The sequence below is a fragment of the Melanotaenia boesemani genome, chromosome 5 (genome assembly GCF_017639745.1).
Source record: "Melanotaenia boesemani isolate fMelBoe1 chromosome 5, fMelBoe1.pri, whole genome shotgun sequence".
NCBI lineage: Eukaryota > Metazoa > Chordata > Actinopteri > Atheriniformes > Melanotaeniidae > Melanotaenia > Melanotaenia boesemani.
The window spans coordinates 6,493,101-6,565,189 of record NC_055686.1 but is presented as its reverse complement, the minus strand read 5'-3'; the positions used below and the strand labels follow the sequence as shown (position 1 = coordinate 6,565,189).

At 40.9% G+C, this 72,089-nt stretch overlaps 2 protein-coding genes across 2 annotated transcripts in view; both read right to left on the bottom strand.

Moving 5' to 3' along the window:
• LOC121640298 (up-regulator of cell proliferation-like) overlaps positions 1-1,358 on the bottom strand; it is a 5,043-nt gene extending 3,685 nt beyond the window's left edge. Inside the window, exons 1-2 of the mRNA XM_041986012.1 lie at positions 1,331-1,358; positions 1-1,197 (exon numbers count right to left, since the gene is read on the bottom strand). The exon at positions 1-1,197 is cut by the window's left edge and continues 3,685 nt beyond it. Of these exons, the coding sequence (XP_041841946.1) occupies positions 1-1,197; positions 1,331-1,358 (1,225 nt within the window). The remainder of the gene's footprint in view (positions 1,198-1,330) is intronic.
• A 57,879-nt stretch (positions 1,359-59,237) lies between these two features.
• On the bottom strand, positions 59,238-71,297 carry LOC121640142 (up-regulator of cell proliferation-like). The gene is made up of 5 exons (XM_041985808.1): positions 71,153-71,297; positions 69,392-69,453; positions 69,230-69,304; positions 65,058-65,246; positions 59,238-64,924 (listed from the first exon to the last, which is right to left on the bottom strand). Exons 4-5 carry the CDS (start codon positions 65,170-65,172, stop codon positions 60,243-60,245), a joined length of 4,797 nt encoding a protein of 1,598 aa, XP_041841742.1. The 5' UTR covers positions 65,173-65,246; positions 69,230-69,304; positions 69,392-69,453; positions 71,153-71,297; the 3' UTR covers positions 59,238-60,242.
• Positions 71,298-72,089: the final 792 nt, after the last annotated feature.

Below are 72,089 nucleotides of genomic sequence, written 5' to 3'. Positions count from 1 at the left end.
CTTTGTAGTTGTGGATATTTTGAATCACTCTGGTGATAGCATCTGCTTTTTGCTTTCCAGCCTGGCACTCTGGACAGTCTTCATCGATCAATATTCCCAATTCATGGGCAATGCCAACCATCTGTTCTACTGACATCTTCATCTTTGACTTCTCAACTACATCACTGACTGTTTTTTTCAAATCCTGAACAAAGTCTGCATCATTTTTCTCCTTGGTTCTTAGAATGATGTTGGTTTTAGTCAAGCCCAAGCTGGGCGCTAGAGTTTTTATAGCCTTTAAACTCTTTTCGCTCTTGCTCAAAGGGCTGCCTACCAAAAAGATCTTTGCTTTGTGGTTTGTATTTATTAGCAGCTTACACTTATCATCCAAATTATCAAAGAACACAAAAACTGCCTCTGATGTCTGACACAGAAAGGAAAATTGTGTTTCAAATGAAGTAATGTCACCATGAAGGTTGGCTACAGCGACTGGGTTGACAAAAATGTCCATGTTCTTGTTTCCACAAGGAAGGTACCAGGTGATTTCAGTCAATCCATTGGATATCTTTCTTGGACTGTCTCCACACTCTATGTTGCGATGAACAAAGGTATCATGGTACTGCTGAGAACTGCTCAGAAGCTTATTGAGGATCTCTGACTTGGACATGGAGCAGTCACCCAGTCTCACGAAAGAGACCATTGGAAGTTGAGAATGAACAATTCTTTCCTCTATGAAGCCTTTGGATTGTAAAAGATGTTGAGGTCTGTACTTTTTAACAATATCTCTCATTGCCCACAGCATGAGTGTGCACCGTGTTGTGTCACAGTTGGGAAGCAGCAGAGGCACAGAGAACTGGCACATTGACATTTTTAGTGCCATTTCTTGTTGTACAAAACCATCAGAACAGAGAAAGAGAGCTGTGATTAAGTCAAGAGGGTTTATACTCTCACCAGTTTCCACATTGTTAAACAGATCATCAAAATCTAACTCCGTAGTCTCTGATGTTTGGTCACAGTCTGATGTGTATTTTACATTCCTAGCTGTCACATTAACCATAGTCAGTTTCTTTAGAAAATACCAAGGAAGGTCAGATTTACACTTGACCAGATCATCGCTGATGGCCTTCGCATCAATCTCAAGTATCTTGCTGAGTGGCAGCTTATCCTTGTAGTACTGCTCCAACCCCAGATCCTCCAGGATGATCTCCAGATTTGTCTCTGCAGAAATAAAGAATGTCGGTATTATTTTTTAAATAAGTAATATATTATTAATGAGCTAAGATTCTATTTTAAACTTTCAATGAAAAACTAATCTTTGTTTTAAATGAATGTTTGACTACATTTTACTTACTTTTGTGAGGACATGTTTCATCCTGCATATTTTCCAGAGTTTGAAAAGGACCTCGTTCCCTTGGACTTGTGTTGGCTGTGCTTTCCATCATTTCTATTTCCATGCAGTCCATCATCATGTAGCTTTCGACTTCACCAACAGGAGGGTCCAAATGCTGAGACACTAACTCGCTGCTACAGTTCTATTCCTGTTGTCTTCACATGAGGACAAGGAGCTGTGGATATAACAATAAATATTTATACCCAGAGTCTGTTTCAGCGTACATGACATATTCCTTTCTGCTGAATTCTAACAGTTGTTAAATAAAGTTGACTGGACATCTACTTGGTTTTTTATCATTATGATGCAAATTTTTTGTAATTTGGCATCAGAATATTCGCAGTTTTTAAGTGCTCTTCAAACCTATACTTCATATTGAACAGATTGGACCATGTCACCAACACAGTTTTAGTTAAGCAGGTAAATGATTCACAGGTGACAATGACCTAAATGTCCAACAGGTCGGTCAGGTGAGTCAGCGACACATTGTAAAACCTACAGTAGACTACATAGGCCTACAGTACTTGAACAAATGAACCTGCACTCTGTCCATAAAAACATATTTTCTGGAAAAAAAAGGATATAATTATAATAACATGTTAACTTTTTATTATATATTTGCATTTATGATTGTTTGGTTCAGTGTTCAGATCACCCTTATGATGATGAAAAAACAAGGACCAAGAATTCCCTTGCCCGAACGTGGGTCACCGGGGCCGCCCTCTGGAGCCAGGCCTGGAGGTGGGGCACGGAGGCGAGCGCCTGGTGGCCGGGCCTTTGCCCATTGGGCCCGGTCGAGCTCAGCCCAAAAGGGAGACATGGGCCTCTCCTCCAGTGGGCTCACCACCTGCAGGAGGGGCCATAGGGGTCGGGTGCATTGTGAGCTGTGCGGCTGCCAGAGGCGGGGACCCTGGCGGTCTGATCCTCCGCTGCAAAAGCTAGCTCTAGGGACGTGGAATGTCACCTCTCTGGTGGGAAAGGAGCCTGAGCTGGTGCGCGAGGTTGAGCAGTTCCGGCTAGATATAGTTGGACTCACCTCAACGTACGGCTTGGGCTCTGGAACTACTGCCCTCAAGAGAGGATGGACCCTCTTCCATTCTGGAGTTGCTCCCGGTGAGAGGCACCGAACAGGTGTGGGCATGCTCATTGCCCCCCAACTTGGCGCCTGTACGTTGGGGTTTACCCCGGTGGACGAAAAGGTAGCCTCCCTCCGCCTTCAGGTGGGGGGACGGGTCCTGACTGTTGTTTGTTTGTGCTTATGCACCAAATAGCAGTTCAGAGTACCCACCCTTTTTGGAGTCCTTGGGGGGGGGGGTGGGGGGGGTGGGGGGGGGTGGGGGTGTTGGAGAGCACTCCTTCCGGGGACTCCCTCGTTCTGCTGGGGGACTTCAATGCTCACGTGGACAATGACAGCGAGACCTGGAGGGGAATGTTTGGGAGGAACAGTCCCCCTAATCTAAATCCATGTGGTGCTTTGTTGTTGGACTTCTGTGCTCGTCATGGATTGTCCATAACGAACAACTTGTACAGACATAAGAGTGTCCACATGTGCACTTGGCATCAGGACACTATAGGCCGCAGTTCGATGACTGACTTTGTAGTCGTGTCGTCGGACTTATGGCCGCATGTCCTGGACACTCGGGTGAAGAGAGGGGCGGAGCTGTCAACTGATCACCGCCTGGTGGTGAGTTGGCTCAGATGGTGGGGGAGGATGCTGGTCAGGCCTGGTAGACCCAAGCGTGTTGTAAGGGTCTGCTAGGAACGTCTGGCAGAGTCCCCTGTCAGAAAAAGTTTCAACTCCTATCTTCGCCAGAGTTTCAACCATGTCCCAGGTGAGGCGGGGGACATTGAGTTTGAATGGGCTGTGTTCCATGCCTCTATTGTCAAGGCAGTCAGCTGCAGCTGTGGCCATAAGGTCGTCGGTGCCTGTCGTGGCGGTAACCCCCGAACTCGGTGGACACCGGCAGTAAGGGATGCCGTCAAGCTGAAGAAGGAGTCCTATCGGGCCTTTTTGGCCTGTAGGACTCCGGAGGCAGCTGATGGGTATCGGTGGGCTAAGCGGAGTGCAGCTTCGGCAGTCACTAAGGCAAAAGCTCGGGCATGGGAGGAGGTTGGAGAGGCCATGGAGAATGACTTCCGGATGGCCGCGAGGAGATTCTGGTCCACCATCTGGCGGCTCAGGAGGGGAAAGCGGTGTTCTGTCAACACTGTGTACAGTGGGGATGGGGGGCTGCTGACCTCGACTCGGGACGTTGTGAGGCGGTGGAGGGAATATTTCGAAGACCTCCTCAATCCCATGAGGTCCGCCCAGAGTTCCTTAAGTTGCAACACCTCTGCAGCATTGCTTAGACATCGGGGACAGTCCCCCTGGACTGGCAGACTGGGGTGGTGGTCCCCCTCTTCAAAAAGGGGGACCGGAGGGTGTGCTCCAACTACAGGGGGATCACACTCCTCAGCTTCCCCAGTAAGGTCTATTCAGGGGTGCTTGAGAGGAGGGTCCGTTGGATAGTCGAACCTCAGATTGAGGAGGAGCAGTGTGGTTTTCGTCCCGGTCGTGGAAGGGTGGACCAGCTTGTCCGCATTCAAATCAAAATCGTTTCCAGTGCAGGCTGGACTCCACCAAGGCTGCCCTCTGTCACCGATTCTGTTCATAACTTTTATGGACAGAATTTCTAGGCGCAGCCAAGGTGTCGAGGGGATCCGGTTCGGTGGCCTCACCGTTTGTTGTCTGTTTATTTAGTAACACTAAGCCCAACCCAGTTTCACGAAAAGGAAAATATCTGAATTTATATTCATTAGACTTTCAAACGTTTATAATCAATGATTTTATTTTGTACCTATTCAAAAATCCCCATGTATGTATTTTGATTGCTTTGCATTTCAGCTGAACATCAAAATGCCTTTGTACTCTGCTCCTAAGAAGGAGTACATCTCACAAACTAAAAGAGACAGATTGTTGCAATAACTTTTACAGAGTAAAGAATTATTTTCTTTATTTTTGTACATTCAGTTTTGTGTGTTTTGTGTGTTTATTTTGCAAAATGTAATGAAAATCTTTCAGGTTTGTGTATTTTTTATATTTATGGCATGATTTCAAAACTTATAAGTCATAATTGTCCATTAACCTGTTAGCTTAAGTTCTACAGACCATAGAAATATGAAACACTTGAGGATACTCCAAGAAATGACTCCACTATGCACAAAAATAACAGCAGACACAGGTGGAACATTTCTATTACAGTTTTTAAAGAGTTAAAATCAGACCTGCAAACTACTCAGAGAAAAAAAGGTGACAGTGTCCGGCGGTGGCGAACAACTGGCTCGGGGCGATTCACTGGACAACGCTTTAAACAAAAGAACCACAGACAGAAATGACATTATACTGAAAAACATTTTTTTTTCTTAGTCTGGACAAGGGTTTCACAAGCTCGCTTTCATTTTTTGGCTGCATTCCTCCTTCTGGCCAGAGCCTCCTCTTCTGCCTTGGTTTTTCAGGCTGCGTCAGTGCTTGTAGATGGCTGACAGTCGAACACCCCCCGTCTTTCCATCTCCATTTAAGGTTTCCTGCTTTCTTAAGGCTATGTCCTTGCTTCAGGCAGACAATATGTTTTGGCACAAATCTTTTGATCTACTGGCCCATAAGGTATGTCTATTCTGTTAAACATCTCAATTGCTGTCTTCTTTCAGGTCAGCATGGTGTGTTTGACAGTTTGGATGGTGCTAAAAGTGTTGATGCTCATTCTGCCACTTTTCGAATCGATGATTTCCGACATATAACTAAAAGATAACTCTACCTGTGGTCCATGGACCACTGACAATGCTGCCTGTATCGTTGTGGTGAGTGCTGGGTACCTTCCCGTTTGAAAGACATCGGGCCACCAGCTGATAGCATCATCCTCCAGCTGTGGACTCTGACAGGTTCTGGTCTACACCATAATGGAGAATCTAAGATAAGAACCATTGAATTATCCCACCAGGGACATTTAACCTCCACAGAGGCAAAATATAGGGTCAAAAAATGAACAGCAACAGTAAATTTCCATATCTGCATCCATCGGTTCACTTGCCATGAATGATTGCTTAATGGGCAACTGGGGTGTCAACTTTCAGAAGTGAAAATAAGGGACACCAACCACAGCTCCTGAGGGCCATGACCACCACGGCCCGACTCCCATGGGGTGGGGAACCTGCAGCCAATCACTTAACTTAATTAAAGAGATACTGGATAATCTACCCCGCGAGCAACAATGAATTTCTAAAAAATAAACTAAATACACTGAGAACTAAATGTAACCATTAAAGTTATATTATATAAGTTATATATATATATTTAAAATATATATATATTTTCTTTGAACAACATTTATTTATTAACTGTTGATCCATTAGTCTGACTTTTTCTTTAAATGGGCATATATAAAATATATGTAATGGCTGATACTACTGTATATTAAATAAATGATCATTCATTCAACTTTAAAAACTCATCCGCTTAAATTCGATCATGACATGATGTCCCACACCAAATAAGTCTGAGGAGAGTTTTGGCTTTTAAGGATGTGGCGAAGTATCGGGTGCAGAAGATGTTTTAAAAAGGCGCAGGTGTTGTGAGCAGCGCCAGTCTATGGTGTCTGTCTCTAGGCATCCGTGACCGCAACACACTGGCAAAGACAACAAGCAGCACTCAGAATAAGGGACAAGAGACATCCCGTACAAGACAATCCAATTTTAGACAAATGATCCTCAAAATGGAAGTCCACATGAGAGGTGGGGCTCAAGGGCTTGGGAAAATGCTTGTGTTGGAAAAAATGAAAAAAAGCCGGAGGAACAAATGTTTTGACATCAGACAACATGGACTCTTTCAGAGTTACACACAACAAACCACGCTTCCATGGTAACGAGACAGAATGCGGCAGCACAACAGAGGAAGGCTATGTGGTAGTATGAAGTGAGTATTTGCATTACCAGCCAGTCAGGTGAACAACATATTTTAGCAGGCGCGGAGTCAGCTTCTGTCATCAAGCACTCACCTGGTTGGCTAGTCACATAACTTCCGGCTGTCACGGAGACTACCATTGCTACCGCAGCAAATTTATTCACAAACCCGATATGCGGTGGTATGTATACTTCGTTATCTGGCTGAACAGACGTTAAATGTCGGTGTTTTTATAGGGAAACCTGTGATTCGTGTTACCTCCTGCTTATGAAGACCGCTCGCAGCGGCTAACTCTGTCATCCTGGTAGGTATTGTAATTCCACTGCTTGTGGGCATGCTTCCTGTCTATGTAATATTTATATTATTTATTTTTAGGGGGAAAGATCTGGGAGATTTTAACAGCAAAGCAGTTGTGCAGGTAGCTGACACCTGCTGCTGTAGTACACATCGCTGGAAGAGCCACAGCTAACCACCACTCCTTCTGATCATTCCACTAATTGCTGCTGCTTGTCATGGTTCTGTGTGTATGTGTGTCTGAGTTTGCAGGTAGGGCTGAGCAGGTTGCCATGGGGACGGAGGGCGGAGGCTGGAGCCACAATTGATACCACCTGCAGCTCATCAGCATGCTCGTTAGCCGGCTTTACTCCCGGCTATTTAGGATCAAGCAGGAGCTCCAGTCTTCGCCAGATTGTCATTCTATGCAGCGTAGTAATCAGGCCTCTTCCTACGATTGATCTTGTTCTTGGATTACTGACCTTGTCATCTCTGATCTACAGCCTAAGACCTTGTTCCCTCAGTTAACCTCAGCACCCAGGATTTGGACTACTCATCATACCAAGCCGCCTGCCTGCCTGCTCGCCCTGCCTGCAACCATGCTCATTTCACCACCACCAGAAACCATCTCTTGGCTACTCCTCCACCATCGGTCTACATCTGGAACACAGTAAGCCGCTGCCTCAGCAGACATTACCCCGCACCTTCTCAGACCCGCAATAATCCTCTGTCTTCTCATAGGAAGAACCATCTGGACCTGGACCATGCCACAATACTTATTGTTAATAAACGTTGTTTGCACTTTTCTCCTTGCCTCTCTGAGTGTTCTGCTTTTGGGTCTGCTTCCTGGTACCACGGCCACAGGCCGTGATTTTGCTTTGCTTTGCTTTCCTTTGTTTTACATTTTTAAGGACAGTTTTCTTGCTGTCGCTTCCAATATATCCCTGTGCCACTTTACCTTTCTAGGCTGGCAGCAGACAGCATGAAGCCCAACAAATTCCAAATAACCAGAGTGAATGGTCGTGAGACCAACGTCTCCAGAGTTTCTCTTGTTGGACCTCTTGGCAGCTATCGCTATGGCGCACCAACCTAGGGTATGTTACTTCATTAACCATCATTTTGACTACCCCATTGTGTGTTTTTTAGGAGTAAACGAACATATGCTCTAAGAAAATGGTTAAAGAATTACATTAAGATCAAGTGAATACGCTCTTTGGTGTGTATGAAAGTTAACTGCTAGCTAGCTGAATAAATCTGAACAGTTCTAACTTATAAATGACCGAAAACTAGCCCTGCATGGTACCCAAACTGATTTAATAGACCACGTTCGAAATGGCACTCAGTTCTGTTAAGGCGGGAGGGAGGTTACAACATTCAGCCGGTCGAGTCCACTTTCACATGAACCTTTTAAATTATGTTTACCCGTTCCCAGAGGTGGTGCTATGCGGCTTTTCTATTTTTTAATGTCTGCTAAAGTGGTCGTGGCAAGTGAGCTTGTTAGATGAACACAAGTGAACATTAATGCATCCATAAGTGGATCTTTTTTTAAGACAGTTTTTGAAAATATGAACAGTGAAACAACTGCAGCCTGCTGTGATTACTTTATACTGGTGAAAAAGACTACAACAGGCACTCCAAAACAATAAGAATTAAAGCCGCAAGCGGCATCCATCGGGTCCGAGCGTCCTGGACCCCGCCACCCAATGTTGCCATGACAACAGGTGTTGTAATGCGTTAAGGACCCAACAAGTATGAATACTGTGAACTTTGGTGCAAATCCCATGTATTTCTATGGAGATATGAGCAAACCGTGTTTCATGGCGAGATGGTCATTTTCCGTCGGTTGCCACGGTTACACGCTTTCTCCTATTAGAAAGATTTGAGGAGGGTTTGGTCCCCAACTTGTCAGGAAGCTTCCCACCAAGTTTGGAGTCAGTCGCACGAATCCCCTCAGACTAGTTCGTTCAAATACGATGTGTGTAAAGTGCAAAAAATGGCCGCACACGCCAAGATGGCGGGCGCCCCGTTGCCATGGCAACAGGTGTTTGACTTTTTTGCTCGACTTGGTGTTACACGTGTGTGTGCCGAGTTTCGTGTTCCTACGTCAAAGTAGACTTTTGGGACCCCATTCATTTGGGGAATTTTTTGGACTGTAGGTGGTGCTGTTGAGCCACTCCTGCATTGAAGTGTATGCGGACCTTAGAATATTGCGATTTTCGTCAGGCTTGGTGTGTGTGTGTGTGTGTGTGTGTGTGTGTGTGTGTGTGTGTGTGTGTGTGTGTGTGCGTGCCAAGTTTCACAACTTTTCATGGGTGTTTAGGGGGTCAAATTTGGCCTCGAAGCGCTTAGTATAATATAAACATTTCAACAACAATAGGGTCCTTCCATACTTCGTATGGCTCGGACCCTAATAATCATATGTAATGATATCTCTTGTGCAAATTCAAGTGTTACAGCAATACAATATTTACATGGTTTACTAGTCAAATTATGACTAAACGCAAATGGTACAGAATGCAGATTTTTATACATGGGTACCATGTATTTTTACCTTCATTAAAATCTAAAACTGGTAAAGCGCTTTATTTCATCACTCAGACCATTTTTAAGTATCTGGCATTAAATCAGTAGTGTGTGCACAAATGTCGGCAGAGTTGTACTGGAATGTATGGATGTTTCAATAATTGCTTTTTCAATAAAAGTTAAACATGACCCATTTTTTTTTTTTTTTTTTTTTTTTTTTTTTTTAGCATCTTATTGGGGAAGGGGGGGCCTGGGGATTCCTCCAAAGGGGGGCATGGCAGGAAAAATTTGAGAACCACTTCTTTAAGATTACCATGATCTGGATGATGGAGAATCTGCACCAACATTTATTCCTTTCTCCTTGAACTCACCAATCAGTGTTGCCGGAATAACACACTTTGGATAGAGGCCGTGGTGTAGTCTACGTGATACGCAGGTATACGTCATATACCCACTAGAAAAGGTCACAAATTTCCGTATAACCACTAAAAAATGCTCAAAGATGCGTATCATGTTTTTTGACATAACTTTTACTTTCCCGGTCGTAAATCAGCCACGAAGCCGGCCCGTTTAGACCATGAGGAATTCCGTCAAAAGTGACGTTGAGCCGCCGCAGAAAGCAGCTTGGCCGTCTGTTCTGATCCTGACCTGCATTCCTTGACAGCTGGTGGCTGGTTGCTAGACAACCGCGAATTAAAGAGTGGCAGATGAGAGGAAGAAGATGCAGCAGCAGCAGAAAAAGAGGTAGAAGATTTTTTGGGAGGTACGAGTAGTTAGTGGAGAGGGAATGCAGAGAAAAAACATGAAAAGAAAACAAAGTCAAATCACACTGTTTCAGTGCTACTGCTGCTACTGGTGCTGTTTCTACTGTTGATTCGGGGGATCTACAGTTACTGCTGACCAGGGGCGTTTCCAGGACCTGGGAACATTGGGGGCTGAGCCCACACCTTCGTAAAGAAATCTCAGTGAACCAACACAGTAAAAACAGCTTTTTATTTAAGCTTTCTTGAGCATTGTGTCACCTTGTTTAAAGCCAAATACTGTAATGTGCTTCGATATGTATTTATTTTCTATCTTAAACATGACAATGTAAGCAAGATCCCTAAAATCAGTATTAAACTTTTACGTTTCCAGACATCTGCTGTTTATCTCCACAATCTGCTCTTTAGTGCACATCTTCTGCAATAAAAGAATGAACGTGGACTGTTTTCAGTCAATTGCAATTTTCAGTATAAAGATCATGCTGTAATATTTACTACCTCTCTATCGTCTCATCTGTCTCTTCCTTCTTTCTCTACAGGCTTCATCACTTGTTTTCCTTCCATCACTTCCCTTCTTTCCTTCTTTCACTTGCTGTTTTCCATCTTTACCATTACTACTTTTTCAGTAGTGTAGCTTAGTTTAAACTAGTGGTAAACTATCGCGTCAAATTTTTGTCAAAACCAGGGAGAGCAAAATAAACATGCTCGCGCGCAGATTACACTACCATCGCGCAGAAATTCATTTACCGAGAGGACAAAAGATCCTCTCGCGTGACAGACGACCAACTCCCGCGCGCGTGTGGAAGGCCTCGCGCGCGCATTTTACGTTCCGAGCGCGCGAAGCTGGATCAGACGCGCGCGCGTTTCTGTCATGCCGCCCCCGCTTGAGGATGGCTGCGCTCTCGCCAGCGTCTCTGCCCTCGCGGTGACGTTTTCCTCGCGCGGATCAAAATGTGTTTTGACACATGGGGCGGGACAAATCCCCATTCTATAAGCCTTCTCCTGATTGGTCCGCGTACACAGGAAGTTGTGTCAGGAAGACCTTGACTGACAAGACGGCTGGAGCCGGGACAGTTGCGGTGGTTTTGGCATTTTGGCAACGATACTTTGCTTGAGGTAAGTGGAATTCACAGCAGTTTTTCCCGAAAAGTACGGATACTCCTCAGTAATCTATGCCGTTTTCGAATTAACAATTCTACAAGCACGTTTTGTGCAAAAAAACGAAAAAACAGTCTGTTTTTGGTTTCTGCAAGTGCCTTTTATACCAGGAAAACAAACTGTCAAAAAGTACCTTGGTCTATTGACATATTTTACTCGTGCTAACTACATATTCCTAAGCAATTCTAAGTTATCGAATTGATTTTTGTCCTTGTAGAATTGTTAATTCGAAAACGGCATAGTTTACTGAGGAGTATCCGTACTTTTCGGGAAGAACTGCTGTGAATTCCACTTACCTCAAGCAAAGTATCGTTGCCAAAATGCCAAAACCACTGCAACTGTCCCGGCTCCAGCCGTCTTGTCAGTCAAGGTCTTCCTGACACAACTTCCTGTGTACGCGGACCAATCAGGAGAAGGCTTATAGAATGGGGATTTGTCCCGCCCCATGTGTCAAAACACATTTTGATCCGCGCGAGGAAAACGTCACCGCGAGGGCAGAGACGCTGGCGAGAGCGCAGCCATCCTCAAGCGGGGGCGGCATGACAGAAACGCGCGCGCGTCTGATCCAGCTTCGCGCGCTCGGAACGTAAAATGCGCGCGCGAGGCCTTCCACACGCGCGCGGGAGTTGGTCGTCTGTCACGCGAGAGGATCTTTTGTCCTCTCGGTAAATGAATTTCTGCGCGATGGTAGTGTAATCTGCGCGCGAGCATGTTTATTTTGCTCTCCCTGGTTTTGACAAAAATTTGACGCGATAGTAAACTCTGATTTTTCCTTCCCAGTCTCGAACACCCCTGTCCTGGAGCAACACACACATACAAGAACCACCAACCTCATTAATACATAAAGTAAACACCCACACAAAGGTGACACCATGAAAGACTGGTTTTGTATTCCAAATATAAATGTATAGTAAGCAACATAAAATGTAAAACACTCTTTAAAACTCTTTAACTACTGACCAGCCAGTGACCTGGAGGTAAACAAAAACATCAGTAAATAAATTTATGATAAAGCTGTTCTTTATTTATCTATATTTAAACTAAAGAAGCATCTAGAAACCAAACATCCAACACTAATGGGAAAGCCGTTTCCATCTACTACAACACAAACACATGCGCGTGCGCGCACACACACACTCACAGCAGCGGGTAAACCAGGGAAATACGCAGACTGGATTTAATGCAAATGTGTAGGACAGAAAAGGGCAGGGCTAACGGTTTAGTACAGCTAGCTTAAACTTCGAAGTATCAAGTACTGTCATAAATGATCTGCCTAATGTTCATTTAATTTTAAGACATACAGGGTTAAAATTTTTTGTGGTTTACCTGTTTCATGTGTTGGCCCAGAGTCTTGCTGCCCATTGGCAGAGACCACAACTGAAGAGTTGTCTGTCTTTAAATAAAAAACCGTCAGATGTCCATTTTTGACCGCTAATAATGACCGCTCGAAATAACACCAGAGTTCAGATTAGGGATAAAACACCAGGCTGTTAGCCAACACGAAGGATTCCCCACTTCCATAAAATTCCTCTGTGATTGGTCATATTGTACCTGTGTTGCATTCACATAAGCCAGGAAATTACAAAACTACCATCTTCTTTAATGTCATAGGCGGCTGAGAGAATGTAAACTTATTCCTTCTGGGATGAAAAAACATTTGGGGCTTGATGTGAAATGTTCGGGGCTAGAGCCGGGACGCCCCTGCGGTTCAGAAAAGGGAGCCTGATGACCGCAAAGAGGCTGCCGCAGCTTCTGATAGGTGGGGGGAAGAGCCTGGCGCTGTTGTCCAACCTGGGCCCCGTTTCAGAAAGCGGGTTTAGTGAAAACTCAGAGTTGGTCAACCCAGAGTTGCGCTTTAAACTCAGTTTGTTTAACCCACTTTCTGAAATGGGGCCCCAGTGAGTGGAATTTGTGTGTTAAACAGCAGGTGATTGGCATATTAAATTATATAAAACTAGCTAACTAAAGTGGTGGTTTCATACTGCTGTTCTCTCTCTCTCTGTGTGTGTGTGTGTGTGTGTGTGTGTGTGTGTGTGTGTGCGTGTGCACACACAGTAGGGGAATTTAAAAACAGGCATCTTTGGTTAGAGTGGAGAAACAGAAAGTTAGGTAAATGTTGGACATTTAAAGCTGGTAGAAACTATTTAAATGTACAGAGTTAACGCTATATTAGCATGTTATTATGGTTAAATAAAAATGAAGACAATTCATAGTCATCTTAAATGTCCATTAATAAGGACACCGTGTACACCATCAAATAAATAACTTACGTGTGTTATGTGTAGTTGTCTCATTATTCAAGCTATTCCAAGAGTGGAATGTTTGCCTCTATATTTTTTCCATTAATTTTTATTTATTGAAAATGGATTTGTCTTAGTGGCTGTTCAGTGGTTAAAGTGCAGCTGTTAATCAATTTAGATCAAACTTAATTTATAAAGCATTTTTCTTGCCAATGGCAACACAAAGTGCTTTACATGATGAAAAAATGTATGCATATTAAAGTAAAACAAGCCTTCACACACTATATGACATAGCAATTTAAAAACACACCCATCATTGTCTCTCTCATAGTCACACAGACGTCTACATACATGCACAAACAGAGCCGTCCCCCCTCCCTACATTATACACAAACAAGAACTCCACAGTTTCTGTTTCTTAGTACAAAAATAATAAAAGTAATAAACATCTGGCTTGACGCTGCTGTGAGGAAACAATATCTCGGGGATCTGATCACACCAAGAGCCAGCCCACCCATTTCCACAGAGGCCAGCACAGCAACCACCCAGATCAGAGTCCAGAGTCCACATCACAGCTGTAGGACTGCAGTGCAGAACCCCAAGTCACTGGGACAAGGGCGATCACCACGGCAACAACCCCCAGTCCAAGCAGGCAAAGCTCCTGGTGTGAAGGATCCCCATGAGGAAAGGAATGGCTGTTATACATCTTGTGTTGTTTACATTTAGATGACACATAACCTGTCTTTCATGATCTCAGTTATGTGTGGATGCAAACTTTAATAATTGCTGTGGTGCTCATTAGCAAAGTATACATTTATGAGCAGCTGCTGCTTTGGGAAGGGTGCTGGGGGACAGATGTTACACCAGGACATGATGTATGAGGGTGGGGGGTGAGGAGGGGATCAGAGTATACCCACTAGAATAAACTAGACTACACCACTGGATGGAGCGTCCTTTTTTTCCTCACAGCGAGTCCTACTAAATGAATCTGTAACTCCCTTTTAAAACGTCAGAACAAATATTAATGATGTTCCAGTTTCATGTGATCACATTTGTCTTTTATTTTGGACAAAGAAGTTGTGTATATTGTTGGTGCAGACTCCAATGTTCCACACTGACAAAGGTGATGAAGTCAGTCATTCTCTAAAGGTAACAAGAAATAACTGGTTCAGTCTTTCTATTAAAAGTATTTAGATTAATAACCTGCTCCCCCTCTTTCTTCTGGATCATATGAAACATTTGTCCTTGAAAAACAAAAAAAAATCAAAATAAAATGAATATATATTGTTTTTGTTTTTGTTTTTTTGTACTACGTGCCACTTGTCTTGCTACATAAGGTAACTGTACCTAGGAAATATATGATATGACATTAAAAATGTAAACACACTTGCATACAGTGGCCCCTCGCTATAACACAGTTCACCTTTTGCGGCCTTGCTGTTTCGCAGATTATTTTAAAATGCAATTTTGCATGCGTTTACAGTGTATTGTGTTCTGTGGTTTCATTCTATAATACTGGACTCATTTTTCTATGAAGATTTGAACTTTGAGGGTGTTTAAACAAGCGAGAAAATTGTGAAAATGTTAATGCCTGTCTGAGAAAAGTGTATAGTATGTAGTGATGGGTTTTACAGCCTTAAACATCTATAATAACTGTAAAAAATAAAGCTGACTACTTTGCGGATTTCACCTATTGCAGGTTATTTTTTTCAACACAACCCCCGCGATTAACGAAGGACCTCTGTACATGTTTTGGAGCTCATATTTTAGTACATCCATGTTAAACACATGTTCCTTTGCCATAGATACCAGTCATTATAAATCTAGAAAAAGTCTAGCTTCCCTACCGTTCTGTACATACGGGCTGATAAAAACTGATTATATTAATTTAGTCAAGTGATAATCTCTGAATCGGGTGTCAGAGTGCAATGCAGGAAGTCCTGGTGAAGGTTACAGTTCAGACTTATAACAGTCTAGTGAGACACAAAGGAAGTATTTGAATCAGTCCTTCATGAGTGAGTATTTCTTTTATCGTGTGTCTATGTATAAAATCTGCAGTGTATCCTTTAACTGATCTGGACTGCTGTGTGGTCTTTAAAACATTTTAATTTAATCATTTTATATGATCTTTTATCTTATGTTTCATGTACACCCTTACAATTTAAACACTTCTGATTTGCTCTGTTCTTGCACTCCCAGAATGTGATTTGCTTTTCCTGCTGTCACTCACTGTTATCATTTTAGCGTGACTCGCCAATAAAAATCCTCTATCAGCACATTACAGCAAGAGTCATTCATTCATTCTCTCTGTGTACTGCTTAGTACACAGAGAGATTATATTATTATTTAAAGATAATATATTTATAGATTTTATTATTATTTAAATATATAAAACAACAGCATAAAAACCTACCTTTGCAAAGAACTGTCCATGGTCAAAGTGAATTCTTTTGTGAAAAGCTGCTTTTCTTGCAATGTACTGTTCTTTGGTGAACCGTATTCTGAACGTTGCTGAGCTGTGTATGTCTGAGCAGTGTGTCTTGCAGTGCAGACTGCTCTTTTTATAGCCTGCTGCCAAGTCACTTTCAGTTTCAGTATGATGCTGTCACCTGGTAATCCCATTTTCTGGAAAGGGCTTGGGCTTAATCCCAAACCATCCCCTACACACTACCCCAACACACTCAGCTGTGACTTGTTTTTTTTTTAATAAAATGTTTAGATACAGAATTGTATCTTAATTTTACCTATAACATTTATTGAAAACAGTTTTTTGGGGGGTTTGTTTTGTTTAGCCTGTAAAGATTTTAATCCTAAAAAAAATGTGAACATCCATTTAGTATTTACTGATTTTGAGTTATAATTTGCTTATACTGTAAGATTTTGTGAAACAAATGAGTAATTCTGAATCATTCTGTAGCTTTTATAGGTAACTACAGTGTTTGTTAGGATTTTTATTCTTAATCATTTTGAGCAGTATTGTGTTAAGTTCCTTAGAGTTTAGATGCTGAAATAGTTAAACTTAGTAAATCTGTGCTTGCAGTTATATTTTCTATGGCAATTAGTAATTATTAATTACCAGCACAAGACTAGACTATTGCATTCCTCAGATCTGATAAACTGGTCATCCACACTCACAGCAGCACTCCCAAGCCGAATTTGGACATTTAATGTCATGTCTGATCAGTGTTACTGGCCAAGATCTCTTTCTCACACCCAATTACCGAGTAAAGGACTAAATATTGCATATGTAAACATAAATAGCATGAAATAAGTGAAATTCTCTATAATGATAATATACAAATACTAGCAATATCTGAAACACATTTAGGTTCCACATTTAAAGACAGCGCTTTAAATATCAAAGGAAACAACATATTGGAGAAATAGAAATGCATTTGGTGGTGGGGTCGCTTTTTTCATTCAGCAATGTATACCTACAGAAATTAGAGAAGACTTGACTGAATTTGAAATTGAAGTACTTGGCTACAAATACATCCACCTCGTCTTAAACCGATATGGTTTCATTAAGAACTCATGACAGGTTCTTTGCTTGTTTTGTTATTTAGAGGACCAGAAATGGTTAACTTGAAACCAACCAAAATGAAAATTTAGGACCCATTTACATTACATACATATATTACCGACCCACACCTGTCAAAGCTGTTTTCATTTACACCCAGACCAACTTTTAGATGTTATGAAGGGATGTCTCAACCAGCCTGCAACAGATGTGCTGATTAAAAAAAAGACAAATATGGTTCTTTGCAGTACATGAATTTTATATTTTTCTTGAAAAAAATCTTTCTTTAAAATAACAATGTACATAGTGTGGGGTATGCTAGATGTATTTTCTACTCAAGAAACATATGAGCAATGGCTCCTGGATACACAATCACAGGGACTGTATTTTGTGGTAGATTTGGTTGGATACTATTTTTTTAAGACTCTTACAATCTTGTCAGTATCACGTCAGCGTGGCCTACAAATAGAAGAAGCCTTATCTACAGTAATTCAGTAACCAGAGCTAACTAGTTGCAAAAAGTCTCCCTTCTCTACAGATGACTATCACAAACTTCTACAGAGGATCAACATGCTGGAAACAAAGATTCAACAGCTCGAGGTAAATGTGGAAGTGAATGGATTGTGTGGAAATGAAACAACTTTGCCTTTAATATAATATGGCAGACAAGATTGTGTGCCCCAAGCTAACAGAGAAAAATTAAAATAATAATATATTTATTTTAAAAAAATGGTCGATATTCCAAACCACACCAACCCGGTCACTCTGGATCACAGCGAAAAGATCTCACCAGCCTGACGGATTTCATTGAAGAAAGCTTCTAGTGGATCGTGATGGGGAAGTCGAACGCTGCAACGAAGAGCTCCAAAACCGGCTCCAAAAGGGTCCGGGTTCCTGAAGCGACCAGTCAAGTTTCTCCAACCGGCAGCAATACGACGAATATCTTAATCTCCATCGACGGGAAGCTATCCAGTCTCGATGCCCGGCTCTCCCTGCTGGAAGTTCTTCATTGTGAGTTTCAATCTTTAGAAGAAAGTTTGGAATATAGCCAAAAGCAGGTGGAAGCTCTTGCTACGAGAACAATGCCCTCAGAGACTCTGTGAAAACCCTTACCGAAGGAGTAAGCCGACTATCAGAGGAAAATAAAAAAAATGAAAGAATTAGTCCTAGATCTACAGGCTTGTAGCATGAGAGATAACCTTATTTCCGGGATCCCTGAACAGGTGGAGGAAGATACAGAGGCAGCTGTTGAAAAATTTATCAGAACCAACCTTAAACCTCCAGAGGAAAAGGTCGAGGTGTCCCTGAGCAAGACACCGAACCCCTAATTGCTCCTGATGGGTCATGGTTGAGCGCCTTGCATAGTAGCTTCCGCCATCAGTGTGTGAATGGGTGAATGTGACGTACATGTAAAGCGCTTTGGATAAAAGCGCTATATAAGTACAGGCCATTTACCATTTACGTCAATGGACAGCTACATCGTGACCATAACACCTGTAAGGAAAATCAAAAGGATTATCATTATTTTCATTATACTTTGATCATGATTGATACTTATTCAATATTATACTTTGAACTAATCATTTATTTGTTTTAGAAATTAATTTGGTATTCACTTTATATCCACTTTGTACCAGTTTGTATTTTAATCATTAAGAAGTAGAAAATGTATTCAGCTGCATTCTTACTCAATGTGTGCGTGTGTGCTCGGGAACCAAGGCCGAACCATGATAAGAAGAGAAGATCACCGTGTCCCTGACTCCCTATATCTTATCTTAGTAGAAAATGCTGAAACCTGTAAGTCTTCAAATTGTGTAACTCTGTACCTTTTCATGTACAGGGTAAGGACTTGAACCTCCCCGATAAATGCTTTGTGATGTGTGAAACAACTCAGAGTGTGTATCATATCGTATGGTGCATACACTCCTTGCAAGTAAAATTGTATACATGAAGTAATGCTCCGTGTTTTTCTTTTGTTGAAAGGTTTAGCTTTGCAGTGCTTGTGTCGGGGAGAATTTCCCTAACAACACCACTTCCTGGCTCTACTGACCTCAGATATGTATTCACTCTGCACACCTTCCACAGGTGATATAAATGCTAATCAGACTCACTGGGCTTAAGTCACAGAGTTTAATGTTTGTTCACATTAGACAATAATACTGCCAAACTCTAATGTTCACAAAAATGGACTTATTTTTTATGGGTTAATTTTCTTAGTTTTAAGAAAAGAGGCTAAAAATCTTTATTGGATTAAAGGATCTGCAGGCAGACATTGTGTTCTTACAGGAGATTTCTATAACAAAAACATAAGTGAAATCCCTCTCTACAACACAGTTTCCTCATGTTTACTCAGCCTGTTATAACTCCAGATGTTACACCCCCACCAGGCCCTGCCACAACCACACCTGTCACGCATCATCGGAGTCAGTCTCCAGAATACTGATCAGCCGCACCTGCATTCAATCTGAGCCTTGGACTATATATACTCCCACTCCACATTCACTCCTCGTCGGACCTCGTTTCTACATTGTTGGACTTTCCCTGCGCTCCCCTTCCCGGTCTCGACTCCCTGGCAAATCTTCCTGATTCCTTGGTCTCCAGTGGACTACTCCAAGTCGGGAGATCCGTTTCAAAGATCCATCTCTGCTCACATCCGTCTCTGTAAATAAAATCCTTAACCTGATCTGTTTGCTTGAGGTCCTTCTTAACACCAGACAGAGAGGGGTAGCCATTTGATAAATAGATAAGTAACATTCACAGAAATCAACGTAATCACAGATCCAGAAGGGAGAGTCATCATAGTAAAATTATCTATTCAAAATATGAAGTTATGTTTAGCTAACATATATGGCCCAAATGTTGATGATCCCTCATTCTTTCACTCTTTCTTCACATCACTTTCTGAACACACAGATAGCACACTAATCACAGGAGGGGATTTTAACATGGTTCTGGGCTCAGCTGATAGATTTAATAACACTGTAAACTATCAAAACTGGCAATCCACAAACACTGTTAAACAATATATGGAAGATTTGGGACTTTGCGATATATGGTGGTCTTATCACCCCTATCAGAGAGTACACATTCTTTTCCTCAGTTCACCATTGATACTCTAGGCTAGATTATGTTCTGGTTAGCAGCTCCTTGGTGAGTGAGATTTCAGAGACACAGATTCACCCCATCACTATCAGCGACCATGCATCAGTTTCCTTCACTTTGAGGAAGTGAAGAAGAATCACACCACCGGCTAAAACCTAGAGATTTAATACAGCATTGCTTAAAGGTCCCGACTTTATCAGCTACTTCACAAAAGAATGGGCTATATACTTAGAAAACAATGACAAACCAGGAGTCTCAGCATGTGTTCTGTGGGAAGCAGGGAAGGCAGTAATGCGAGGCAAAATTAACTCTTTTGTATCACATAAAAAAGAGAGAAAACTAAAAAAATATTAGAATTAGAACTAAGAATTAAAGGTCCCATATTATACACTTTATTCCCAATCTGAGACCATTCATTAATATCTAAATGAAATATTTCCGCCATGGTATGGACAAATCGACCCTCAGTTTGAGTGCAGCGGCTTCTCTTCACCTCCCTCTTTTTAGCAGCTTCAGAAATGTGCCGTTTATGGTGGGCGGAACCCTGGTGGAGCAGCTCAGCTGTTGGCTCCGCCCATCGCATCGCCCGTCATGAGGTGATTGACAGGTTAGGCCTTAGCGGTTACTAGACGCTGATTACAGCGTAGTGAAGGATAAACAAACGCCGGAACACCGGAACCCATTCCTGAAGAATTTCGAGCAAGGAGACTAACAGGACGTTAGTGAAAGGTTAGTGTGACTTTTACTCGTCCAGCCAGTAAAATTTCAGCCATTCCATTAGTCCCTGTCTTGAATTTTTTCCCCCTCTTTTGTAACTATGTTCATGGATGATGCCCGTTCATGCCGCTCTCGTGAACAGCAGCGTTATGGCAACTGGTAGAGACGCTGTCGTTCTCCCTTACCAGTTTGAGCCAGAGTCGGACCCAGAAGGAGAGATATCTGAGGTATGATAAAATAACTGCCAGCTCTTACCTCTCCAGCTGTGTCACGGACAGTTGGTATTGAACCTGGCTTCAGCTTCAAACGGTTGGCGAAGCCTGCTTTCCATGCCCCCATGTTGTGGAAACAGTCCTCTTTGAAATGCTGGCCACAAACATGCAAAACCTTTGGAAGTTTTCCGGGTACATTTCCTCCAAAAATAAAATTAATCCACTCAGTCCTCGTGGGTTCAGTGGATGGAAGTAAAAAAACGTTTTCGTGTTCATTTATGCAGCCACAAACAGAACAGTGCTTCTGTCGCTTAGCCATGTCCGCTAACGAGGGTTGCCGAAGAGGGAAAAACACTGGGCGCTAGGTGATTTTTAGAGGGCGGGCTTTGAGAGCCGGTAGACGGGTCCATCGCTCTGTGGGGAGTGGTTATTGTCCCTTATGACGTCATAACGTACACGCTTTCAAACAAGCTCATTTCAGCGCTTACTTCCCTAGAGGTGGAGCAGGGGGGAGAGAGAGCGCCTGAAAGAGTTTCACACTTACAGGTCTCCTACACATGCGGGGGGACCAGTATGACTGTTCCAAAACCATTAAAAAGTGAATTTTGCATAATATGGGACCTTTAAATAATTAGAGGATGCCTACAGTGCTTCACCAGATGAACCAACAATGAACCAAATAAGGAAGGCTAGACTTGAAATAAATTAAATAATTAACAAGAGAACAGAATTTCTGGTGCAAAGATTACGCTTACTACATTTGAAAACAGTAATAAATCTGGAAGATTTTCAGCTAATCAGTTGAAAATAAATAAAGAGAAATCTACCATATCAGCTGTTAAAGATTCAGTAGGTAATATTACGCATGAGCCAAATGCAGTAAACAACACCTTTAGAGATTTCTATAAAACTCTGTATACATCACACTTAGATCCATCAGACAACGATATCCATCATTTTCTTAACAATATAGATCTTCCAGGTTTACAGTCACGGCTTTAGATTCCCCCCTCACAGTGGAGGAGATATTCCTCTGTTAACATGCGAAGGCTAATTAATATAATAAGTTATTTTACTATCAATAACCTGGAAACAATAATAGTTTCTTTAGATGCAGAGAAAGCTTTTGATCGCATTAACTGGAAATATTTACTAGCTACTTTAAACAGATTCGGCTTTGGACAATCTTTAATTAACTGGATTAAAATCTTATATAGTTCTTCTAATGCGAGTGTCAGAACAAATGATCAAACCTCTAAAAGTTTTAATTTACAAAGGGGTACCAGACAAGGTTGTCCACTATCCCCCTCACTTTTTGCTATATTTACTGAACCGCTAGCCGCTGCAATTAGACAAAATCAAGCTATTAAAGGCATTCAGTCCAAAACATAATTCATTAAATAAGCCTTTATGCTGATGACGTTTTACTATTTCTCCAGAACTCACAAACCTCTCTATCTGAAACAATACCACTAATTAATAAATTCTCATCACTCTCATCACCTCTATCATCGGGCGACCCTACTACAACTGAGAGAGCGCAGTCATTTTGGACTTTTCGACCCGAACGTTCTGGAGTCCTTCCCTGGAATAACATGCTATGCGGACTCGACGCTAGGCTGCCCCCAGACAGGGAGCTCTTCTGAGAACAACAGGCCGAAGCGGAGGCGTGGCAGACGGGGAGGAGCAGACCGCAGACTTCGGCGCTTGGTTAGCAATGGTAGGCTAACCCTGCCGATCATACTGTTTGCGAATGTCCAGTCGCTGGAAAATAAGATGGATGAACTTCACTTCCGGATTTCTACGCAGAAGGAAATACAGGATTGCTCCATACTATGTTTCTGTGAAACATGGCTGGGAGAAAGGACACCTGACGAGGTAGTAACATTAGACGGCTACACAGCCTTTAGAATGGACCGATGCGCAGCAGACAGCGGCAAGACCCGGGGAGGAGGAATGGCCGCCCTCGTCAAACAATCCTGGTGTACCGACTGTAAGATCATCTCCAAATCATGTTCTGAAAGGGTGGAATACCTGACCCTGAGGTTAAGACCATTTTATTTGCCCAGAGAACTGCAGTGCATTATTGTGAGTGTTGTGTACATTCCCCCCTCTGCCAAGGAGGAGGCTGCTCTGAGGGAGCTACATGACATGATCAATGAGCATGAAAATACATATCCTGGCGCTGCTCTCATTATTTTAGGAGATTTCAACCACTGTAATCTCCGAAAAACAATGCCAAAACTGCACCAATTTGTGAACTTCCCCACCAGGGGAAACAAAACACTGGATCACTTTTACAGCAACATTAAGGACGCCTATTCAGCCGAGCCACGACCCCATTTTGGAAGATCTGACCACTTGGCGATCCGACTCAAACCAGTCTATAACAAAAGGCTCAAGTCAACACCAGTCACAGTCAGGACCATTAACACCTGGACTGACAGTGCACAAGCTAGCCTGCAAGGCTGCAAGGCTGCTTAGAGGCTACAGACTGGAGCACCTTCAAAGAGGCCACAAACGACCTCCATGAATACACAGAGGCTGTTAGCGACTACATTAGGTGGTGCAGGTCCATCTGTGCACCCCCCAGGACTGTGCGTATGTTCCCCAACCAAAAACCCTGGTTCAATTGGGACATAAAACAGAAAATAAGGACGAGGTGGGAGGCCTTCAAGTCAGGAGATCACGGGGAGTACAAGATAGCCCGGTACGAGCTGCAGAGGTCCATCAGGGCAGCAAAAAGGGCTTACTCCCAAAAACTTGGAGGCTACCACCTCAACCACAACACACGAAGGATGTGGCAGGGAATCCAGGCTGTCACAAACTACAGAAGGACCACACCCAAAACAGACCCCAGGGACACTACTCTCCCAGACAGCCTAAACACCTTTTACGCCAGGTTCGACAGGCTGAACACAGACTCACCCTCAAAAGCCGTCTGTAACCCCACGGACACTGTCTTCCAGGTCACATACACCCAAGTACTGAAGGCCCTGAAGAATGTAAATCCCCACAAGGTGGAGGGACCAGATGGAGTGCCTCCAAGAGTACTGAAGGCCTGTGGTGAACAGCTAGCCGGTGTGTATGCTGACATCTTCAACATGTCCTTATCCCAGGCTGTTGTCCCCCGTATCTTCAAAACGTCCACTATCATACCAGTCCCCAAAAGACCTGACACACCAAACTTAAACGACTTCAGGCCAGTGGCACTAACACCAGTTGCCATGAAGTGCTTAGAAAAGCTCGCCCTTACCCACATCAACAACATAGTCCCAGACACTATCGACCCCTTCCAGTCTGCTTATCGCCCCAACCGATCAGTGGACGACGTATGCCAGGATGCTCTTCCTGGACTACAGTTCTGCATTTAACACCATCCACCCAGGCAGGCTGACCGAGAAGCTGGCAGACCTTGGAGTCCCTACTCCCACCTGCAATTGGATTCTGGACTTTCTGACTGAAAGACCACAGGTGGTGAAGATGGGAGGGCGGGTGTCTGCTAAGCTCACAGTCAGCACGGGATCTCCGCAGGGCTGCTGCCTCAGCCCCAAACTCTTCACCCTGTATACACATGACTGTGTCTCCACCCAGGACAGTACCATCATCATCAGATATGCTGATGACATCACTGTCCTGGGCCTCATCAAGGCGGGAGACGAGTCAGGATACAGGGCCCTGGTCAACAACATCGCTGTCTATGGAGAGGAGAATGACCTCATCCTCAACACAGACAAGACGAAAGAAATATGTCTGGACTTCAGGAAGAACCCTCCCCCTCTACAGCCTCTTTTCATCAGAGGGACCAAGGTGGAGAGGGCAGACAGCTACAGATTCTTAGGACTGCAGGTAACATCTGACCTGAGCTGGACTCGTAACACCACAGCCACAGTGAAAAAAGCCCAGAAAAGACTTTATTTCATTAGACTGCTCAGGAAAGCTGGTCTGAACCATTGCCCTCTCACCCAGGCCTACAGAGGACTGATAGAGAGTATCCTCACCGCAGGCATCACTGTCTGGTATGGAAATACCACACAGGCAGAGAGGAAGGCACTGCAAAAAGTCATAAAGACTGCGGAGAGGATTATAGGCACAAAACTTCCTTCCATGGACTGTATGTACGAGCAGCGCTGTCAGAAAAGAGCAGAGGGAATCATCAGAGACTCACTCCATCCCGCTCACCCTCTGCTCAGACACAAACACTGCGCGAACAACCTCAGACACAGCAGAGCGGACGGTATCAAAACTCACAGGACTCGCTTTTTCAACAGCTTCTTCCCAGCCACAGTCAGACTGATGTCAAAACAAAACTACTGAACTTATGCAAAATGCAAAATGTGGAAGACACTATCTCACTTTAATTACATGTGCATGTGCAATATCTGACCTGCACTATCATCACCTGTGAAACAGGATGATGTCTTTTATATCCCCTCCTGTATAATGTGCAGTTCTTCTGATCAGTGTTCAGTTGCTTGAGAATTTCATGTGCAATATTCTACCTCTCATGTGCAATATTCTCCCTCTCCCCCTACCCACTCCTCTATCTCACAATACCTTCTGCTCTTGTACAGCGCTGTATAGTGTATAATAGTATGGCTACATACTATATTTTTATATATATATTTTTTGTATTTATACATTTTTTGCTATAGTTTATTTTCTAATGTGTACAGTGTTCATTTATTCTTGATTCATCTTTTCTCTCCTACTACTTAAAACTGTGACTCTGAAAGAGCCCTGCACAAGAATTCCAATGTGCCTTGACTTTTTGGTTTTATGTACAAATGGCAAATAAAGAACTTTTGAACTTTGGATTACTACATTAACTGGTCTAAGAGTACAGTTCTACCCATCAACTGTAGCTTTTAGAATCTACCCAACATCACCTTACAATCAGGTAACATTAGATACCTGGGTGTAAATATTCCCTCCAGGCTCTCAGAACTAACAAAACTTAATCACATTCACCTTCTTAAGACTATAGAAGATGATCTTGCTCGCTGGAAATCTCTACCCATTTCACTCATGGGAGAGTTGCCACTATAAAAATGATGGTTCTACCCAAAATCAACTATTTGTTTTTTATGATTCCTATGAAACCCCCCTTCACCTGGTTTAAATCACTAGAATCACACATCTCCTGATTTCTCTGGAAAAATAAACCTTCCCGGATCAGTTTAAAAACTTTACAGAAGCCGAAAGATAGGGGAGGATTAGACCTGCCTAACTTTCAACATTACTTCCTAGCTAATAGATTGCAATATGTCCAAAAATGGCTCAAACCTAGTCCACTAGATAACCTGTGGATTGACAGAACAAACATTTTGTGACAATTTGGAAATTTCTAATCTTTTTTTCAGCTTTTTTTCAATTATAAAAAAGCTAAAGTGCTTCAAAAGTGTCAACATCAGCACTTCTCTGACAGCCTGGTGGGAATTTCACGAAAGAAAAACTGCTCAATAATACCATGTAAACTCACACCCATCTGGAACAATCCCGATATTCTACTAAACAAAAATATGCTAAGGCTAGGCACCCCAGAGACACCCTACCCCCCAGAAGTTTAGTGAACTGCTGGCTACAATCTGTTTAGATTTTGACTGTGTAACTATTGTTGGTGATTTTAACATCCATGTAGAAAACCCTCAGGACAAAGTGACTAAGGATCTGGGTAACAGTCTGGAGAACTTTGGGCTGACTCAGCATATAACAGAGCCCACACACATTAAAGGATACACTCTAGACTTAGTGATTTCTAAGGGTTTGGATGTTTCCAAGGTTATTGTGTGTGATGTATTTGGAGCCAAAGAGAAATGATTAAAGGTCACCACAGAGCTTCAGTCTTTACACCTAAAAACCACCAACCAGGCCAGAAATCTGGGTGTAGTGATGGAATTAGACCTTAACTTTGAGAAATACATTAAGGGAATTACAACGTCAGCCTACTATCACCTTAAGAATATATCAATGGTAAAAGATCTGATGTCTCAGCAGAACCTGGAAAAACTAGTCCATGCTTTCATCTTTAGTTGGCTTGATTATTATAACCGTGTTTTTACAAGTCTACCTAAAAAATCTATTAGACACCTGCAGCTATTCAGAACTCTGCTGCTCGAGTCCTCACTAAGACCAAGAAAGTGGAACACATCAGTCCAGCTCTGAGGTCTTTACACTGGCTGCCTGTTCACCAGAGAATAGACTTCAAAGTTCTGCTGCTGGTCTATAAAGCTCTGAATGGTTTAGGACCAAAATGTCAGTGACCTCTTGACCCAGTATGAACCTACCAGAACCTTCAGGTCATCTGGTTCCAGTTTCTTATCAGTTCCCAGACTCAGAACCAGACATGGAGAAGCTGCATTCAGCTTTTATGCACCGCATGTCTGGAACAAACTCCCAGAAAGCCTTAGATCAGCTGAAACACTCAGTTTATTTAAATCCAGGTTAAAGACCCACCTGTTCTCTGCTGCATTTCAATAGCTTTTATTTAGAAGTCAAAATCTGCATTTAGTTCTTTTAAGCTGGAATCATGTTTTAACATTGTCTTTCCCCACACTGGAACTTTATTTCTTGCATTTTATCTATTTATTTTAGCATCCTTCCTCTGTTTTTATTTCATTAATTGAATTGTCATGAATTATCTTGTACATGAAATATGCTATACAAATAAATTTGCCTTGCCCAAAATAACACACCAAAGTTTGATACTGAGACGAAAATTGACAGCCTGCTAGGTTGATCTACATTAAGTTGAACATGCCAGAAAACATCTGGCAAATGTAAAGCAAGCCAGAGCAAGTGTAAAGTTGAACATGCTTTCAAAAATGAGATTCTTACCATAAATAATGTATTCTGGCTGAGTCCTTTTCTTCCGTAAAGCCAGAGTTAAATTAATAACATATAGCCTTATTTTTTTCCTAAAATAGAGAGAATGTGTGGACATTAATCCCAATGGCTTTGAATTTTCAAAGCTTTACGGACCCCCTGTGCTCTTTAGGGGACCCCCTTGGAGGTCTTGGACCCTGGGTTCGGAACCACTGTTTTAGAGGACCAGAAATGGTTAACTTGAAACCAACCAACTTAAACCAAAAGGAAAATTTAGGACCCATTTATATTACATACATATATTACCGACTCACACCTGTCAAAGCTGTTTTCATTCACACCCAGACCAACTTTTAGATGTTATGAAGAGATGTCTCAACCAGCCTGCAACAATTTTATATGTTTCTTGAAAAAATTTCTTTCGCCAAAATAACAAACTACAGTTTGATACTGAGATTTGATAATATGACAACTTCAAAGTCACATAACACTTTTGAACTGTAAAACAGTTGCTAAAAACAGGTAACATAGCAAATGGCATTTCATGAAAATATATTAAAATTGACAGCCTGCTAGGTTGATCTACATTAAGTTGAACATGCCAGAAAACATCTGGCAAATCATCAACAGAGCAAGTGTAGAGTTGAACATAGTAAAACATTTGTAATTCTTATCACCAGAGCAAAGGTCAAAGCCATAACTAACAGAGCCATGACTGTTCTTTTATAGTAAGTTATAAAACCTTTGTACAGCAATAGCAGCAGAGTGCCTCATTTTACAAACGAAGGCTTCCAGAAAGGAAACAGTCTTTCTCAGGTTTATGGGATACTCAACTTGGAAGATGTGATAAAGTGAAAAGGCAACAGCCAGGACAAGGGTGATGTCCATACTGCCATCATCAAGGAGTATCTCTGTGTCATCCGTCTTTACAGTGATGGCCCTGCTTTAAATGTTATTTAAAAAAGAAGCCCTTAGACTCCTTTGTCAGAAGGTTGACACTTCCGGTGGCCTACGAATGAAGACGGCTGTGTAAAAACTGATCTCCTGACTGAACCACCTTTAACTCCCTGGGGCAAAAACAATAGATTTACTTCAGGAGTTATATGACAAGTTTTAATACCAGGGGGAGAAACTGTTCTAGCATGGCATTAAGAAGCAAAAAGAAGGACGCTGAAGTGGAAGATCCAACTAACAATGACGGGGCTATGCTAGCTGAAGCGGTGACGTTAGCCTCTATCCGCGACACCATTGATAAAACCATGGCTAAAGCAATGTCGGGTCTGCAGGATAATATGGCTAAACAGCTCTCAGAATTGCAGGTTGGCATGCAAGCGGATGTTAAAAAACAGCTTGGTGAATTGAGAGCCGATATTAATCGAAAGATGGAAGAAAACACGGAGAAAATAGAGGCCAGCCTCCTAAGACTTAATGAAGCCGAACACCGTATATCTGAGGTGGAAACTTTTCATTTGGAGGTGCAGGAGGCATTGGAGCAGATGCAGAGAGCTCAGTTGGAGCTTAAATCTAAAATCATTGATCTTGAGGGCTATTCCCGTCGTAATAATATCAGGATATATGGTCTTAAGGAGGGAGCTGAGGGAACATCTATGCTTCTTTTTGTGGAGGACTTTTTGAAAACTGAATTGGGTGACAGCATTGGGCTGACCGAGCTGGGCATAGAACGAGCACACAGGGTTCCTGGACCAAGACCTGCCAATTCTGCATCGCCACGCTCGACGTTGGTGAGATTTTTAAAATATACCACCAAGGAGAGAGTAATTGGTGCGGCATGGAGGAAGAAAATAACTATGGATGGGAAACGGGTGTTCTTCGACCATGACTACGCAACAGACGTGATGGATAAAAGGAGAGAATACTCGATCATTAAGAAAATATTGAAAGAAAAAGGAATTAGATTCCACACCCCAATGACAAAGATGCGAGTTTTTTTGGATACGGGCGCTGTCACCTATGAGAGCGCAACACAAGCCTCTGAGGATCTACGGGCGAGGGGTTTCCAGATCCCACCGGGACCGGAGAGCAGAAGGAGAGATCTACCGCAGCAAAGTACCCGCTGGGAAAAAGTTAAGAGCAACCGACGACGAGTCGGAAGCGAATATCAACAAAAGATACGAGAAAAACTCCGCAGGTTCAATCGAAGTTCCGAACCGGTCCCAGAAGACGGATAATCCACTTTAAGTTTCTTCCTTCACCCAGTAGAGGACACTGAGAGCATGCTACACCTTCTAAAGGTATTTGTAGTTACTATCATGTGTTGAACTGCGATATGTTAGCATGCTAAATACACTGGTTTATTGATGTTAGCCTTCTTAATTTTAAAACTGAGGTGGTCAGTCTATAATCTGAATGAAAGTCACCCGCAGAGACAGTTTAAGGGGGCCCCCCCACTTAGTGGTGGGAATATCCCCCTATACAAGAGGTTCATGGATAACCTCTTTGATGGAAGCCCAGTGTTTAGATTGTTGTTTCTGTTGTTTTTTTTTCTTTTGTTGTTACTCTATTGAGTTTATTATATGTAGGGGTTGTATGTTGTTTGTGGGGATACGGGAGCGGTTGTCTGGTATTGATCGAAATATAAATGCATAACAAAGAATATAAGATTGTCACTTTCAACGTGAATGGTTTGACTAGTCCTATCAAGAGGGGGAAAATAGTATCCAAGATAAAGAAGGAAAAGGCAGAGGTTATATTCTGGCAAGAAACTCACCTAACAGATCAAGAGCACGAAAAGATAAAGAAAATGGGCTTTAGACATACTTATTATTCATCATTTAAAAGGGGTCGTAAAAGGGGTGTAGCTATTCTCTTGTCTAATTCCGCCCACTTTGAGTTTTTGTCAGAAATTAAGGACAAAGAGGGTAGGTTTATTATGGTAAAAGGAAAACTAGATAACAAAGAGGTAACACTGTTGAATGTCTATGCACCTCCAGGTAGCAATAAATCCTTCTTCACAAAGTTATTTCAATTAATTGTATCGCACTCCACCGGTATTTTGATATGTGGGGGTGATTTCAATATAATCATGAGTTCTGAGTGTGACACAAGTAACCCAAAAAGGACAAATACTAGCATCGAAAGATGGATCAAAAGAAGGATGCAGGATCTCAGTCTGATAGATGTTTGGAGAGACCTTCATACCCATGAAAGACAATACACATTTTACTCAGGCCGTCACAACGGTTACTCAAGGATTGACTATCTATTTATGTTTAATTCTGAGAGACACAGGGTGAAAGAATGCGAGATAAGTCAGAGGGATCTTTCAGATCACTCCCCTGTCCATTTAAAATTACATCTGGACACTAAAGATAAAATAACAACATGGAGACTAAATATCAGCATTTTAAATAGTCCTGACTTTAGGGAAAAAATAAAAAAGGAGTTCAACTCATATCTGGAGGACAATGATGATGGGAATGTAAACCCAGTAATATTATGGGATGCTGCTAAGGCAGTATTGAGGGGGAAAATTATATCAGAAAGCGCCTTTATTAGGAAAGTAAGATATCAGAGACTCATAGACCTGCAAAAACAACTTCTGGTTTTAGAGCAACAACATAGTATAAAAAAAGATCCATTACTTCTCCAACAAATGAGACCGATCAAACAGGAAATAGACAAGTTTTACTGTGATGAAGTGGAAAAGAAACTTAGATTCTTAAAACAAAGATATTATGAGGCAGGCAGCAAAGCTGCCAAGATATTAGCTTGGAGACTACGAAAACAGCATTCAGAAAATACAGTGTATAAAATCAAGGACCCTGCTACTAAAAAGATGATTTATAAACTAGAGGGAATTCAAAAAGTATTTGAAAAATTTTACCAGGCTTTGTATACCCAACCCACAACACTAGATCTAGGCAAGATTGAGGAATTTTTAGATCAATGTGATTTGCCCTCCCTTGGTAAACTACAAAATGAAAAACTAATGAAAGATATAACAACAGCGGAAATTGATAGGGCCATTTCCTCTTTGAGGTTAGGTAAGTCACCGGGGACTGATGGATTCCCGGGAGAATGGTACCGATCATTCAGGGAGCAGCTAATACCGTTACTACAGAGGAGTTTTAATTATACACTTCGTGAAGGTGTTCTCCCTCCTTCTTGGAGGGAGGCTGCAATCTCGTTGATTCCGAAGGAGGGTAAGGACCTAACTGAATGTGGTGCATATAGACCTATTAGTGTTTTGAACCAAGATTATAAAATATATGCATCCATTCTAACGAAAAGAATTGAGGAATTTATGCCCTCCTTGATTGATGAAGACCAGTCGGGTTTTATTAAAGGTAGGCAGACTCATGATAATATTAGAAGGACACTTCACATTATTGAACATATACAAAGAGGAAAACAAGGGGCTATACTACTGAGCTTGGATGCAGAAAAGGCTTTTGATTCAGTGGGATGGGATTTCCTCTATAAAGTTATGGGCAAATTCGGTTTTCATGGAAAATTTATTCAGAATATAAGAACTTTGTACACCGCCCCTATAGCTAGAATTAAAGTAAATGGGGGCCTCTCTAAACCTATATATCTGCAACGTGGCTGCCGCCAGGGCTGTCCAGTAAGCCCTGTTCTATTTAATTTATTTATTGAACCACTTGCTCAAGCCATAAGGCAGGACCCAACCTTAGAGGGTATCATAGTAAGAGATGTAGAATATAAAATATGCCTTTATGCGGACGACGTACTAGTAAGTTTAAAGAATCCAGAACTGGGAGTTCCCAGATTAATGGACCTGTTGGAGAGATATGGAATCTTGTCAGGCTATACTCTAAATATTAATAAAACTCAATCTTTGACATTTAACTTCATCCCCTCATCAGCTTTAAAAAACAAATACAATTTTAATTGGGACTCCTCAGTCATTAAGTACTTAGGAGTAAATCTAACAAAAGATAATAATCAGCTGTATTCTGAAAATTATGTAAACGTTAGCAAAGTAATAAAAGAGGACCTTGATAGATGGGCTCATTTACCCCTGGACATTGGGAGTAGAGTTAGGGTGATAAAAACAAACGTCTTACCCAGACTCCTTTATTTATTCCAGTCTTTACCGATTTATATACCTGAAATTCAGTTTAGTGAATGGGACAAAGTAATCTCCCGGTTTATTTGGAGTGGTAAGACCCCAAGGGTGAGATATAAAACACTGCAATTACCTAAATTAAAAGGAGGGATGGGCCTACCAAGCCTAAAAGATTATTATCTAGCAGCACAGATCAGACCTCTTATGCTTTGGTGCAACCAAGAAATTTGGACAAAATGGAAAGTTCTGGAGTTGTCTTTATTGGAAAGACCCTTGCAGAGTTTGCTGGGATGTCCACAGGCGGTCAAATACTGTGATATTGAGAGCCAACTGGTTAATTTTTCTATTGATATCTGGTTTAGAACAGTAAGGCAACTTAAAATTCAGAGAGAAATCCTGATCTTGACTTGGCCAGTATATGACCCAGTTTTTAAACTGGCTATAGCTGCCGGAGGTGCGGTCCAGTGGGAAAGACAGGGAATTACAGCATTGTGTTTAATGGTAGAAGATCAGGATTTCATAGACTTCAAGACAATGTCAGAAAGATTTGGTCTGATTAGACAAGATTTTTATAGATATCTTCAACTTAGACATTACTTTGATAAAAACATGAAAGGGCATATCCCAAAAAACTTATCAGGTATCACACAAATGTTTATCAGTGCCTACAATAAAAAATTATCTAGAAAAATTATAGGTCAACTATATAGGCATATAATTGATCTCAGGGGCCACTCAACTACTTACATAAAGGTAAAATGGGAAGAGGAGCTGGGATTAGCAATCTCTCCAGAGCAATGGATAAATATAATTAACACACAGATTACAACTACTGTTTCACAGACCTGGAGAGACTTCTCATGGAAAAACTTTGCAAGATTTTTTTTAACCCCAAAGCAAATTAGTAAACAAACTGGAGCCCAACTTCAATGTTGGAGGGGATGTGGACACTCCCCAGCAGATCATTCACATATATTTTGGAATTGCCCTGTTATTAAGTCCTTTTGGGAGGATGTCCATACCATCATTGCAGACGTTCTGGGTTATAGTATTGACTTCACATGTATTTCACTTTACTTGGGGTATATTGACCCTAGCCTACCCAAGAACGATAGATACCTCCTTAAGATTTTTATGGTAACAAGTAAAAAGGCCATAACAAGACAGTGGCTTAGTAAGGATCCCCCCACTATTAGCCAATGGATAACTATAATCAGGTATATACAAAGTATGGAATGTATGACTCTGAGCCTGAGGCTCCAGAAGGATAAATGTGATGTTCTTTGGGAAAAGTGGAATTCTTACTTGGCAAAGGGAGTTGACAACATATACTCAATTTGAATGATCAGGAATTATTGTGAATATTTATATTCAGGTTTATAATCCCCTGCCCCTCCCCTAGCTATTTATTTATTTACTATTTGTTTTTTTTGTTTTTTTTTTTTTTTACTTGTGTGCTTTTGTTGTTTTTTTGTTCTGTCTGTTTTATTTTGATAAGTTTGTTTTTATTTTGGATAAATGGTACGATGCCAGGAAAATCTTGTATCTCCGTAACATGTTATTTACTGCTCTGTTTATAAATTCCTGGAAACATAAAAATAAAGTGTTAAAAAAAAAGACAAAGTTGAAAATATTTCCATTTACATACATTTAATATGAAAAATATAATGAAATGTGTCAAACTGTAAAAAAAGGGAAAAAAAAGTTAAAGGCTAACGAACTAGGAAATTTTCTGTAAAAAATAATTAAAAAAATTATTCCCATTTGTTGCCCAGGATAAAAGAAACATTCCCTATAAACAATGTTCTTTAAAGAACCTTATCAGGTTCTTTGTAGAACCTTAAAATGACAACCTTTTAGGGTTCCACAAACAACCATTTATCAAGGGGTTCTCTGAAAAACCTGTTTAGCTGGGTTCTTTAGAAAACCAATACAGGTTCTTAATTGTATTCCTGAGAGTGCTGGTTCCATTAAGAACTCATGACAGGTTCTTTGCCTGTTTTGTTATTTTGAGCAGTGGTTCCCAACCTATTTTCCTTAGAGACCCCCTTCATGCATATACTGAAAAGCCATGGACCCCCTGACCCACCCTGTGCTGAAACCATGCTTGTTTTATGCTTTCAAAAATGAGATTCTTACCATAAATAATGTATTCTGGCTGAGTCCTTTTCTTCCGTAAAGCCAGAGTTAAATTAATAACATATAGCCTTATTTTTTTCCTAAAATAGAGAGAATGTGTGGACATTAATCCCAATGGCTTTGAATTTTCAAAGCTTTACGGACCCCCTGTGCTCTTTAGGGGACCCCCTTGGAGGTCTTGGACCCTGGGTTCGGAACCACTGTTTTAGAGGACCAGAAATGGTTAACTTGAAACCAACCAACTTAAACCAAAAGGAAAATTTAGGACCCATTTATATTACATACATATATTACCGACTCACACCTGTCAAAGCTGTTTTCATTCACACCCAGACCAACTTTTAGATGTTATGAAGAGATGTCTCAACCAGCCTGCAACAGATGTGCTGATTAAAAGAAGACAAATATGGTTCTTTGCAGTACATGAATTTTATATGTTTCTTGAAAAAATTTCTTTCGCCAAAATAACAAACTACAGTTTGATACTGAGATTTGATAATATGACAACTTCAAAGTCACATAACACTTTTGAACTGTAAAACAGTTGCTAAAAACAGGTAACATAGCAAATGGCATTTCATGAAAATATATTAAAATTGACAGCCTGCTAGGTTGATCTACATTAAGTTGAACATGCCAGAAAACATCTGGCAAATCATCAACAGAGCAAGTGTAGAGTTGAACATAGTAAAACATCTGTAATTCTTATCACCAGAGCAAAGGTCAAAGCCATAACTAACAGAGCCATGACTGTTCTTTTATAGTAAGTTATAAAACCTTTGTAGAGCAATAGCAGCAGAATGCCTCATTTTACAAACGAAGGCTTCCAGAAAGGAAACAGGCTTTCTCAGGTTTATGGGATACTCAACTTGGAAGATGTGATAAAGTGAAAAGGCAACAGCCAGGACAAGGGTGATGTCCATACTGCCATCATCAAGGAGTATCTCTGTGTCACCCATCTTTACAGTGATGGCCCTGCTCTGCAGTGGGTTTATGTTCTTGCAGTTTGTTAGGACAATTGTTGGTATTGGAAACACTGGATCCGGTAAAATGTAATTTAGAAAAGCCCTTTGACTTTGTCAGATAAAAAGAGGTTAAGATGAAGTTTAAAATATTTCCATTTACAGACATTTAACATGAAAAATATAATAAAAAGCGTCAAATTGCAAAAAAAAAAAATTGTTAAAGGCTAACGAACTAGGAAAGTTTCTGTAATAATTAAAAAATGTTCCCATTTGTTATGGAGGACTGAAACTATCAAAATAAAATTGAAAGTCAGCCATTTCTGCCAACTTAACGTCATTTCCCTCCCACAGCCTCACTCGGCAGAGCCAGGCAGCCATGCAGGAAGCTCTGCCTGCTTTAACGGCTGTAACCTGCTCAGTCCTGATTGATCAATAGGGGAAGATCTGACCAAAGACACGCCTTGAAATGCTGCCCCCCCCCCCTCATTTACATAATAAGGCAGAAATGCATAAAGAAAACAGAGAAATCAATATGCTTCTAATGTGAAAGGAAAAAAACACAAATTAAATACATTAAATAAATAAATAAAAAAATCACCAAATAAATAAATAAATTGAACTGAAAATGACACAAAAAAGTAAATAAATAGGAATATTAACATAAAGTTAATTTAAATTAATTTAAAACAGCTGGAAATGACAAAAGAAACATACATTTGTGTCATGTTTTATAGGTCTTTTAATGGAAAAACTATTTTTTACATTTTGTTGTATAATTTATTGGTACATCAATTTGTTTATTTAGCCATTTTTATATGTCTGTATTTATTTTTTATTAACAGTTATTTAACAGTGTTCAGTCCTCCATAATTTGCTGCCCAGGATAGAAGAAACCTTTCCTATAAACAATCTTTCTCATCACCAATGTCTTAGTCCAGATTTTCTCCTTTAAAAACAAGAGTTACCTGACAGAAAAACTTCAGTGCACAGTGTAGCTCCTTACCACTTCTTGGTTCCTTAACTAATCATATGTGTAGAAAATTCAACCCCCCCTTTTTTTTCCTAAACCTGTCCTGTCCAGCATCATAGCAGAATGATGGTCTGGTTGCTGTGTTGTGCCAAACAAATTTGCTTTGCCAAGGGGAGGTTTATGGGTATAAGGCTCCTCTAGATAATCTGATTAATTTATTTATTAATTTACTGTTGAATTGAATTATGGAATCTATGTAAACTTGCTGGGGGGAAAGCAGAAAGAAGGAGGCACAACATACCTATTCTTTCCTCCTCTGTCATCAATCTCAACCAAACACTTGTTCATGAGGACACTTTTAGGAGCCTTGTCAAGGGTGTTTTTTGACATCTCGGCAAGGTTAACAACTACTTGTTTGTTCACATCCACTTTGCTTACAAGCTTCATTTCCTCTAGAATATATGACACAGTATGAAAAAGAAATGGTAAACATAATTTAAGAAGTAGGGGAGGTTTAACTTCACTCATTATATTGCTCATATACAGCATACACCTTCGGCCTAAATCTAAAGATAAATTCATTAGTACAGCTGTTTCCAGAGGTTTCATGCGTTGTTGCATGTTTTTGTGCCTGGAAATTCCTCTTTGCTGTAAAGTTAAACAAGTACTAAAGTACAAAATATTCTGAAATGGTAAAATGTTCTGCCTGTAATTAATATCTTTGTTTTTGTAAGTGTTAGGGGATCAAAAACTAATTTATTTTATAAATTATATATTTTTTAAAAATTATTCAGCTGATTAATTGGTTATTAGAATTTTTTCTATCAAATATAATTGGCATCGGCCTCAAAAAATCCATGTTTGTTCAGCCCTAGTATTTTTTTGTCTCTTACTGACGATACTCTGAGAAATGGAGCAAAGGAGTTCTACTACCACACTTTACTCAAATGCCAAATGGGCCAACATTCCATTCAAAGAACTTTGGTCTTTCAAAACTTGTGTTCCATGAGGATTGGTATGGCCCTTGTAATAAAAGTGCTTTGACCTTACCAAGAGTGGATGGCGTAGACATGGAAACTCCTCAAGGACTGCAGCTGTTGAATGTTCCTGAATATAGTTAGCCCTGTATTTTTGTGTCATAACCATTCCATTAATTATGAGGTCGTAGCTGGGCCCCTATTTTAGAGCTTCTACTTTCAATGCTTCTTTATGGTGTTGAATGCTGTGCTCATCTTCCTCATCATGCATCTCCAAGCAAAAAGAAAACTAAATTTAAAATATAATTAAACATTAAGTTATATGTTTATGCCCTAATTCAATTTACGCATTTAAATATTTTAATCAGGATATGATTGAAACCTCTTAAATCATCTAACCTTATGATTTACAATCCTAACTTTTTTCACTGAAGACTCATTGCCCTCTGACTCTGCTTTTGGTTTCCTTCCACTATTTGGTAACGAGAATTTCTTCCTCATTTTTGCAGTGTCATTATTGCTGATCAGAGGAATTCTTCCCTTTTTAAATTTGTTGCGCAGTGACTCCAATAGGGCATCCTGACCAAATACAGTAACAGATGATCACAAACCTAAAACAAATTGTCAACAAGTCAAATTTGATACCAAAGTCTGGCATTTTTAAGCCAGACCCACATGTGACGATCAAGAGACTGGCATTAGGGACAAAGTGGAAATGACAAAAGCAGTAGTTCCTACACATTGTATAATGCATAGATGGAGACAGAAAACTTACATATCCTGATCCACATTTCTCACGCAAAAATGGATGTTGCATGAGAAGCGTTCCCACATAGTGGATGTGTGTTTGATACCTGCAAGCAGTGTTAAAAAAAATATTAAAGGCAAAATAAGTAGCATTGACACCTAGCATTTCAAATAAGAACTGCAGTCGAAAGAGAAAAACACAGAGAGCATTCTCCCCCCTCCACACCTCCCCCTCGGAGTTTCACGTAGGTTGCCGGTTTGTGAGAGGATGGTTCTTTTATACAGTCTATGAAGGACGGAGAACATAGCACCAGCAAACACCAGCAAACATGAGAAGCGAAGATGATTCACACACACGGTAAGCTGCTATGCTTTGCAATGCTAGCACTAATTTTACGCGCTAATTCACATTAGCATAAAATAGTGTGTAAACAAAAGCTACATTAATCAACAAATGCCACGCAGCGGCAGTTTCCCCTTAGTCTCACATAATAAACTGATTTGATAGTAATTTAATAAGTTTATAAGGACAAACACACCATTCACTTGGTCCAAACATCATTACATTTGTTGTTGTAAACTAACAGGCCACCAATTAACTCCACTAATACATCCACACAGTCAGACAAATTAATTTAATGAGTGCCGAAAAATAAATTAGACTAAAATCTTTGTAAATCAAGATAAACTTTTCAGTTAATTTAAGCAAAATTCCGGTGATTACCTGTCGAGGAGAAACTTTGCCAGCTCAGATTTCTCCACCTTTCAAAAGATTCTCCAGTATTGATCCTCGTTTTATTCCATTTTTGGTCGTTTGCTTTTTTAGCAGGATGCCGAGGCTTTTTAGGTTTTTCTCTAACTATTTCTGGTCTGCTTCTTTTACTAGCTTCCATACCTGCACGCTGCTCTTTTGCTGACATAAAATAGCAAACACTGCCTTGTTGTTGTTAGGCAACCGTGTGGAGTCGCATATGATTGGATAAGGAACCAGGAAGTTGGAAAGAGCAACACAGTGCACCCAAGTTATTTCTGCATGGAACTCTTATTTCGAAGGGGAAAAACTTGACAAAGACGTTGATGTAGGAGACAGATTGTTTATAGGGAAGCTTCCTTTTATCCCTCGCAGCAAATGAGAACATTTTAAATTATGTTACGGCCCCTGGCCTCCGGCCTGTCACTCCACACAGGGAGATGCAAATACTGCTGGGCCAGTGCTGCCTCGGGATTGGCTGTGGACCAGAAGCTGCAGTTCCTCCCCTCCGCCTCACCGATTGGTCGCTACTGCTCCCGCACTCCCAGCTGGAAATCATTGTGTGATGCCTCGCCCTTAAATAGGGGGAAACTTTGAGAATTTCTGAATTAGAACTCAGAATTAAATCGTTAGAGGACGCTTACCATGTCTCCCCAGAAAAACACACACTAAATGCTATAAGGAAAGCTAAACTTGAATTTAATTAAATAATAGATAAAAAGACGCAGTTCTTGGTGCAAAGACTTCGCTTGGAGAATTTTGAGCATGGCAACAAATCCGGAAGGTTCCTGGCTAATCAGTTAAAAACAAATAAGGAGAAAACAACCATCTCCTCTGTCAGAGATCCAGAAGGAAACATCAGCCACAACCCTGACAAGATAAATAACACTTTCAAAGAATTCTATAAAACATTATATACATCACAACTAACTACAACAGATGACAATATTGATAAATTTCTTAGTAACATCAATCTTCCACAATTAAAACATGAAGATAAAATGGTCTTGGATTCCCCCCTTTCAGTCGGCGAACTCCATGAAGCTCTCCAGCATATGCCCAACAATAAAGCTCCAGGTCCAGATGGTTACCCAGCAGAATTCTACAAAGAATTCTGGACAATGCTGGCACCCACTTTCTACAATATGATATTAGAAATAAAGCCAATATTACTCTACTATTAAAACCAGGTAAAGACCCGACACTTCCATCCAGTTACAGTCCAATTTCATTAATAAATGTAGATCTCAAAATAATTAGCAAAGCTTTGGCCAGAAGAATAGAAAAAATAACCCCTCTAATAATACATCCTGACCAAATGGGCTTTATTAAAGGTAGACATTCCTCTACTAACATGTGTAGATTAATTAACATCATAGATTATTCTACTCTACATAATCTGGAATCCACAGTCATTTCTTTAGACGCAGAAAAACATTTGACCGAGTAAACTGGAAATTTCTATTTGCAACGTTAAACAAATTTGGGTTTGGGTCATCTTACATAGATTGGATAAAGATATTATATAACAACCCAAATGCATGTGTGAAGACCAATGATCAAACCTCTCCAAGCTTCTGTTTGCAGAGAGGCACCAGACAGGGCTGCCCGCTTTCTCCATCACTCTTTGCTATTTTTATTGAACCCCTAGCTGCTGCCATAAGACAAAATAAAGAGATTAAAGGAATCCATGCCAAAAAATATAGAACACAAGATAAGTCTTTATGCTGATGACGTATTACTTTTCCTCCAGAACTCACCGACGTCTCTCCCCCAGACAATCACACTTATTAACACATTTTCATCAATATCTGAATACTCTATTAACTGGTCTAAGACTATTATTATGCCCATCAACTGTGACCTACAAAACATACCCAATACTACAATACAGTCTGGAAACATTAGATATCTAGGCATAAACATTTCCCCCAGGTTATCAGAACTAACAAAGCTAAATTATGTCCAGCTACTTAAAGCAATAGAGGATGATCTCTCACGGTGGAGGCGCTTACCCATATGACTCATGGGGAGGGTTGCTACAGTTAAAATGATGGTTCTATCTAAAGTAAACTACCTGTTTTCAATTATACCCACTAAACCATCCACCAGTTGGTTTAAGTCACTGGACTCACATATATCTAAATTTTTATGGAAAAATAAGCCATCACGTATCAGTCTAAAAACTTTACAACAGACTAAAGATAGAGGCGGATTGGAGCTACCCGACTTTAATCATGTTTTCTTAGCTAACAAGCTGCAGTATATCTCCAAATGGCTTAAACCTAGCAGTCTGGATGAAACATGGTTAGATGTAGAGCAAGCATTGTGTGAGGATGTGTTTATCTCTGACCTGCCATTCATCAGCTCAACCATCAAAACACATAAGTGTTTTAAAAGCATCAATATCAGTTCCTCCTTAGTGGCTTGGTGGGATTTTCTAAAAATAACCAAATCCTCACTTTTTCCATGTAAGTTTACACCCCTCTGGAACAACCCTGACATCCTGCAAAACAAAAAGCTTATCAATTTTACTCAATGGAAAAATAAAGGAATAAAACAGTTAGAACATATAATAGAAAATGGAAACTTCTTATCATTTAATATTCTCACTTCACAATATGGAATCAGTAGCAAAACATTTTTTAGAATATCACCAGCTTAAATCTATTATATGTAAAAAATATACCATTAATCAATTAAACTTACAGCTACCTATTAGGGTGGCAGAATTAATGAATCTCAATGCCCCAAAGCTATTATCAAAAACATATAGACTATTATCTAAACTAGAAGACTCAATCTGTCTTCCAACTTCAAAATGGGAGGGTGACTTATCCAGTAACTTTAATAAAGATAAATGGTCACAAATATGTTTAAACACCTTTAAAATGACTAAGAATTCAAATATGCAACTAATACAATTCAAAATTCTGCATAGAACTCATTATACAGGACAAAGGATGTTCAGGATGGGTCTGTCACAATCAAACATCTGCACACACTGCAATGAAAACACACCAGACAACTACCTCCATGCCTTGTGGTCCTGCACACCTGTCCGCAGGTTCTGGCTTCAGGTATGTGTGGACATGTCAACATGGTTTAAATGTAATATTCCTACAATCCCCGCACTATGTCTACTAGGTGACTTGGGTGACATTAATATGGCAATTAACTCTGCACACATGATACGCACAGCATTATGCATCGCAAAGAAAACTATCCTTGTGAACTGGAAAAACAAAAATAATCTGTGTATTCAGCAGTTTAGGAATCTCTTAGTTGACCACATCAGTAGTGAGACAATGTCTGCCTCCTCAAAGAACTATTCGGCTGAATCTCATTCCTTCTGGTCCCCTGTGCTTAGTTCCATCACTTAGTGTAGGTGGAGGACTGTGACCTCGTTGCTATGGGGGTTTGAGAAATGGCCAGGAGTGACTGGTGGTTGGGGGTTCTTTGTGGTTGCCCGTGATGCGGGACCGGGCTGCTCTGTGGTGGGGGTGGCTCTGAGTCTGGCCCCGTCGGGGGCTGTGGGGGCCAGCGGTTGGAGTCGCCTCGTGGCGGGGGATGAGGCCACTGGTGGTGCCTGGGTTGGTGGGCGTCGGTCCTGGGCCGGGTGGCCGGGCTATTCTAGGGCGGGCTGGGCGGGGGTTCTGGGCTCTGGTGCCCGGGGGTGGTCCTCCTCCCTCTGGGGTGGTGGGCTCCGTATGTGCCTGGGGTCTGGGCCTGCCCGGATGTGCTGCCGTGGTTTGGGTTGGTGCATGCCCTGGTGTCTGGTTGACACCCTGGGACCCAGGGTATGGGCCGGGGGCAGGGGGGGTGTAGGGGTTTGAAGGAGGGCTGAGTGGGATTTGGGGAATTATAGGGGAAGGTGCTGGGGTGTGAGACAGGGATGCTTGTATGTTGTGTGTGTCTGTCTATACTTTGGATGTTTGTGTGAATGAGGGGGTATGTTTGTGTGCGTGCGTATGCATGTGTTAGGATGAGTGGGGGTGTGTCTGGGGAGTGAGAGTGGGAGGGTTGGATGCTGTGCGAGTGTTTATATTTTTTGGGTGGGGCTGAGAGGGCATATGTGAGTTAGGATGAGTGGGAGTGTGCAAGGAAATAGGTGTGTGCATGTGTTTCTGTGTGTGGTTGGGGCGGGGTTAAGTGCACTTGTGGGGGGGGGGGCCTGGGCGGGCCTGGGGGTGGTGGGCCGTGGGTCTGCTGTTGTCCCCATCCTCTCATTCCCCGTTAGGGGTGTGGGAGGGTGGGTACTTTCTGGGGTGGGTGGTGGCTCACTGGCTGCAGTCCCTGAGTGGCCCGGTCATGGGGGGCGGCCTCTCCTGGCCTGTCTTGCCCTGGGGGGCCTCCTGGGGAGCAGGGGTGCCTAATGCCACTAAAGGCTCATCATCCAGAGGGAAGTTTGCTTCCCTCTGGACGTACATCCCCGGACCCCTCTTACTTCCCGCTCTCTCTGTCTCACACACACACACGTAGGGAGTTGGGAGGAGTGGAGCCATGCGGGGTGGAACGGAGGAGACCATTCAGTGGTCTCCTTGGATGCACCCCGTGGCTACTCGCCTCTCAGTTTTAATTGCACCGAGACACCAAAACACAAGAAACACAACACACAAACAACACCTGGGGGGCATGGCATGCGGTGCATGGCGGGCGGGGCCACTTAGGTGACCCGGCTCTCTGCTCATTGCAGTCACTGCCCCTCAATTTTAATTGCACACAGCACACACTACATAAACAGTCAGGAGCGGGAAGGGAGAGGGTATTGGGGACCTCTTACACCCCTGCTCCTCCTGTGTGTGGCTGGGGGCAAGTGGTTGCCCCGGGGCCTGGTACCGGGGTGGCTGCACTGATGGGCTGCTGGCTCTGTGGGGGTTGGGTCAAGCGGGGGTGCTTGGGGCTCGCTGTCCGCTGGTCCGCCTGGGGTGTCCCCCACGGGGCATGGTGGGTGGGTTGTGTGTGGCGTGACTGTGTGGTGGTGAGTGATTGTGGGTGAGGCACGGGGGAGGGTGTGAGTGTGGGGTTATATGGGGTGCAGGTTGAAGTAGATGGGGAGTGGGGGGAGGGGGCCGATAGCACCCTGGTTCCTAGGGTGTGCGGCTGGAACATCGGGGTGTGTGCTGGCCTACGCCTCGTGGCTGTCTGGGGGGGCCTGGTCCTCCTAGGCATGTTGCAGGCCCTATGCCTTAGGGTGGTGGGGCGGCCGCCTCTGGGCTCCTGGGGCCCTGGGCCCTTCGCTTGGGCTGCCCTGGGTGGCTGGTCCCTGGCGGGGCCGGCGGCTGCTGATCTTGGCCCACTGGGGCCTGTGCACCGGGGCCGTGGGGGGCTCTTGCTGGGGCTCTCCTCTGCCGCCCTTCGGGTGGGGCTGGAGTTGTCTTTGTGGTGGGGTGGCTTGGGTTGGTGCTCCGGGTCTGCTGCCGAGGGCCCGGCCCAGGCCCTGGTCTGCCTGTGGCCTCCTTGGAGGCGAGGTCGCATTTGCATGATCTCACTCACCACGCTTCATCACTGATCACTCCTTGTTTCTCATGCTCTGCATGCTGACACAGTCACTGAGTTGTCTAGTGGGTTTTTAATACTAAGTGATAATTATAAAAATTTTTTTTGTATTTTTCCTGTGAGTTAGTATCTGGTCGCTGTTATGTCTTTTTGATTTGGTTATTATTTAAAAACTCTTAATGACTGGCAGCCCTGTGTGTTTTTTTTTTCTCTGTGTGTGTTTCTGCTTTTGTAAAAGTTGTAGGAAATTTTCTGGTGTGTTAATGTACAGGTGTAACAGTTTGTTGTCTGGTGATGGTGTGGATTGAAGGGTCGTTTCCTTCTGTCTGTGATCTTTTTGTCTCCTTTCTTCTTTCCCTTTTGCTCTTTTTGCTATTTTTCATCTTTTTCTGTCCCCTCTGGTCAGGTCCAGCAAGATTACATAGATTCCGTGATTCAAAGTAAATAAATAAGTAAATTAATCACATTATCAAGAGGAGCCTTACCCATAGGCCTCCCCTTGGCAGAGCAAATTTGTTCAGCACGATACAGCAACTAGATTATTATTTTGCTTGCTATGATGCTGGACAGGACAAGTTAAAAAAAATAAATAAATTAAATAGGGGGACCTGTCATCATTCATGGCAGCTGTGTCACTAGGGCACAGTTTGCCTCGTGGTTGGTTTGCTGAGTGGTTTGTGAAGTGTTTAACAGTTGTGTGGTTCTTTGAACTGTTTTGCTAAAAGCACTCCTCGTGAATTCGTGTACAACTTATGTGTCTGGGGACATTTGGTTGTTCTTTGAATTTCTGTTATTCTGACTTGACTGTTCAACAGACGGATTGCTAAAATCAGTGTTACACTGGCTGATTGCTAGGGAGTTTCCTCATTAGGAGAGACTCCTCTTCTTTTGTTAGTTAGGATCATTTGTTTAGCTATTCTAGTTTTGTTTTGACTCTGTATAGAATCTTATTGATTAAGTTTCCTTTTTTTTTATAAGCGAGTTATAATTTTTCTGCCGGTTAGTGTGCAGTTCCTTTTAGAGGACACCCTTTGTTTAATTGTCATATTTCACCTGAAAAGGACATTTTAAGTTTTGTAAATAGTACCCTTATTGTAAATAAATTATTGTTTATTTTGATATCGATACCGGCTTGGTGTGTTACTCCATCCCTTCCACCCCTAGATCAGAAGCGGTCCGTAACAATTATTTTTAAGGAAAAAATTCTAATTATTCAGCCTTTAAAGAGACATTTGCTGGGGTGTTCAGTGGTAATGCTAAGCAACATCTGTGCGCATCTCTGACTTTGTTAAGAGCTGGAATACACTGTACAATTTTCTCAATCATGTCTCGCAGGTCCACCTCAAACTGCACGAATAAATTACAGGGTTTAAAAGTTCATAGTGAACAATTCATGTTCTCACACTCCACAAAGCTTGGAATCCCGCTGCTCAGATACGACTTGACCACTCACTCTGTACACCCATACATGACACATCCCTTGTGACCGGGGCTATAAAGTCATAAGAACCCCAAAAGTGGGGACATCCATCATTTGTTAGAATGTGCACAAAGAATAAATCCGTTTACTTTGGATATTTGTGCCGTTCTGTGTGGAGACCTCCAAAAAACCAACAACAACAAAAAAGGTGACAACGTGTGTGGGCTGGACGTTGGCTGGGTAGACGTGGTTAATACAGTCTGTCCATTCTGCAGCGATAATTGGGAAAAAAATCATGATTAAAAACAGAACTTGGCTAGTGTAATTCAGTGTTTTGGAAGTGTCAGTTACTGTATAGGCCGGGTTTTTACTCTTCACTTCAACTATGCACGCATGCGCAGTCCGAAAGTTTGAGGTCAGTCGGCACCCTACTCTGTGAGACCCTCACAAGGGGCAACCAGGATTTTAAAAAAAGTTTGATATTCTTGCGATTGATTTCTGATCGTGAGCTGGTAATCACTTCTTGTAACCTTAGGCAGACTACACAAGACACCGAAAATCATGCAGATCCAACAACTAGTCGTACAAGTAAAAAATCAGCTCAAACTGGGTAAAATAAATCGCACAGTGTATGCCCCCACCCTAACATTTGTACGTCCATGTATTCTGTAGGATTGTGGGCACTTTGTTATAGGTGGGCAAACACTAAGTTAAGTTAGTGTCTGCCAAGTTTTATGTATATGTCAGACCTGATTGGCAATAAACTTCCAAAACAATGCAGTATGCGTGTTCAAATGATCACTCTTTTGGTTTTAAAAAGACCAAATTAAGCAGGTCAATACTCACATGGTCTGAACACTCAGTGTATCATAGAGGGCCTTTACTAGTGCACTTTTCACTTTGTTTCACTGGTGAGACTTCAGGTCAGGGTCCTTGCTGTTAAAAGAATTGATAAGGAACTGTGGGAACCAAAGTTGAAAAGATCCTCTGGTGGGTTTTGCAGGTACATCTGGTTCATCATGAGGCAGAAATTCATTCTTTTCTTTTCTGTTGACATATAAAACCACACCTTATCAGTACAATATTTAATTACCGCATTGAAGTGATACCCTGTAACCCGTTCTCCTCCAACAAAGTTTGTACCATTATCACAAAGGAGTTCAAATGGTGTGCCACGCCTAGCAATGAATCGTCGCAGGGACAGCAGGAAAGCATCTGTGTCAAGGCTCTCTAGCAGGTCGAGGTGGACGCACCTGGTAGTTAGGCGTTTATACAGAATCCCCCATCGCTTCTCTGTCCTGCGACCAATCTTCACAATAAATGGCCCAAAACAGTCCACGCCTGTGGAGTAGAATGGCGGCTTGTAGATGCGGGAGATCTGCCATCCTGGGGACCTCTGGCTTGGCATGCCAGAGCTGACATTCCCTGCAGCTGTGCTGATGCCTCCGTATTGCTTCTCTGCCACGCAGGACCCAGTACTGCCGTCGCATCTCCGCTAACACTCGTTCAGGTCCCGGATGAAGAAGCTTGTGATCGAAATCCTGGATCAACAGTTTGGTTATCTGGTGCATTGGGTCCAGAATGATCGGATGGACAGCATCTGCTTCTAGATCCTCTGCGCGTCGCAGTCTCCCTCCAACGCGAAGTAGTCTTGTAGCTTCGTCATATTCAGGTGAAAGTGTCACCAGGCGACCGTCAGAGGGAATGGGTCAACTGGCCTTGAGAGACAGACTCCACCACGGTGCTCCATTGGCTGAGATCAGAGTCATGCCGGTACAAGGTCTTCGTTGGCATGCGTGTAGCGGAGATTCAAACCCTTACTAAGGTTGCCAGCTGGAGATATGTGGACTCTGCTAGGAACCCGGCAGATGACATAACGAGGGGTCTGAAGCTTTCAGATTTGGTGCATCCGCACCGATGAATCAGTGGTCTGGAGTTCCTTCATCAGCCTCCTGACCAGTGGCCAACTATGCCTACAGTAGCAGAAGCTGATCCAGATTCTGTTGAACTCAGGAAGTCCACCCTGGTTGGTATTACATCAGAGGTTCAGAATCCAGACCTGGTGAGGAGAGAGAAATATTCACAATATGCACAATAACTTCCATCCATGCACCTTCAGTGCTTCATTATCCAGATTTTTGACCTATAAATTCTCTAAACTTTCATTTTTAGTGTGACTGTTTAGCACCTCTGCACCTGCAGCCTCCGCTACCGGGAGTTAAGGGGTTAACATCTCGTTTCCGGGTGTAACGTCAGGTCTGTAGGTGTAACTGTAAACATGTGGTATCCACAGAAAGTGCAGAATCTCGGCTAACAGCTCAGCAAAACCATTTCTATGACCACCAAACACAGTTAGGACAACAAATAATTCAAAGACCAGGTACAGAAAGTCTGAAAAATATGAAAACACAGATGATGTCTCCCCATGAACACGAACAAACGACTCCTCTAATGAAAGCTCACATCTCACACATTCCACAGCTGGAAGTTTCATCTCGCTATGACCAAGATCCACCGAACCAGAGGCAGAAGAAGGCCCGATTTATGCTTCACAATTGTAAAAGTCAGAAAACATGTCTTACCTTTGCTGTCTTGCCTAAATTAAAACCACATTTATTAAAAAAAATAATAATAAATATAAAGTTTCTCATTGTCTTTTGGGAGCAGTTTCTTGTCCAAAAATCACAATGTTCTGTCATCTGCATGGGTTTGGACAGACAAAGAGAAACGTTGGTTCTTCTTCTTTCTTAAGTTCCAGACAGAAAACGTCTCTTCGTTTTAATAAACCCGCTCTCTCCTGATTACATCAGATGCATCGCTGCAGCAGGGAAGGGAGCCAAAACCAGCAGCCAGCAAAAACCTGCACAAACAATCGTAAAGTTCACCCTCCAACAAGTCAATGATGAAAAAGTACCCTAATGCAATTTCTTGTAGTGTCCACTGTCACTGTTTTTGTCATCCTCCCTCGTTAGTACCATTTGCATATTCCTGAAGTTGGATAACACAGAGTCTTGCAATTCTTCTGGACTGATTTTGGTCATTTCATGAGGTATAGTATCTGTCTGAAACTGAATTAATGTGTTTCACACCCAACACTGTTGATGTCTTTTGGCCAGTGAATAACACACATTTTTTTAAAAATTATTCATAACCTGTGCAGTTTTTTGAAGTATAAATGTTTTGACTCATACCTCAAGCATCAAATGAACCGTGTAGGTCCAAATTCCAGTAAAGGACAAGGATAGTGCAACAGATAATGCACCTTTGGAGTAAAAGCATCAGGATACAGGTCTTTAAAATTAGTAATGAATTGTGCAACTAGACAACCTAAATAATTAACCTAGCTTTTAGCAAATGTTGGAGTTAGGAGAAATTCAGTTATCTCATGCAGAAACAAAATCCTGTTCTCGACGAAGGCAGACGTTTTTCTTCTCTCTCCCTCTCCACACTCTGCCTTGCTACTTGTCCTGTCATCTCTGAGCCTCTCTTTGCATTTCTGTTCTGAATTTAGAACCATCATCTGGTCCCTCAATGCAATTGACCAGATTTATTCGAAGCGCAAAACGGGCGTAGGGGAGCCTGCTTGTCCTGGTGGAACATTCGCGGCTGGATATGTGATGGACTCCTGGAGGGTGTGGAAGGTCTCTTAGGTGTCTGTTGATTCTTTCTGTTGAGGATGCAGAGGACATCTATACATTTGGATTCATGATAACTGGGTTTCTGCTGTTGGCCACTGCCAAGCTTGTACACGGGGTGGACACCAACTTGGAGAAGTTGTTGCTCGGCTGGGTGGAAACTGACCCAAAATTTGGATGAACTGGAGTCACCGGTGGGACCGCTGAGAGACTTAAACAGCTCTGGCCTGAAATCAAAACAAATGCTGTTATCTTTATCTGGCGCCCTGTACTGACCTTGGATGACTGGTAATCAAGTTCTCTTGGAATGTTATGTAGATGGATGCTCTGCTTGGTTGGATGCTTCAGCTGCGTCCACACTTGGCTGCGATTGGAGACCCCTCTCCCACCCTGCCATGTATTTTCTTATGTTGTGAATGTCTGAATTATGTACTTTTATGTACTGAGGTGTGTGTTTTTTATATCTCAACATTGGGCCCTTTCAGGCCCAGCATAGAGATGCCTTTTTTTTTCTAGCCTCATCCCGTTACTCTCCCTCATGTTATCTTTTCCATCTGTGATAATGGCACGCTGCTCGGCGGCTGCTGCCTCAGTCTGCCGCCTCAGTCTGCATGATTCTGTTATGTTTATATGTGTTGTCTACTCTTAGACGGGTTTGTACTGGAGAATATTTCATTGCACCTTTTGCAATGACAATAAAGTTTCATTCATTCATTCATTCATTCATTCATTCATTCATTCACAGATACAACTGCCAGTACTTACTAGTAGAGGGAACCTCGTCTCTGATTACAAAAGATATCAAGCGAAACAGTGTCCACTTCTCAATGGCTTTGCCATTTACATGGCCATTGACAGGACGTTTTTCCTGAAATAGGCGGTGGCTTGTTCCTGATACCTTTTGTCCAAAGCTAAAATCCTTCAGGCGATTATTAAGTTCAGTAACAGTCACAACTTTGTCCTTATGCAGTGCCTTGATCACCAGCCTAATTGTAAGTGGTATAACCCCCTCTAAAATATCATGCATAACATCAGGAGGAAATGCCTTTGTGAATTCAAAATGAGGAAGTACATTTAAAGCACAGGGTCCATTTACCCCATACATTGCAGTAGCTCTAGGATAATTTGCAATACATTTCAAATGATATTCATGAACTTCAGGTGTATGCAGAACTTCCTCTTCATCTTTCTTTACAGCAATGTCCCTGTAATGACATATCTACACATTCTACCACTGCTGAATCTACAAGAAAATCCTGCAAGAGAATGAGCTGACAAGGTATCTGCACATATGGTTTGACAAAATATTCTTGATCCTTGTAACAAATTCTCACACCTTCAGTTTGTAATTTCAAAACATCACTTAAAATTGGTTCTAAAACTTGTGCTACACCATACCATTTTAAAACACTGTTTTACAAAAATTACAAGGTGTATGTGTTTCAAAGCTGATCTAAATTTGGGTTTTAGATTTCCCAAAGAAAAATAAAAAACTGAAATTTTATGCAAGGTTCTCTTAGATCCCAAAGGGTTCAGATCTCAAATTCATCCTTGTATGACTCAAGAGTTAAACATGGGTGCCCACAATTAAAGAACAAAGATTCCAGAAAAAATTGTTCCATCAATGAAGTTGGTTAAAGCATCAGACTCTTTTTGAGGACAATCAAAAATTTGTTCCTAAGATGCACTGTCTCTCAGAACTAGGTTTAGCACATCAAGTAATGGAATATATTGGAAAGTGTGTTTTCTGTGAGAATCACTCTCAAGTGTGTGCTCTTTGGGCTCGAATAATGACAGTGTTTCAAGACAATACTTGTCAAGCTTGTACTCACTACTTACTGCACTGAAACAGTGTTCAACCAAAAATGGCTCTCTGAGCAAAGCTAGTTTTGGATTATTAGTATCTATGTTTACATTCTCTAAACAAGTGGCATCAAGAGCCTGATAGGTTTGATGAAAATGGCTAAACGGTAACTCCAACTCATTGATTAGAGCTGACTGTACTGCTCTCTGAACAACATGCTTTTCTTGCAACTTCAGATAGAATAATGCCAACTGATTTTGAATAGAGTCTGTGAGCTGGTTAACAAAATCACCAGCTCTTGACGTTGAATCCTCTATAGTAGAGTCTGGCTTTGTTTCATCGGACAACTGACTAGATTCTTGTTGAAAGGATGAATCGCAGTTTACATCATTGTGATGATGCTGGCGAATGTGATTTTTTTAAAGACTTGACTCATGAACACTGCCGAGGACAACCATCAAGTCCACATATTACTGAAAAGTCACTCTCATTTACATGGTAAAGCTGTAAATGTTTCAGCCACTTTGTGTGTGTTGGGGTCTTAACAGGACATCTCTGGCACTGGAATACCTCCATCATTTATATCCACAGCTCACCAATGAATGTTGTTGTGAAGTCTTCAAATTGACCTTCAGCCATGAGCAGACATTGTTAACTGACCACATATTTATCATCCCTGGAGGAGATAGAGATAGACACTATTACCGCACAGCTAATCAGTGTTGAAGTGGTTGTGTAACATTACACAGTAGTAAAGTGTTCATTCTGTTAGACAAATGGCCACTGCAGATAAGCATTTACATTAATATTATAAACTTTTGCACTTTCTAAATGCTTGTCTTTATATTATAAGATGATTTATCAAATAAATCCGCTAATACTATGCATGTGGATAATAGTTTCAATGTCTTGGGGGAAAACACAACATATGAGGAAGCCAAGTCAAAAAGTTTAAGTCTAAGTCCCTGTGTTTGCGCCCCTGGCACCGGCTCTACTTTGATAGGGAGAGAGGTGGCAGACAACTCTTGGAGCATTCAACTGCTTTACTAACTGTGCTCAATTTATTTACATTTAACTTAAGATAGTAATTCACAACAAAATAATTTTTCAACCATATTTTACGGAATTTGCTGTGACGGTCAATCTCCAACTTTGTGTCAGGGCGGAAAGGTACAAGAAACAATGGTGACGCAGCAAAATGGTGATGCGAGTGAGGACTCTTTTTTCCGCTTGAACTTTACTGAAACATATATACAAAACAGAACAAAGGCACAGTCTTTGCTTCATTGTCTCTAATCTCTGAATCCTTTCTGTCTACTTCTCTCTGATATTTCCGAACTATTACACCAGAAATTTTAAATGATTTCCTTTATAATATCGGTCAGATATGCTTACTAAGTTGCTAGTCATCAAAGATTAGACTTACGGTGCACAGATGGCATTTGTGCAGTGCTGAGTCTCCCCCAGACCTTCTCCGACCAGAAGCTGCTGTTGGTAGTGTAACAGAGTTAAGAAGACATTATTCTACTTGTCACTGGGGATACTGAAGAATGTCAGTCATGTGTTATGTTGACTCTTGGGCACCTTCTCTTGTCACTGGTCGGTAAATACCACTGGGAGTGGCAGAACGTTGCCAGTGCTGAGATGAACGTGCTCAAGGTAGGTTGGCTAGTTAGGTCTTACATGCGGTGTTATATTTGGAATGGTATTAATGTATTTTGTGTGAACTAAGGGGTCACAGGATACAGTTTAATTACTATTGATAAGCAATGTGAAGAGTTCTGTGACATGTTGTGCTTCAAATGTTCAGTAAATGCTTTACTAATGTTCTAGCTAGCTATCTTGCTCATGCTAAAGAGGCTCCCGTTTGTTATAGCATGCTGCATGTGAGCCAATCAAGTCATATGTGTCTGACCAGCATTCCCCCATATATATATATATATATATATATTTGATCAAGAGTGTGGGGAGGGGCTCAAGGTAACAGGTGGTGGACTTGCATTTGCGGATAAGGTCAGAGATTTCAGGAGGAGAGGTTCGGGATGAGATGGGTGATGAATTTAAACATAGTTGCTAGTGAATATGATTCATTTTCTTTGTGAAAAACAGTATTATGGAGTTATGTGTAAGTTGAGTACGGGGATGGGGGGGGGGGGGGGGGTAAGGAGTTGGGTGGATGGAGAATTTTGTTTAGCAGTGAAAACAGTAGTTTGGTCTTTCCTTCATTTGAGATTACCAGGCTGGAATAGTTTGGTTTGATTTGAGCAATTATTAAATTAAATAGTATTAAATAGTGAATGAGTTCTGTACATTTCCTTATGAACCGTGAGACCAGTTTTTTTATGGAGCCGCTCAAGTTGACAGCCTTTTGCTTTCATTGTCCTTGGTTGAGGAGTATACCAGGGGGCAGGTGAGGAGAAGAAAACAGCCTCAATTATCCATTGTAGGGTCAAACTGGCAATGGAAGCAAAAATTATGCAAACAACAAGCATGTCTAGAAAACACTTTTCCACAGATCACTTTAAGGACAGTCTTCAAACCAGCAGTGGTACTCCTTATGATCAGCAGACCTTTATGGCGGATTTGCGGCATCTGCGTGCGGACGGATACAGCATAGCTGACACTGGTGAGTTTGAGCTTGCACTCAAGCATAGAGAGTGTGCCTTGCAAAGATGTAGTATAAGTTTCTATGACAACCAAATTCCAGTTATGGTTCTTTCCATCTTTGGATAGCATTTGAACTTCACCTAAAATAAATTCCTAAAGGGTTTTGTTTCTTCAGTGGCTGTTGAATGGCAGTACTTTGACAAACCTGGTGTTTTATAATCTATTTCTGACAACTTTATTAAATCCTGACACTTAAACAAATCAGTTTAGCATATGGTTGAATTAATTTAATCAATCAAGAAGATTGATTAATCTTCTGAAGATTTGAATTGAATATGGCACAAATATAAATAAAATTTTAGCTCCTTTCAAAAGCCAAAATATTGGTCTGGATTGTACTTGAGACACGTGGTTGCTTTGCCACATTTCTCTTTGTTTAACTGCGTGTCTGGGAGACTTGTCTTTTGGTGTTGATGCCTTTTGGACCAGTGGAATGATTGATGAATATGAAAAGATAGGTTAAGCAGACAGGTTGTGTGTGGCTACAGATGATGAAAAATGCAAATTAAAAGTAATGGGTTTTTGTTTGTTTGCTTTCCCCCCAAAGTCACACTGTACAGGTTACATGTTGCTTCTGACCATGCAAATGACAGAATAAATCACCTGTACTACTTCTATTCTCCCATTGTCTAAACAACATAAAGTCCTGGTTTCTGATGGACTGGAATAGATTTTTTACCCTTCCTTGTGGTTTCTATTGACCCAACCTTTTCTTTTCTATGACCTACAGAGTTCAGAAACTCAGTTTCCCCTGAATTAACTTTGCAAATGGTTCTTAGCAATGGCATCTTTTGAGGGAGTCAGGACCATGTGTTGCTACTTTGCAACTTGCAAATACTAATGTTTTTTTATATATATTTATTTGTAATGATTTATTTCAATTGTTGTGTCCCTGCATGTTGTTTTGCTTTGTAAAGCACTTTGAAATGCTCTTGTGCTTTGATAAAGAGAAACCCAACAAAGTTGAGTTTAATTTCTTAATGAAATAAAAATCTGTGTTTATTGAATTAATGACAGAAGGTAACAACAAATGTTACAGATAAATTTGTTTATTAGAGCCAATATTATACTGTATATGTTGCCGACCAGTGTACGAAACATCTGCAGACATGGAACTGCACTATTAATCCCGGATAAGTTCAGAGGAAACCTGTTACCATAAACCACCTTAGTTTTTAAAAATGCTTCTGCCCACTGTCCAGGGACATGCATGTTAGGTTAATTGGTCACTCTAAATTCTCCCAAAGAGTGAGTACAAGTTCTTTGTCTCTCTGTATTAGTCCTGAGATGGACTGGTGACAGATAATGAATGAATAATTTTAAATTTACATTAAACTACACCAATATACATATTTTAATGATATAATATATAATATAATATGAAAAAAAAATATATTTTTTGTTTTTGGCCAAAGATTATTTTTTTTGCCAAAGATTATTTATTTTTGCCAAAGGTTATTGGTATATAACTGCAACTTGCAGACCTGAGAAAATGGTATTAAGAATTTTAGTGACCAGTATCATTTCTACCCCTAATGTTTTACTTAGATAAGAAGCTAAGGTGGTGGTGGGTTTCTATCCCCTTTCTGCCCTTTTCACTCATGCTACAAACTTTAACATTCAAACACACCAGAACTTCCCAACATTGTCTAAATGTACACACATAACTAGAATTTATAGCATAGCAATCACAAGACGTTAAACTCCTGCTGAATATGCATCTCTTATGAGTCTTATGAGATACATTGTTCACATAAGTTTCAAGCTACATAACTACAATTCTGCAATACCAACTAGTATCCAGCAGAGGACGCCAGAGGAGAATTTAGCCTGCAATCATTCATGTATCCAGGACATTTTTCTTTTATTTCATCTTAATAGATAAACCTTTGTGGATAGCAAGGCAACTATTTGCATTAATATTTGTGTGAGTACTCTGCAATATAAGCCATGCATTCATTTATTTTCTCAGCAAGATAAAATACTTTTTATGTTTGTTATACAAAGGTTATCTTGTTTAAATAAGGAATAATGCAGCTCGGTCGGCCGCAGCTGTTGTATTAGACCTGATCAGTGGAGAGAAGGGAGATGATTGCTTAACGTTATGTTAAGCTGTTGAAAGATTTCCAGACACCCAAAAATCCCTGGATACACCAATGGTTCGTGGGCTTCAGGTGTCCAGCTCCGGTCCTTGAGGACTTGTAGATGTTTTCTAGATTCAAACTGAATGGCTCCCCTCAAAAGCTTGTTGTGAAGTTCTGCCGAAACATGTTGACTGCTTAATCTGATTCAGGTGAAACATCCAAAACCTGCAGGACAGTGGCCTTCAAGGGCAGACTTTGGACACACCAGGCCTCCTGAAGGGCCCTCTGGCAGCCTCTGCTGGATACTGATTGGTACTGCAGAATTAGAGCAATGTGGCTTTGAATGTAACCTCCATGTAATGTTATACCTCACTCTACTAGTGACTACAAAGTATAATGAGTACATAATATGTAATTAATGATTTAAACATGTGTGTCATTAGGCCTTTTTTTAGGGGTTTGGAGCTACTCAAAAATGAATTTAAGCACCCTTAGAAAGTCAGAAATTTATTGATTTCATTATTGGATTTAATGTTTGTGATGTTCGTGATCATTTGAGCTGTGTAAAGCGATGTCTGGAACACCTGGAGTCAAATCCAGTTTGTTTATCACCGCTGCACATTTTCATTCTCACCTTTCACTCCAACTGCAGCTGCATCTGCACACAACACTGTGAGTCTGTTATTGATATACAGATGGATGTGGAAATGGATATAATTATTCTAAAAGATGAAAGTCAGTAATGGTCACTAAGTCTAGCTGATTAGCAAAATCTTAGCATGATGTTGAGTTCTGTTATTGTTTGGTTGGCTCCAAGCGGCAACCTCCACCTGTAAAATGTGAAGTCTATGCGGAAGTGCAAAAAAATTGAAGCTAACCCCTCATCCGCTAAGGGCTGGCTTCAAAACAGAGCAAATCCCCATGTTAAAAAGACCAACTTTACAGCAGAAATAAACTTGTTTAAAGCCTGGTACAAAATACGTTTTAGGATTAATAGGTCAAGTTTACCTTCGTGAAAACTGTGAGGGAGGTGAATTTTTTTCTAACTCATCCGTTTGGATGTTATTTAATCTTGAAAGTCAGCATAATTTTGATTGACAGGTATCTACTATCCACGGAAAGAAGTGTGAGTGCAGCACAAATGCGGTTTTTAGCCGGCTAACAGCGTGCCTTAACTTTAGCCCGCCTACCTCCGTTAGCTGGTTAGCAACCGTTTCTCGGGGTTAGCTCGGGTAGCTCTTAGCTACAGGTAGCAGGAGTTTGATGGTTGTCAATTATCCACGCCACCTTCACAGTCTCCCTTTTAGCTCGACTTCTTTGTCTATTTTTGGATTTTCCAGGACTAACAACACACGTGATGCTATCAAGATGGCGACAGTGGGAACGCCCAACGAGCTTCACTTTTGCTCTTCAGAAACCTACGGGTGACGTCACGGAGGCTCCGTCCATCTTTTATATACAGTCTATGGTTGGCTCTGAAACTAAATAGAACTCAGTTTGTTCTCTTCCTGTTATCATCAAGGAAAAAGAAAGTGTGCGAATAATTATACCTCCATCATTTCAGACATCTGCATACAGACTGAAACACAGGGAACAGGAACAGAGAGGGTGAGCCTAAAGGATTTAACAGGAAGTTTGACACTCAAAAATGTGGTTCTGTTATTTAAGTTATTTAAACAGCTAAGATGATTTTAACCTGTCCATCAGAAAGGACATTACAATCCAGAGACAGAGAAGGTGAAGCAGATGTTTGGAGAAAGAGATCAAACTGATCCAGAGATAGAAGAAGCAACTCTTCCATTTGTGGGTTTGATTTGATTTAAGGTGTCATCACCTGCTCTTTTCATGTATCTACTGTTCTCTAAGTGTCTTTAAATATTTTTTGAAAACTTATTAAACAAAGAAAATCAAACACAGAGCTTGTTCTGACCCTTTGCTCATACCACAAATTTGTCTCGTGAGAGTTCATGCAAGCTTTTGACTAATGTTAATGTGGTGTGTGCTGTTTGGCCGCAGGGAGGCCAGTGTCGAAAGAGGGCCTGGCCCAGTGCATACACAGTGGGTCTGACTCCAAAACATCAACAGCTTAGTGATGGCGAACGAACCTGACCGAGCAGCAGATTATGGAACTCAGCCATTTATGTTTGAACCTGACTCCGAGCCTGAGAGTGAAGATACCGAGATGGTGGAAGAAGCATGTTTACAATTAAATGTTTACAAAAATTTAGTGGCAGAGCACTTCACCCCACTTATAAAAAAGAAAACACAGGGCTCATTTGTACATTGCAGGGGGTTAAACTTTTAAGCTAGTCCCTTAGCATTAGCGTTAGCATTGGCATTACCTGCGTCAGCGGTAAAACATGACTTTATATCATTCCACCCCTAAAGCATGATTTTAGGCATGGACGAGGGGCTGGCTTATTCAAATAGCCTCCTGTGATGACAAATTCCCAAGAGCAAATTAAAATCACGCTATTGCAAGAGTTTACCATTGTTGGCGGTTCTGCTGTGAACAAAGGGCCCAGACAGAAAAACTCGACCGTCTTCAAAAGAAAGTCTTTCAGGGATGTTAACACTTCGGTCCAACACCAATACACATTTTAACTTGAAATAGTGCAATTTCTGGGTGATGACCAGAATTTATTAGTAGCAAATAGTTTGATGCTACATGTACTCTTGAGTTATTCGATTTTATTTTTCATGAAACTAAAACTACAGAGTAAAAATATATCCTGGTTGAATTAATCTGCAGAGCAGAGACGGTGACCTGTGACAGGCTGCTTGGTGGGCAGTTGCAGTGGCTGATATGAGAAACTTTGTCCTCCTCAGGACTCAGAAACCAAATATTTCAGTATGTAGAGCTACATTCAACTTAATAATCATACCCATAATACTGCTTTCTTCTCTTTATTCAGAAATGAGACATGTTGACAATAACACAAACATAGTGAGTGATCTTTTAAATCATTTTAAACATTCTTAATTACATATGAAATAAAAATTAAATGAATGAAATGAAAAATACTTAATTTATCCCAAAGGGATACTGCAGTACTGTAGTAGCCTTAACAATTTTAAACTCTTTGCACAAAGATATGACAATTACATCAAGCATCTGTAACAGATCACAGGCAGAATAATCTTTTTTTCCATTTATAATTAATGTAGTTATCTGGCATGCTGTCATACAGGCACAGTTTCACAAAAATTACGCATTACTTCATTTAATTTCTTTAAGCACACTTGTGGTTATAGCACAGACTCATTAGTTAAAGCTACCAGAACATTGGTTATTAATAGAAAAGATATTTTAAAAAAAGTAGATAGAAACTGACTGCTCCATGATGGACGGCATCCAACATGTATAAAGCGCTGGCAAAGACATTCAGTTAAACAATGTCATTATAATCAAGAACAGGTCAGAAGGTGACTGCAACCAGTCATTTCTTGTTGTACAGTTCTTTTGGCACTGAATGAAGAACAAGACTTGTTCATAAACAAAAAAAATAATTGATTTCTTCCCTAAAGGATGGTCATTATGGAATTTAAAGGACAAATTTTCCCATCAATCAAAAAGCCAGTATGGGTGTTTAAAAGATGCATCAGGAATCTTCTGACCTACATTGTTAATGTGGATCATAAAAATAGTGGGACCCAAAACTGAACCTCGTGGGACACCTTTAGTTATATTTAAATGACTGAACGAGAGACCACTGAACTGCACACACTGATTATGACCTGAACGATAGCTGAGAAAGCCTACAGTATGGTCTAACAGGCAGGTAAAGGTGGGTTTTTAATACCTCTGTGATGTCATGATGAATAATATTTTAACTGGGAATATCTTGAATTTGGAGTTTTTAATGGAAAGAACGACATGAACTGAGATGGAAGAGTCTCAGTTCTTGTTAAATGATTCTTTAAGGCTTGTCTTTGCTTGTTTGATTGAAATATCTTTCCAAGAACTCGGAATATCAGCCGACTTTGCCTCAAATGCATCTGCAAAGTTTCTGTTGTACTTTGTCATCACATATTTCCAAAAGTCTGATGCCTGGAAGCTCCCATCTGGACGGATGTTCCAGTCTGGGAAAATTTCCCTGTAACGCTTGTAAGGATGCCATTGGTTGTTAGTTTCATTGCAGCGAAATGAAACATCACTGCTGACACCTGAGGTGCATATGTCAGTGACAAGTTTTTCTGATCCATCCCACCGCCGTCCACCCAGACCCCTCTGCCGATGCAGTGAAGCAAAATGTTCATTATGGGCATTTCCTCCTGCTTCACAAGGAGCTCCACAGAAAGGACACTGCTTCCCACAACCAATCAGTCTTTTAAACATCTCATCCTGGGGCTTCACGTGGAGATTCTCTAGTATCATTTTAAATGTTGTCTTTTTAAACTTCTCCCTAAGACTGTCTTCCATGTCCTTCACAGACTGTGTGAGCCAGTGAGCAAACTGTGCCTGGTCTGCTTGGTTCAGGATCATGAATGCACTACGAGCATCCTGGGAAATTGCCAGCTTATCATGAAGCTCTTTGCACATATCTTTAACAAACATCTGCAGTTTGTTGCTGTTTCTTCGTTTTGCCTTGTGTATGGCATTGTTGATGTTACTGATGCTTATTTTAAGACGTCTGTCTTCAAACTCAAACTTTGACTTTGCATCTGGGAAGTGCTCAAATATTTGATCAAGTATCCATGTTTTCACATAATTCTCATATGATCTAACGTAGTATAAATACTTGCTGAAGTCATCCTTGGAAAGCAAATCCAGTAAAATTGCATACTGGAAGGACATCCGTGTACTGAACTGCTCCTTTGTCAACATTTCATCAGTGATATCGTTACCCAGGTAACGGTTGACATAGGCTTCAACAGCAGGCTTCAGGTATTTTTCTGTGAATTCTTTAGCCTTCTTCTGGCACTGGTCTCGTTTGTGGAACACATCCTTGAAATCTGTACGAAACTTTTCCTTGTCTTTCATCAGACATCTGTAGGGATCGTGTTCATGTACGAAGTCTTCGTGCATTTTCTGAAAGTCTCTGGCAGCAAATCCACAGATGTGCTGCTTTAGAGAAACCTCAAAATCAATGTCTATGGTCACATCGTTGTTCTGTTGCAGCCTTTCATCAATGATATGAAGGATGTCCTGGATGTAAGTATCATGGTAATTGCTTTTCTGTTGTATTTTCTCAGCAACAAACAGCCTGCAGGCATATATGATGCTGTCAGCCATTTTCTGTACACACTTTACATGGTCTTCATTGTTAAACAACTTGCTCACTGTGTGTTTGGCTCTGTTAAACCATCCATCAGCTGTGTATTTGAAGGGTCCTGACCCACAAGCTTTCAGATTTTTTTCATTCAGCAGTTCACATGCACGGCTTCCCTTGTGCGACAGATTATTTCTCAGAGAGTAGGACACACTGTTGTAGATATCTTTAGGCTTGTGTTCAGAGAAAGACAGTTTCTTCAGTATTTCCCTCCACATCTTGTCAAATTCTTGGTCCAGCTCTGTGTCTGTCATCTGCACATTTTTCTGTCGACATTTAGCAATTAACTCAAACACTGCTTTTTCTACTTCTTTTGTTTGATTTTCCTTGATCTTATCAAGTTCATTCATTCCCCGTCTGATGTCAGCTGCTGCCAGAAGCTGATTGATTACAGACCTTTCCATTTCTCGCCGAAGGCTCTTTGCGCTGTTTGAGAATTCTTCTCTGTATCCTTCAACCAGATAAACATGGCCCTCTGTTTGTTTGAAGTATTCCTTCAGATTTTCGAGGAGCTTCGTCTCCCATTTAGACAGCACTGACAAGGCTTCACTTTTCAGTCTGGTAAGAAATCCTGTTATGTTGGTTGTTTCAGATTCAGCATCAAGGCCAAAATTAGAAATTCTTGTTTCTGCTTTGGTAACCCAGGTGAACATTTCTTTTCTGAACTCTCGCTCCCATTTGTTAAACTCTGTGCAGAGTCTCATGTACGCTTCAGCTACAATGCTGTTTCTGAAGCTGAAGATGAAGTTTTCATGTTTCACTGCATTCCACAGACTGGTCATCCACTTTCTAAAGTCCAAGATGGTTTGAGCCGATGCTTCATTCTTTCCAAGTAGATGGATGATTGTCTTCTTCAGCTCATAGACAGCCTCGCTGTATCCGGCATTAACTGGTGCCATTGGTGGGTTTCCATTCCAGAGTCCAGGAACGTAGCAGTTCCCAGTGTCTGCATTGTAAACCATCACATCAGTGAAGCTTTTGTTCTTCTCTTTCTTTTCCATTCTGGCTGCTGCCTGCGTCATCTCATTCAACTGTTGCAAGAGCAGTTTCCTGTCTCGCAGGTTCTTATCATGGGCTGAAACATCTGAAACGTTCTGGTGAACAAACTGACATTTAGGCTTTTTGCCCACCTCCTTCATCCTGAGGAAAGCATGCACCACTATCTGCAGGATGTCCTTCATTTCTGTTGAATTCTCCATTGCGATATTAATAATGGTGAGATCACTCAGCCCCACAACAAGTGTTGCAAGCTCATTGTCATGTTCATAGCTGTTGTCCAGCTGTGCAAGCTCTGGGGACTTCAAGCCCTCAGTGTCCAGGATTACCATAAAGTCACAGTTGAAGACTTTTTTAACGTCTTCATTGACTTTGATGAGCAGCATGAAGGCACCTCGGGTGCATCGACCACTGCTGACTGCAAACTGAACTCCAAACATGGTGTTAAGGAGGGTGGACTTTCCTGTGCTCTGAACTCCAAGCACCGTGACTACTATTATCTTGTTCTTTGGAGATGCCAAGTCATTGAGCTTAGTGAGAACGTCACTCACCCATCTAAGAGGTATGTTGGAGGCATCTCCGTCTACAAGCTCAAGAGGAAAACCATCAAGCAACATCTGTGCACACAGCTCAGGCAGATGCTGCAACTGTTTTCGTGATAGGTCTCTTTCTGGGAGGGAAACCGAAGCTTCATAGAGCTGACCCATTTCACGGAAGAAGTGTTCAGTCCCCAGAGAGCTGTTAGAAAGTTGGATGTCAATTTCTTTGATCTCGTCTTTGTTCACAGAAATGTTGCATTTTTCTTTGTACAACTCCCTGAGTGTAGACAGTTTCGTACGAGACACATTGTCGAGGTTCATTCGCATCCATTTCAGGAAATAACACCTCTCTGTTCCTGGTCTGGATATGGCATCGATGAAGTAAGTCATAGCTGGCGACATGTCATAAGAATTCTGCTTTTTCCTCATTTCTTTTTTCTTTCTCTGAAGCTCACTCTTGTACTGCTCTATGTTTTCAGACCCAGCTTTGCGAAGTCGAAATTCTTCCTTCTCTAAGCAAGTCAGTTCCTTCCATATTCTTCCTTGCAATGGAAGCTGATTTTCTTTGTATTTGTGGATGTCTTGAATCTCTCTGGTGATAGCATCTGCTTTTTGCTTTCCAGCCTGGCACTCTGGAGAGTCTTCATCAACCAATATTCCCAATTCATGGGCAATGCCAACCATCTGCTCTACAGACATCTTCATCTTTGACTTCTCAACTACATCACTGACTGTTTTCTTCAAATCCTGAACAAAGTCTGCATCATTTTTCTCCTTGGTTCTTAGAATGATGTTGGTTTTAGTCAAGCCCAAGCTGGGCGCTAGAGTTTTGAGAGCCTTTAAACTCTTTTCGCTCTTGCTCAAAGGGCTGCCCACCAAAAAGATCTTTGCTTTGTGGTTTGTATTTATTAGCAGCTCACACTTATCATCCAAATGATCAAAGAACACAAAAACTGCCTCTGATGTCTGACACAAAAAGGAGAATTGTGTTTCAAATGAAGCAATGTCCCCATGAAGGTTGGCTACAGCGACTGGGTTGACAAAAATGTCCATGTTCTTGTTTCCACAGGGAAGGTACCAGGTAATTTCAGTCAATCCATTGGATATCTTTCTTGGACTGTCTCCACACTCCATGTTGCGATGAACAAAGGTGTCATGGTACTGCTGAGAACTGCTCAGAAGCTTATTGAGGATCTCTGACTTGGACATGGAGCAGTCACCCAGTCTCACGAAAGAAACCATTGGAAGTTGAGAATGAACTATTCTTTCCTCTATGAAGCCTTTGGATTGTAAAAGATGTTGAGGTCTGTACTTTTTAACAATATCTCTCATTGCCCACAGCATGAGTGTGCACCGTGTTGTGTCACAGTTGGGAAGCAGCAGAGGCACAGAGAACTGGCACATTGACATTTTTAGTGCCATTTCTTGTTGTACAAAACCATCAGAACAGAGAAAGAGAGCTGTGATTAAGTCAAGAGGGTTTATACTCTCACCAGTTTCCACGTTGTTAAACAGATCATCAAAATCTAACTCTGTAGTCTCTGATGTTTCGTCACGGTACAAGTCACAGTCTGATATGCATTTTACATTTCTAGCTGTCACATTAACCATCGTCAGTTTCTTTAGAAAATACCAAGGAAGGTCAGATTTACACTTGACCAGATCATCGCTGATGGCCTTCGCATCAATCTCAAGTATCTTGCTGAGTGGCAGCTTATCCTTGTAGTACTGCTCCAACCCCAGATCCTCTAGGATGGTCTCCATGTTTGTCTCTACGAAAATAAAGAATGCTCGTATTACTTTGTAATTACGTAATAACTTTTGATGGACCTAAGAGTCCATTTTAAACTTTAAACGACAAACTAATCTTTGTTTTTAATGAATGTTTGACTACATTTTACTTACTTTTGTGAGTACATGTTTTATCCTGCATATTTTCCAGAGTTTGAAGGTGACCTCGTTGCCTTGGACTTGTGTTGGCTGTGCTTTCCATCATTTCTATTTCCATGCAGTCCATCATGGAGGGTCCAAATGCTGAGACACTAACTCGCTGCTACAGTTGTATTTCTGCTGTCTTCACATGAGGACAAGGAGCTGTGGATATAACAATAAATATTTTTTACCCAGAGTCTGTTTCAGAGTACACATGACATATTCCTTCCTGCTGAATTCTAACAGTTATTAAATAAAGTTGACTGGACATCTACTTGGTTCTTTATCATTATGATGTAATTTTTTAGAAATTTGACATCAGGATATTCACAGGTTTTAAGTGCCCTTCAAACCTATACTTCAAATTCATCAGATTGGACCATGTGACCAACACAGTTTTAGTTAAGCAGGTAAATGACTCACAGGTGACAATAACTTAAACGTCTAACTGGTCGGTCAGGTGAGTCAGCGACACATTGTAAAATTTACAGTAGGCTACATAGGCCTACAGTACCTGAACAAATGAACCTGCACTCTGTCCATACAAAATATTTTCTGGAAAAAAAAGGATATAATTAAAATAACATTAACTTTTTAATATATTTTCGCATTTATGAGTGTTTGGTTCTGTGTTTTTGTCTGTTCATTTAGTAACACTAAATAAACTGAAAAAGGAAAACGTCTAAATTTGTATATTTTAGACTTTTAATGGTCCGTAGTCCTTTTGTTGTACATATTCTATGGATATAAACCAGTTAAAAATGTTCCATCAAAAGAAACCACAGTGAAACAAAAATGCCCATGTGTTTTTTAGTTGCTTTGTATTGCAGCTGAACATCAACGCCTTTATACTTTGCTACTTAAAAAGGAGTGCATTTTAAAAGCTAAAAGAGACAGACTGTTGCAATAACTTTCATAGTGTAAAGAATCATTTTCTTTATTTTTGTACATTCAGAAATGTTTTGGATCACTACGTTTTGTGTGTTTATTTTGCAAAATGTGATGAAAATTATTCAGATTTGTGTATTTTTATAATTATGGCATAAATTCAACACTTTTATGTCATAATTGTCCATTGACCTTCAGAACCTTTTAGCTTAAGTTGAGCAGATCATAGGATAATGAAGCATTTGAGGAGACTCCAAGAAATGATTCCACTATGCACAAAAATAACAGAGTATGAACAAGCGGGCCATTTCTATTGCAGTTTTTAACGGGTTAAAAGGAACTCTGACTATTCACACTGGTTGGCTTTAACATGTAGTTATTTATGTGTTTATAAATAAAATTATGATTAGTGAGACATGAAAATTCCTAATAACCTCAAAAGTCCCATGAGTGTACTACGTTTTGGATCTACGGAAGTCGGTATTATTCACAATGCATTCTGGGAAATGACGTTTCAGAGTTGCTCTCAAGTCTAAAATACCAGATGGTGAAGGTAAAGTTATTTTATTTGTGACTACTTTTCCTTCTTAAACTGTGGAACCACAGAAAAGATGCTCCAGATATGCTTTTAGTTTTAGTTTCCAGTCAAAAGAGAACAAAAACAGCAACAGATAAGAAGAGGAGAGATGAATGAGATAGCGCCTGTGGACCCCGGTTTATGTTCTCCACACTTCTCTCCTCCTATGAGTCAATCTGATGATCACAGATGCTAAAAGAGCTAACAAAGCTGGTAGTTATAAAAGAAAGGCTGAAACGAAGGCTGAAACCAACAACAAGACTGCAGTTCAGGCTGGCGAGCATAAACAAAAACAGATAGAAATGTCAAAGCTGCTGGACATCCTGCTGGGGTGTAAACAAGCTGCCCCCCTCATCACAGCCTCTAAACCATCATACTTGACCCTGAACCATCTGACCAAACCTAGACATATAGGAACCCGACAACCACCGCTCTATTTAGTCCTGCTATCTGGAAGTTTCCAGTTTTCTTCAACTACAACCGATGCAACACCTCCATCAGGTTACAGGATATCGGATGCAGCGGTACAGCCGTCGACAGATGTTTGTTACCTGATAACTAGACCATATTTAAAAATGTGGATCATATTTATAATTACAGATCCTATTTTTACGAAAACTTTGATATATCGTTGATTCAGTTAAACATAATCAGTAGGGCCCGACAGGCCAATTAAATCGGCTATATTAGCCCTTTTCAAAATGGCCAATATCTGCCGTTGTTTTGCCGAATATACGCTGATTTAGTCTTACTTTCTCATAAAACAGTAAATGTCATTAGGTGTCAGAGTCGTGGAGAATGATGTCTTTGCGGTGTTTGTCCACTAGATAGAGCTCTGACACCATTCAATCCCACAGTTATCCCCCTGCCTTTTCAACAGGGGTAGCTAGTAGCTAGGCAGGTAACATTAAAGCAGTGGGCTGAGTGGAGCTTGACAACAGGAAAGTTTATAATAATGTTGGAAAATTAATGACTCAGCATGTCTCCAGTTTCAGTTTAACTCTGTTTGCCATCAGTAAACCTCAGGGTTTTTTTTTTTTTAAACTCAACTATTACCGCAAGCAGGAAAGTCATCAAAAAAGAACAGCGTCAACTAACAGTAAAGCACAACTAGGCTCGTACAGGGTTGCATACAGATTTGCTCAGTGTAAAAAGCCACACACCACTGCTGAAGAGCTCATACTTCCAGCTGCATTACATGGTGTCAGCTGTGATAGATGACAAATGTGCTGCTAAACTGAAGGCTATCCTCCTGTCCAATGACACTGTTGGAAGACGTACATGTGACATTTCTAATAACTTGGAGGACACACTGCGTTACACACAGAGAAGCGCCAGCAGCAAGACATATGAGCCCTGAATTAAACGAGTTGAAGACTGATGTCGTTTCATCAAAACAAGACCCCTGAAAGCACAGATGTTCTCTGGACTTGGTGAGGAGATGGGTGTGGAACACACAGCTGTTTTTTCACAGCGAAAAGTTGCAGCCAAGTTTGCTGAAGAGCACTTCATGCTGAAACTGGCCTATCTCAGCATATTTGGAAAACTGATTGACTTAAATCTCCAGCTACAAGGCAGAGACCAGCACCTTCCACACCTGGCAGACAAGATCAGCTCCTTCACTGGAAAGCTGGAGATGTGGAACAAACAACTTCAGAGAGCAAATATTGACTCTTTGGAGAATCTAAGTGAATATGTTGAAACAAGGAACTGGATGCCTCTGCAGTGATTTCGTGTCTGAAAGAGGTCATCTCTTCCCTGAGGAGATTCTTTCAGCAATACTTTCCAGACAGCAGTGGTCAGTATGACTGGGTGAGAGATGACTTCAATGCAGCAGCACCTGCTGATTTCAGCTCTGCTGAAGAGGAAAAATACATCGAGATGACGTCTGAAAGATGTGCAGTGAAAATCAGGATCAGGATAGCAGTCCCACAAAAAACATCAGCCACAAATTAATTGAGGTGTTCACGTTTTTCTTAGCAAATACCTGCACTTTTTTTTATTTATTGTTTTAGGTATATGCCAAGCAACTGTTTTCCTTCTTTTATTTATTTATATATTGAATGAATTTTTCCTAATGTTGTAATATTTAGAGATTCACGCTGCTAAAATTTGTTGGCAAATGCCTGCTGTTGTTCTTCTTTTACACTTTATTTATGTTCTTTTGAAAATGCACTGTGGAAAACAGGATAATTCCTTAGGACTGTAATAATACAGTTATCATAAATGTTTGCTCTCTTTCAATGCACAAATTGAACTTTGTTCATAGTTGTCAAATAGATTAATTTCACATTTTATTTATTTATTTATTTTTTTTAAAGAAATAATAAAAAAAAAAAGCTCTGGCCGATGTAGCAATATGGAGACAAAATCTCCCTAAAACTGGTTGGCAAGGCACTTTATTTCATCGCTCGGACCAGTTTTTAGGTATTAGCAATAATTCAGTAGTGTGTGCACAAATGTCGGCACTGTTATACTGAAATGTATGGATGTTTTTGTCTTTCAATAAAATTTAAACATGACCCCTCTTTATCATCTTATTGGGGAAGGAGGGGCCTGGGAATTTTTCTTCCTCCAAAGGGGGGCATGGTAGAAAAAGTTTGAGAACCGCTGCTTTAAGATTACTATGACCTGGATAATGGAGAATGTGCAACATTTATTCCTTTCTGCTTGAACTCACCAATCAGTCTTCCACTTTGGATGGAGGGTCCTTAATTTCCTCACAGCGAGTCTTACCAAATGAATCTGTAGCTCCCTTTTAAAAAGTCAGAACAAATATTAATGATGTTCCAGTTTAATGTGATCACATTTGTCTTTTATTTTGGACAGAAAAGTTGTGTACCTTGTTGTTGGTGCAGAATCCAATGTTCCACACTGAAAACAGGTGATGCAGTCAGTCATCCTCTAAAGGTAACAAGAAACAACTGGTTAAGTCTTTCCATTAAAAGAATTTAGATTAGTAACCTGCTCCCCCTCTTTCTTCTGGATCATATGAAACATTTGTCCTTTTTAAAAACAAACAAATAAAATGCACACACACACACACACATATATATATATATATATATATATATATATATATATATATATATATATAGTTTTTGTTTTCTTTTCTTTGTACTACCAAACACTTGTCTTACTACATAAGTGGTTCTAGGAGATCTTTCTATATGAAATGACATGAAAAACATAAACACGCTTACATACTTACATGTTTTGGAGCTGATATTTTAGCACATCCATGTTAAGCATATGTTCCCTTGCCGTAGATACAATCATAATAACTCTAGAAAAAGTCTTTCCTACTGGTCTATACGAACGGGCTGATAAAAACTGATGATATTGATTCAATCAGGTGATGGTGTTTGAATCTGGTGTCAGAGTGCAATGCAGGATGTCCTGGTAAAGGTCAAAGTCCAGACTTATAGCAGTCTGGTGACACACAGTGCAGTATTCAAATCAGTCCTTCATGAATGTGATCAGTATTTCTTTTTTGCATGTATCTATAAATTAAATCTGGACTGTATCCTTTAACTGATCTGGACTGCTGTGTGGTCTTTAAAACATTTTAATTATTTTATATGATCTTTTATTTTGTGTTTTATATACACCCTTTGTATCATGTGTTGACAAGACATTTTGTTAGCACTCTTTGCATTTCTCTTTATGTTTCCTTTTAATTGTTCGTTTTATTATGTTAAGCAGTGATTCTTAACCATGGGGACATGGCCCGTGCTTGGACCTTGAGTGCCACCTAGAGGGCCGCCAAAAACCTTCAGTCTTTACCCTATGTAGGTACGAGATACTGTAGAAACCGTTATCCATGAGAAGCTCAGTTGTAATACAGTTTCCCACCACTTAGCAGCGGTAATGAGTCAGTCAGTTGTTGACACAAAAATAAGCAGAAGAAGACATACTAGCTAGCCGCTAGCCTGTAGCAAAACTTATCTAGAAGTGTTTAAAATGAAAAGAAAAAAAGAGAAGACTATTGTCCACAGTCATTCCCCTATAAAAGGCTGAAATATGCGCAAATATAATACAACGCATTAAGTACCGTTTTGTGAACGGATGTAACGAGGCGGAGCTGAAACCCCAGAGTGCTACACAGCACTGAAGCCTTGAACACAGCACATGGACGTAGAATTTGATAGGGACGGTAGGGACGAGCATAGCCATATATACGCACATACCTCTATGGGGACATGTCCCTACAAATATCCAGTGACTACTGAGTTGTACCTATTACTTTTCGGAGCTCAGAATGGTTTTGAGACTCTGCTCTCGGTCGGAGCGTTGCTTCTTTAAGTCCCGCCTTACAAATAATTTAAACACTTCTGATTGGCTCTGTTCTTGCGTTCCCGAATGTGATTGGCTTTTCCTGCTGTCACTTATTATTTTAGCGTGACTCACCATAAAAATCCGCTATAAACTTGCATTGTGTTGCGACTGAGGTCAACCCATTATTAGTTAACAGCAAGAGTTCACATGAAAACCCAATCAGCATTTCAATGATGATTGCTTTATCAAATTGTAAATTTGTTGTTACTTATGTAGCTTTTCTGTATTTGTAGAAATATTGTCAGTGTAATATAAAAGAACCTACCTTTGCAAATAACTGCCCATGGTAAAAGTGAATTTCTTTGTGAAAAGCTGCTTTTCTTGCAATGTACTGTTCTCTGGTGAGCCGTATTCTGAAGTTTGTCCGTTGCTGAGCTGTGCATGTCTGAGCAGCGTGTGCTGCAGTGCAGACTGCTGTTTTTATAGCCTGCTGCCAAGTCACTTTCAGTTTCAGTATGGTGCTGTTTCCTGGAAATCCCATTTCCCAGAAGAGACCTGAACTCAATCCCAAACCATCCCGTACACAGTACCCCAACACACTCATCTGTGACTTTTTTTTTTTTTTTTTTTTTTTAAATAAAATGTTTAGATACAGAAATATATCTTAATTTTACCTATAACATTAATTGAAAACAGGGTTTTGGGGGTTTGTTTTGTTTAGCCCGTTTAGATTTTAATCCTAAATAAAACATGAACATCTGTTTAGTATTTACTGAGCATTGTTTTTTAGTTATAATTTGCTTATAATGTAAGACTTTGTAAAACAAATGATCATTCTGAATCTTTTGTAGTTAATTACAGTATTTGATTTTTATTCTTAATAATTTTGAGCAGAATTGTTTTAAGTTCCTTAGAGTTTAGATGCTAAAATAGTTTTACTTAGTAAATCTGTTAAAAGTTAACAATGTCATGATGCTTGCAATTATATTTTCTATAGCAGTTAATAATTATTAATTACCAGCACCAGACAGGACTAAAACTGCTCCGCAACCCTAAATTGGAGAAAGCGAGTGTAAATTATGGATGGATTTGTAGTTATTTATTGGATTAAAATAATCTCAGACTTTAAATGAGAAACGACAGACCAACAGAATCTTGGTAGAGTAAAATGTACTTGCAAGGAGTTCACATCAGCACAAAAGCAGAAACAAGCTGTAAACGGTGCACAGCCAGCTATGAACCGAAAGAGAGCCAAATGTAAT

Coding starts and splice junctions, on each gene's coding strand:
- LOC121640142 (XM_041985808.1), bottom strand. CDS start 65,172: ATGATGGACTGCATGGAAATAGAAATGATGGAAAGCACAGCCAACACA. Junction 64,925..65,057: donor TAAAACATGTACTCACAAAA/GTAAGTAAAATG, acceptor TTATTTTCGTAG/AGACAAACATGGAGACCATC.